General features: G+C 41.8%; 2 pseudogenes; both read left to right on the top strand.

Moving 5' to 3' along the window:
- Positions 1–33,955: 33,955 nt before the first annotated feature.
- On the top strand, positions 33,956–36,587 carry LOC106797164 (probable polygalacturonase; annotated as a pseudogene).
- A 1,798-nt stretch (positions 36,588–38,385) lies between these two features.
- LOC102661046 (protein NETWORKED 1D-like) lies at positions 38,386–40,911 on the top strand (annotated as a pseudogene).
- Positions 40,912–72,089: the final 31,178 nt, after the last annotated feature.

The raw sequence follows: 72,089 nt of genomic DNA, 5'->3' as shown, positions 1-72,089 counted from the left end.
TCAATGATTATCAACCCATGCATCCCAAGTTCTCGGATGAGGACATCATGGCCTCATTTGAAGAGAAGCTAGACAAGGACAGGGACAAGTGGATCGTGTGGTTTGATGGGGCGTCAAACGTTCTAGGCCATGGCGTTGGGGCAACATTGGTCTCTTCGGACAATCAATGTATACCTTTCACGGCCATGTTGGGGTTCGACTGCACCAATAACATGGTTGAGTACGAAGCATGCGCTCTGGGCATCCAGGCAGCAATTGACTTCAACGTCAAGCTACTCAACGTGTACGGACACTCGGTGCTGGTGATTCACCAGCTGAGAGGAGAATGGGAGACTAGGGATCACAAACTGATGCCCTACTATGCCTATATCAAGGAATTGGCTGAGTTCTTTGATGAGATCTCCTTCCATCACATTCCCCAAGAGGAAAATCAAATGGCGGATGCGCTTGCCACTTTAGCGTCCATGTTCCAGCTGCCACCGCACGGAGACCTACCGAACATTGAGTTCATGTGTCGCGGCAGACCCGCACATTGTTGTTTGGTGGAAGAGGAGTGGGACGGTAAGCCTTGGTATTTCGATATCAAGCGATATGTTGAAAGCAAAGAGTACCCACCGGAGGCTTCCGACAACGACAAGAGGACATTAAGGAGATTGGCAGCCGGTTTCTTCTTGAGCGGAAGCATACTATACAAGAGAAACCATGACATGGTTTTGCTCCGATGCGTGAATGCTAAAGAAGCTGAGAGCATGCTGGGGGAGGTTCATGAGGGCTCTTTCGGTACGCATGCTAACAGGCACACCATGGCTAGGAAGATCTTAAGGGCGGGCTACTATTGGCTCACCATGGAGAGCGATTGTTGTCTCCATGTGAGGAAGTCTCACAAATGCCAGACGTTTGCGGACAATTTCAACGCTCCGCCCTTGCCTCTAAGTTTTTTGGCCGCACCATGGCCATTTTCCATGTGGGAAATAGATGTGATCGGGGCCATAGAGCCCAAAGTTGCAAATGAACGTCGTTTCATCCTAGTGGCGATCGATTACTTCACCAAGTGGGTCAAAGCTGCTTCGTATGCTAGCGTCACGAGGAGTGTGGTGGTCAGGTTCATCAAGAGGGAGATTATCTGCCGGTATGGTTTGCCGAGGAAGATTATCACGGACAACGACACCAACTTGAATAACAAGATGATGGGGGAAATGTGCGAGGAGTTTAAGATCCAACACCACAATTCCACACCCTACAGGCCCAAGATGAATGGAGCAGTGAAGGCAGCCAACAAGAATATCAAGAAGATTATCCAGAAGATGACCATGTCATACAAGGATTGGCATGAGATGCTCCTGTTCGCGCTACATGGTTACCGAACCTTGGTGCGCACATCAACCGGAGCAACGTCGTTCTCATTGGTATACGGAATGGAGGTTGTGCTGCCATTGAGGTGGAAGTTCTGTCATTAAGAATCTTGGCGGAGTCTGGATTAAAGGAGTCGGAGTGGGCCCAAGCACGTTTCGATCAGCTTAATCTCATAGAAGGAAAGCGTCTGGCACCATGAGCCACGGGCGTTTATATCAGAAATGAGTAAAGAACGCTTTTGACAAGAAGTTACGCTCGCGCAGGTTCAGCGAAGGGAACCTGGTACTGAAGAAAGTCTCCCAAGCCCTGAAAGACAATAGGGGAAAGTGGGCCCCAAACTACGAAGGGCCTTTTGTCATAAAAAGGGCTTTCTCCGGAGGGCCCCTTATGCTCGCCAACATGGATGACGAGGAACTACCTTCACCCGTGAACTTCGACGTTGTCAAGCGATACTACGCTTAAGACCTGGGGCAATTAAGGAAGTCGCTGCATGTTTTTATTTTCTGTGGTTTCCCTCAGGGATTCCTGTCCTCTGTAATTTTCTCATCGCAGTCTTTTAAAGAACATAGGACCCGAGCCCTTTTCGCTCAGTCCATAGGGGTGCCCCAAGCACTTAATTAAGACTGAACCAGACAAGTTTTTGCTAAAGAATCATTGCGTTTGAAAATACTCATGCATACGCATGTACATGCATATTCTGTTATCTTGTGATCGGGATAGGATCGTTTTAAGCAATGGTCAAATACCGCCCCAAATCCAATATAGAGATGAATCGAGGTAAGTGGTAGCGTGACCATGATGTGCTACGCATGTTATTTCCTGCTTTCAGGTACTCGGGGACGGGCACGAATGGACGCTAGGCCCGTGATCAACAGATTGTTGTCTCGCATCCAGCTCCGGACGATCAAGAAGCGCTATCGGGAGGTAGCCTAGTATCCTTTAAATTCCTACCTATTATTATTGTTGTTTCTTTAAGATGCTGATCGGGTGCCTAACTTACCCTAAGGGTTTCGAGTAAGCGAACACTGACCCATAGAGAGCGCGTATTTTCTTCAAAAAAAAAAAGCACAGGGTTAGCTCGCTAGGGCGAGCACCCCCTGCACGAGGTAGATGAAAAGGGGCTGGGGGTGAGTTTTCTTCACCTAAAACTCCCCCCCCCCCCCTCACTCAAGAACCCCATTGCTCATAGAAACAGCAGGAATAGCAGCCCCCCAAGCTTCCATTGTTGGTTTTTTGCTTCCCATTTTGACTTTAATTCACTCCTTACAGGTAAGTGCACTCCCCCTTAATTCTTTGGCCCTCCATTGATGTGTTTTAGTGCCTTAGTTGTTCAATCTTTGCCAATTTCATGAGACAATGTATGCTTGGATTTACGCTTGTTTGTCTGAATTGGAGGGTTGTGTGGGATGGCCTCAGGCCTAATGTGGGTTCTAAAATGGTTGGGCACATCACATTGCCCCCATCCCCTTTGTTCATCATACCTAAGTTGTGCCCACCAAGTGCTCGGTGAAATGCCTCAATGGAATTTGGGCATGATTTTGTGAACTTTAGTTTGTCGGACTGACTTGTGTATATGGAAAGCTTGTAGAGGTTAGGATTAAGTGCAAAAATAAGGACTTAGACCTAGGAATCCAAGCCTTTGGTTTTGAGTGCAAGAAAGCATGAAAATGAGAGCATGTTGGCTAGGATTCCCTTTTTAGGCCAACACTTGGTTTGGGCTATACTGTGACATCCTGGAAATTTCTACCCGGAATTTTGTAAGTGTTACATTTAAATAATTATATGTATTATTCAGTGTATATATATATTCTTGGTAGAAGTATGTACATTGGGGGAAAGATACGCGGGTTAGACTAATTAACAAAGAGTAATCCATAACTGGACAGTTATAGATTAATTCACAATTAATTAGTCTAAAATTTATCATTTTGCGTGCGACTTAAAATTTAACAAAACCAACCTCTGGACCACGCTCAGGGTTTCATTCTGAGCGTTTTGATATATATATATATATATTGCCTACTTTCGAAACGGGCCTCGACGGGTGCAGAGAAATGCGAGGAACTGGAACCAGAGAGGCGGCACACAAACCGAGGCAGGATTTCAGCATCCCAAAGGTCAAATTTTCCTCTCCTTGTGGCTGAGTATGAAGTCACATCAAGAGAAAAAGGTGGGCCCCTTTTTGCTCCACTTAAAATGGGACAAGTGGCATTGCTTTATGAGAAAAAAAAGGGAAAAGAAAATCATCTTTTTTATAAAAGCCAAATTTCTCTCTCCTTCTTCAGAAATTTCAGCAGCTCTTCTTCTCCCTTCCACGTAGCTTTTTCTTCTTCCTTCTTCTCCACCATTGTTCTCCATTAAGGCTCCAAAATCCCTCCTCATTTCTACTCCAAATTGCAAGGAGAATCCATTTTTGGAGTCGTGAAGCACACCTCTACGTTGTGGGGCTTCGAATTTCAGGTATAAGTGGACTTCTTCTCACATGAAATTCGTGGGTATTGGGTTTTGGGGAGATATGATGGGTAGTTCTACTAGGTTATTGCCTTAGGGTAGTTATTTGTGAAGGAATTTGTTGAAATCATGCTAAACTTGACATGTTTGATGTGAGTAAAGCTACCCATTCTGTTTTAGGGTTTTATGATGATGCTTTGTGATATTTGTATGCTGAAATTGTTGGTATAAAACTGGTAGAGATGATGGGGAGAGTTAACTTAGGGTTAAATGTGAGAATGGTAGTGATGTGAGTGGAAAAGTGTGAGATTTTGAGGGTTTGAAAAGCCCAATTTGGGGTTAGTGGAAATTGGAGTCTAAAGTGAGTTGATCCTAGTTTAGAATGTCTATTAGGACTTGTAGGAAAGCTTGGACAGAGCAAATGAGAAAAGGGAATGACAAGTGTGAAAGAAAAGAGCCATTTCTAGGGTAAATTGGGTGTTGAGAGGCCAAATTTTGAATCGGTGGAGTTTTCACCTTAAAACCAGTTTGAGCAAGTCTAAATCAATGTTATAGACTTGATTGAGATGAGAGATTACCCCAAAATTAACCAATTCTCATTTTCACCTTTCAAACCTAGAAAATTCACTAAATTGGTGGGTTTTGGATACCTATATTTTGAATTGCCTTGGTCTGAAGCTTGTTTTTGGTTTAAATATGATTTATACATGATTTAGGACTTGTAGGATCCAATTTGAGCAAAATTGGATGTGGGCAAGATGGATTTCGAAATCTTCCCTATTTTGCAGAAAAATGCTATTGAATTGTGCAACAAAATTTTTCAACATGTGCAGAAAATGCTTGTGCATTGCTAGTCATGGGAAGAGTAGTACATTTCGGGTTTCAGGCATTTCTAGCAGATCCCAACGGTCAAAATGTAGATTTATGTACCAGGAACCTCCAGTAAAATTTTCAAGGTGATCCAACGATTAACGAATCGGAACGAAGAGAATGTTACTGGGGTATATGAGTAAGGAAAGCTGTGGTATTTGAATGTGTTTTGGACAGAGTTTTCTGCCTCTACCCTATTTTCTTGATTTAGGGTAGTTTCATGATATTTTGAATTGAATTGCTTGGATATTATGGAAGCTTGGAGGGGTTGATGGGGACCCGGTGCTAAGAGGAACGAGGATAAGGGCTATGTGGGAGTGCGTGAGCTTAGTTGAAAGGTGGGCAACTGGGGATGGTGTGTTTATGTTTGACTTGTGGAACTGGGAGAGTTGATTTGCACCATCGCCCGATCGCCACCTAGTACCACATATGACGGGTGCCCCATAATCCAACAAGCTTGATGTGAGAAAGCGTGGAAGAGTCAGTCTTCCTACTTTTGTTTGTTGACCACAAAGTGGTACCTGGAGATATGTCGCGGGGATCAGGAGACCTTGGGGACGTCAGGTGGGGTGCTATTTCCCAAAACCAATCTTGACCAATCCCGACCCAACCCGGGCATAGTCAGTCAGTGAGAACCTTTGACGTACCTAAACAGGCGAGCTCCTGGCAATCAACCAATAAAAGAACAAAGTCCACAAAGCAAGGAGGCTTGTGTGGCGGCTGGCCAACTATGTATCTTGGGTGGTATCTGAAATTTAGAGTCTGGTAATCGATTACCATTCGTGGGTAATCGAATACAAGGCTTAAAAATGGAGACAAGATGTTAAATGGCCTTTGGTAATTGATTACCAATGGTGTGTAATCGATTACATAGAGTAACAGGGCACTGGTAATCAATTACCAGTTGGGTGTAATCGTTTACACAGGGAGATAGGGCACTGGTAATCGATTACCATTTAGGTGTAATCGATTACATAGTGTAATTTGTAGATTTCCATGTGCAAAAGCTGTGTAATTCGTGTTTGGGCACTGGTAATCGATTACATACTTTGGTTATCGATTACCAGAGAGGAAATCCATTGAGAGAGACCTTTTGACTATGCGTAGCGATTATGGGACGCATTGTATTGTTACCTGTAGTTAGATTTCTTGTGAAAGAGTCTACCCTCTTCCTTTTATCTATTGTAGATCACGATGGCAGCGCAATTGATCCATGATCGCGTGGTGATGGAGTGCCTAGAGGGTGTTTGGGAGAACTTTGAAGGAAATGAGAGGTGCTGATTCCGTGGCACGATTTGACTCACTGCTACTTCATTAGTACATCCGGAGGAACCCGCACGCACACTTCAGCAGCCTGTGGAGTGGATACTACCTACACCTACTCCATATCGACTAGTGGAGCCAGTTCAAGTAATAGAGGTGTCATCCTCTGAAGAGGATCTTGAAGAGGACCCAGAGGAGTTACCTCCTGAACTTGCTGTGGATGATCTTGACTTACCTGAGGATGATGAAGACCCACTCCCTGATGTTGATTTTCCAGAGGATATCATGTCAGCATCTGAGGCAGACTCTACAGAGGAGAGTGGCCCTGGAGGGACAGCGAATAGTCACGATTCTTCATCGTAGCAGACGGCTCCTTAGACTAGGCGTACAAACTTTTTGTGGGTGGGAGTATCTAGTTCAAACTGCTAGGTTTACTCTTTTGATTTTTGGGTGGGTAGTCCTATTGTATAGAGATTTTGATGATTGTATATATCGTGGCTGAAGCCACCACAGTTGATACCTTTGCTCTGGATGTCACTATGTATTTTGCAAACTCCCATATTTTGGACAGTTTTAGATGATGAATGTAAGTATGTTTAATGTTGTTATTTGAAAAGGAAGTGTTAACAAATTCTATTTGAAAAGAGTTTACCGACCGTAATTTATTATCTTTCACGTGACGACCTAAAGTGATGACTGCTATATTTTTGAAAGAGAAAAATTGTTTGGAGGTTATGAGTGATCAGAAAGAAATGAATCCGAATAGAGTTGTGAACTGGCCATTCAGGACTCTATAGTGATAATTTTTCTTCTGAATTTAATTACTGTGAAAAAGAGAGAGAAAAGAAAAAGAAAAAAAAATTCCCATGGTTTTCTGCTATTTAATTTATTACTATTAAACCAGTAATTATTTAGGGACGCCACATATACCATGATGATTTCTTTGTACCTAGATGGTGTGAAAATGTTGTTCACCATGTACATTGGTATATAGAATAGGTAGCCAAGTGCTTTGCAAGTGTGCATCTATGTTGAATATGACACGAAAATGATTCTCAAAATAGGAATATATGACATGAAATTGCCTTTCAAAAATATGAATTAGTAATACAAAAATTGCCTTTCCAATGAATGTGTAACATGAAATTGCTTTTCAAATGAGTGTAAATATGTGTGAACGTACATAGCATGAAGCTGCCTCTCAGGTGTATGACCATATATGTGAACATATAGCAAAAATGTCGTTCAGATGAAGTAGATAGGTGGCAAAAATGCTTTTCAAATATGTGTTTATGTTTAAATAAGTAGGCAAGGTGCCTTGCAAAATATATATATTGGATAGTTTTGCATGTAGCATAAGAAAATTCTTTGCAAACGAAAGTAGGTGCATCTCATAAAATGTCGTTCACCAAAGGAAAGATGTGTGTAAATGTATGTATGTCCCAGGAAAACCCCCGCGTTAATGTGTAAGTTTTTCTTTTAAAATTCACGTTGATATTCGCGTTTTGTTGGAAAGAAGTGTACGCTATTTTTGCTTGATTTGGCTTTTGTTTTAATTGGTTTTCTTGAACTAACTTCCCGAATGTTATTTTTTTCGTAGGAAATGGCTTCGAAGAAACTCTCCACGAAGAGGTATAGAAGGGACGCCACTGGAGAAGGCTCCAGTGCCACCTCAGAGTTTGATAGTCACCGTTTCCGGAGTGCCGAGCACCAGCAGCGCTTCGAGGCCATCAAGGGATGGTCATTCCATAGGGAGAGGCGTGTCCAGCTCAGGGAAGACGAGTACCCTGACTTCCAGGGAGAGATAGCTTGCAGGCATTAGGCACGGCTAGTGACCCTTATGGCTAAATTCGACCCGGAGATAGTCATAGAATTTTATGCCAATGCCTGGCCCACTAAGGAGGGGGTTCGAGACATGCGCTCATGGGTGAGGGGTCACTGGGTCCCCTTTGATGCAGATGCCATCAGCCAGTTCTTGGGTGACCCGTCGATTTTGGAGGAAGACCAGCAGTGTGAATTCAGCTAGAGGAGGAGCCAGGCAGACGATTTCGATGAGGAAGCCATCGCCCAGCAGCTGTGCATATCGGGGCAGGATTTTGCCTGGACCGCAATAGGGAGGCGGGTGCGAATCATGCGCACCAGCATGACTACCTTGACCCAGATATGGATGACATTGCTGCTCAGCAATGTCTTGCCTAGCAACCACAACTCTGACCTCCCTCTGTCTAAGTGCCAGTTGGTGTATGCCATCCTGACACGGATGAGCATTCACGTGGCCCATCTGATTGCTAATGCCATTTATTTGTTTGCAGGAATGGCGCCTACTAGGCACCCTCTAGACCTAGAGAAGTCCAACAGGGCCCTGGGGTTTCCGGCTCTGATCACGGGCCTCTGCCAGTCCTACGGAGTTCCTATCACCCCCAGCAAGGTAATCCGACCACCGATCGCTTGAGTCTTCATCGAAAAGTACTGCATGCCTAGGCAGGCGCAGGGTGATGCACATCAGGATGCGGGTGCACCACCGCCACCTCAGCTGGCCGATTCGGCTGGGCCACTGGGCGTGGAGCGTATCTACAGCATTTGGTTCGCCAGCAGGCGGCCAACCACCGTGGATAGTTGCAGATACACGAGTGTCTCTACCGGTTCAGCCTCAGTCAGCAGGGGCAGGGTTCCGCCTCTTTTGTATGCCCTACCCCGTAGCAGTTTGGGGCTGAGGTCGCATGGCCTGGAGACTGGCCCGATGCCCAGGCAGGGGAGGAGCCTGCAGGATCCCCCGGTGAGGCGGATGAATCCCGTATGGATGAGGATATGACTGACTTGGTCGGTTTCTTGGGAGGAAGCGAAGCCACATGACCAAGGTTGCTGCACATTTTTGTGATTAACATTACTGCTTTCAGTTATTGTTTTTGTTGTCATCTAACATTACTGCTTTCAGTTATTGTTTTTGTTTCCGCTATGATCTGGCATTACGGCTCTCAGTTATTTTGTCACTATTTTTTTTATTGCGACTTACGATTGCATTCTTCTCCGTTTGCTTTGTGATTTGACGTACATAGGCCGTGTGTGCCCTCATCCGCACGACCTTTTCAGAAAGAGAAAATAAATAACTAATAATAACTTAATAAATGAAAAATAAATTTGGTTAGCTAAAAAGCCAACATGTTTTTGAAAATAAAATAACTTCCAGCTTTTCTTTGAACAAAAATTCACCGATCAAAACGAAGGGTTTTTTGTTGGAAATGTGTATACACCTGAAGGGTGAATGCTGTGAAAATTTTCCCGAACGCCCCAAATGGACTCAGATGAATGCGTGAATTGATAAAAGAACATGTTTTGGGAGCACTGGGTTGACTAAAACTGGAAAAAATAAATCCTAAGCCCTAGTGTCACATGACCATAAAAACTTAATGCTTGAGTGTTCGCATGGGTGCATGCATGATCAGTTTTGCGTAAAATTTCCTAATCATCAGTGTTGCATGTGTATCATGGAAATAATGTGGGACATCTCCTTTATCCCTGAACTGCTGACCAAACCAACACTCTGACATATATCATGTCCAGTTGTTCTACAAGCCTTGAGCCAAAATCCAAACTCACCATAAACCTTGATCCAAGGTGAAAATGCCCATCCTTGCCTTTGAAAGCAAAAAGGAAAGAAAAGAAAATTCCCAGTCAAAGATTGGAAGAAAGCAAAAAGAAAAAGAAAGAAAATTCCCGATCAAAGATCGGAAGAAAACAAAAGAAATATGCAAAAAGGTCTTTGGACATACAATATCTGAACAATACAGAGTTGTCACCACCAAATAAGGAAAGAAAGGAAACCACGACCCGAAGTGGTCATCTCCCTTTGATTGCCAACCAAAATCCTGTGCGCTAGCGACTTTCTCACCCCACACTAAATAAAAACAGAAAAGGAAAAGGCCCAAACACTCAGAGCCAAATTCCTCACCGAAACACCATTCCCAAAAAAGTCCTATTGATCCGTGATCACGCACGTAATGTTTGATTTGATAGGAAATGATTCGCAAAATTAAGTCATAACATATCAATGGTTCGGAATTAGGATAAAACTCTTACCTGTGTGAGATTGATACACTTCGAGTGATTTTCTTCTATTCTGTTGGACCTAGTGTTTCCTCTAAATGGTCGTTTAGGAACGAACGTTAACATCCGAAATCTCATTTTATGGTTATGAGAAAATTTCATCAGCATACTCTACTTCCCCAATAGACACATTGTTTTTCATCAAAAAATAATATGTTGCTCTGATTAGTTGGAGGTTTTGTTTCTTTACTAAAGCATGTTCGCATTTTAGTGAATGAACACCGAGACTATTTAGTCTCACGAAAGAAAGAACTAGGTAGGTCTGAGTTCCTCATCACGAATTGAGGATACGTAGGAGCAAAAACCTCGCTTTTGTCAACCACCCCACCTTTTGCTATCGTGACCTGTGAGTCCGATGACATGCGGAGATACACAAGTGATTATCCGCACAAATGATTTCTGTTGGTCCTAACTCGTGAAGTTAGGTGGCAAGCGGAGATACCCAAGTGGTTATTCTTATAAACACTCTTTAGCTATCCGTCAGACTCAGAGTCTGGTAGCATGCAGAGACTAACCTCGTCTTCTGCACCCTTTGTCAATCGGGGGCCAATGAACCCGTTGACACGCGAAGACTTACGTCGTCTTCTGCGCCTTATGTCATCCTGACCCGTGAAGTCAGGTGACGTAAGGAGATACCCAAGCGGTTATCCGTACAAATGGTTTCTATCATCCTAACCCATGAAGTCAGGTGACGTGCGGAGATACCCAAGTGATTATCTGCACAAACAATTTCTGTTGATCCTAACCCGTGAAGTTAGGTGGCAGGCGAAGATACCTAAGTGGTTATCCGTATAAACACTCTTTCGCTATCTGTCAAACTCAGAGTCCGGTAACATGCAGAGACTAACGTCATCTTCTGCACCCTTTGTCAATCGGGGGCCAACGAACCCGTTGACACGCGGAGACTTACGTCATCTTCCGCGCTTTCTGTCATCTTGACCCGTGAAGTCAGGTGGCGTACGGAGATACCCAAGCGATTATCCATACAAACGGTTTCTGTCATCCTGACCCGTGAAGTCAGGTGACGTACGGAGATACCCAAGCGGTTATCCGTACAAACGGTTTCTGTCATCATAACCCATGAAGTAAAGTGACATGCAGGGGTACCGTATGGTTATCCGCACCTTTCGTCAACCAGGGGCAAACCAGCCTGTTGACGCGTAGAGACTAACATCGTCTTCTGCACCTTTTGTCACCCTGACCCATGAAGTCAGGTGACATGCGGGGGTACCGTATAGTTATCCGCACCTTTCGTCAACCAGGGGCAAACGAGCCCGTTGACACGCAGAGACTAACATCGTCTTCTGCACCTTTTGTCACCCTGACCCATGAAGTCAGGGGACATGCAGGGGTACCGTATGGTTATCCGGAACTTTCATCAACCAGGGGCAAACGAGCCCGTTGACGCACAGAGACTAACGTCGTCTTCTACACCTTTTTTCACCCTGACCCATGAAGTCAGGTGACATGCGGGGGTACCGTATGGTTATTCACACCTTTCGTCAACTAGGGGCAAACGAGCCCGTTGACACGCAGAGACTAACATCGTCTTCTGCACCTTTTGTCACCCTGACCCATGAATTCAGGTGACATGTAGGGGTACCGCTTGGTTATCTGCACCTTTCGTCAACCAGGGGCAAATGAGCCCATTGACGCACAGAGACTAACGTCATCTTCTGCACCTTTTGTCACCCTGACCCATGAAGTCAGGTGACATGCGGGGGTACCGTATGGTTATCCGCACCTTTCGTCAACCAGGGGCAAACGAGCCCGTTGACGCGCAGAGACTAACATCGTCTTCTGCACTTTTTTTCACCCTGACCCATGTGTCATACCCTAATTTCATCCGGGGACTATTGTTTGATGGCGTGCAACCTTTGGTTGACCGCTTCGAGGTACTTGGCACCCTTTGTTGCACAATACGTGAAGTTCCGAGACATGCCGGAAATCAAAAGGAAGCATTGTTACGCAATCCATGAAATTTCGTAACATGCCCGAAATCAAAAGAAAGTATTGCTACGCAATCCGTGAGTTTCTGTAACATTCCGAAAGCTAAAAAAGGAGTAATTACATGACCCATAAGGTTCTGTAACCTTACGGAAAGAAAACAAGTATCGTTACGAAATTCATAAAGTTTCGTAACGTTACGGAAAAAGAATCACCAAAAAAAGCAAAGGGGGTGTATTTAGTAAAAAAAGGGTGCAAATAGCAACCAGGCCCACTTGGGCCTTCCAGGATATTCCTCCACAAGGAGGTTGCTTCTGGAGGAAGCAACCTGGCTCGCCTGGACGAGCTGGGTGGCAAGCTCCTCCCCTATTTTCCTATAAATAGGGGGAGGAGTGACAGAGAAAGGGGTTCAGCCCTTCTGGTACTTCGTAATCACTTAAAATTAGTGAGGAAAATTGTTACCGTGAAGAAAATCCAAGCCGAGGCGCTTCCGTAACGTTTTCGTGGGTGATTTTGCGAAGATTTTCAACCGTTCTTTGTCGTTCGTCATTTGTTCTTCGTCGTTCTTCGGTCTTCAACCGGTAAGTTCCCGAAATCGAACTTTTCAATTCATTCTATGTACCCTTAGTGGTCCCCACTTGTTTCGCGTACTTTTATTCTCATTTCATTTACTTTCTGTACCCCCTTTTGACGTGTTTTAGTCATTTACTTAAGTCATTTTCTCGCCTAATCAAAAAATAAAATAAATTTTCACCGATCATTTGATTTGTAATATCCGTTAATTTCTGTTAAAATGAAATCCAACCGTTCGGTCATGCCGTAACCACGTTGGAAACCAAAAAGAGGTAAAACAATAATATAATAATCAAAAAATATCTTTTAGTAAAATAAACTAAAAAAATCAATCAGACATTTCTCTTTGGGATTTCTCTTTCTTAATTGAATTGACTAATAACTAAAGTGAAACTAAGGCTAAAATCAACTCGCAAAGTCAAGCTCGTCCGCAAAAAAAATCACTAAAAAGGATTTTAAAGGTTCGATACCTCAGTTTTTCTCACCAAGTAAAAATGGGTCATTTTAAGGTCCAACGCCTTAAAAGGACCTTCTTCCAAGTAAAAAGAATCGCTTGATTCGCCCTTTAGAAAGAACTACGTAGGTCTGATTTCCTCTTCGATGGAGGGTACGTAGGAGCAAGAGCCCCGCTTTTGTCGACATCAAAAATAAAAAAGGAATAAAAGTTTAGATACACAATTTCACACAATTCTAATTTAAGGTTGTTGTCCTTTGGAACAAACGTGAGATGTGCTAATACCTTCCTCAAACGTAAATACAACTCCCGAATCTGGAATATTCTTCATGACCGGTTTCCTTCGGTTTTCCCGACGTTTCCCACAAATAAACGTTGGTGGCGACTCCGCGCATTTTCCTCCTTTGGAAGATGCACCCGTGAGCCTCGCCTCGCTCACCCGCAAAAGGGTAGGTTGCGACAGTTGGCGACTCCACTGGGGATTATTTTGTGAGTTAGGCCTATTTTAGGAAATTATGGAATTGTGAAACTTTGTGTGTGCATTTTTTTTTGAATTGTGTAAATATGATAAATGTTGTCTTTTCCACATTTTTACACCGCATTCTAAGCACCCATGGGTTTGAGTAAAAAGGGGCCCTATACTCGGGTTCATGGAAATCTAAGGAGTGGAGGTGGATCTATGGTCATGCTAGGTCTCCGACTTGCTTTATAATAGTGAAACCTCGTCTAGATCTTTCTCTCTTTATAATGTGTTGTCACTGGTATTCCATACCGCTGCAATATTATTATCTTGAGTGATGATACCTCTAGAAATAGCCATATGAGATATGGATCGTTGGGAGTAGTTATTAGAGACCCCTAGATATTATCCTATAGGTCCCAAAAATAGGGGCACGGAGCAAACACGCTACGTGCCATTTTAAACACAGCCATGCATATAACCTAAATGTCATGTATGGCTTTGCTGTATGATTATTTGTGGATATTGCCATATTGTGTACATCCCCGTGTTATGCTTTTGCGTGTCTGCATCATGTCGTCACGCACGTGTTGTATGTTGGTCTCGTCTTTTGTCATGGGAAGCCGGAAAATCCATATCACCTTCTTAAACTGCACACATGGGCACTGCACCCCTGAATGCGCAAGTAAGAAGAGATAATTTTCCAGGCCCTTGTGTCTGTAAATGCATTCATATCATACATCGCATAAGCATCTCTTCATGGCATCATAATGAACATATCGTTCCTGCATTTGTCCGTTATCGTATTGATCGAGGCCGTACCCGAATCAAATAAACATGAAAATGCAGTAACTAGGAAGTGATCCTAGGTCGTTTCCCAACGAGCAGTGACAAGCCAAATGTTCATAATATACTTGCAGTAACAGTAACGATGGGGGGGGGGGGGGGTTGGTTGTTTGGTAATTAAAGAGCAGAACAAATAAAATGGAATACGAAACTACTAATATTAAAAACGGGTTGTTTCCTCGGATTCAGAAGCCACTCTCTTATCCTGGGTTATGGAGAATTTGTCCCTAACAGTCAACCACTTAATCCAACCCTATTTCAATTTACTAAGCGAAAATCAACTTAGGGTTTTCAATACGTGATTAGGCACCACATACACCAGTTAGCCCTTCGTCCATTAAGCATGAACGCAAGTTAGGCTCAGACGCAATTAATCGAACACGAAGCGTGCACTGATTAATATTCACGAAATTGGGATAACTGGTGAAGGAAAAACTGCCAGGAAACCACATTACAAACGAAACCTCAAAGAGAGTTGGGCTTCGTCCTCAAAAGGAAACAACACCAGAAAATCTAGCCTTCCATGGATTCAAACAGAAAACGCAAATGAAACATGAAGCAGAAACGTAAATGAACAAGAACGTAAATGAACAGAAACGTAAATGAACAGAAACGTAAATGAAAGTAGAAGAAGAAGCAAGAATGAACTCGTAATTAGAAGCAGAAAATGAAAATTTGCATTAAGAACGAAAACTGTAACAAGGGCACAGAAAAACGTGAAAACCTAAAACCAAAGCTCTGAATAATGAAAATAACATAGCAGAATAGAATGCCCTGCACGAATCCCAAGGCAGCTATTTAAAAAGAGTCACTCAAAGTCACTGGGCCCTATTACAATACTCTGGCCCAAAACGAAATAAACACTGAACAACATAAAATAAAATTGCAAAATTTCCTAATTAGAAATTAACTAAGGTAAGCGCTGCTTTATTTGCCCTCTTCAAGTCCACAACCAAAATCCGGATTAAGCCCAATGTTTCATTAATTCCTGAAATTAGATTAAAAAAATCAAATTAGCTAAATGAGCCCAAATAATAAAACTGCCTAATTAATTGACAATTAAGACCAATCAATAATTAAAATGGTGCAAAAAGGGTTTAGAAAATAGAAGAAAATGATGGCACATCACGTATTCCAGCGTCACATTTTGCATGAGTCATTGCATCATCATGCATATGCATTCTACATACTTTTTGTTCTACAAACTGCATACCTTTTGTTTTCATGCATGATCCTTGCATTTTCCTCTGCAAAACAAAAACAAAAAAAGGGAAGCATGAAAATTCACGCTGCATTCTCAGTTGCATATGTTCGGTACCATGAGCCAACCATGTTGGGATCAAAAACCCATTTCACTTAAAAACAAAATGATTGAACATGGTACCTAATGCATGGTTAACTAAGAAAAAATGTTTCTTCGGGCATCTCAATCTCATAATTACATTTTCCATGCATAACATGCGTATTCCCGAATCTTTCATCCCTAAGAAATGTTGTTGAAGTATTGGCGATCAAAATTGCCATTCCCTAGGTTATGGGGTTGAACCAAGCTCGTGCTTTTACGAAAAGGTTCATCGAGTCAAGTTGAAGTATGGAAGTAGCCATCTTGCAAAAAAAAATTGGGGCAAAAGATGGATCGTGTTACATCGCTGCTTCGTCTACTGCCAAACACATTTAGGACTGTCGATGTCCCTGTTACTTCCAGTTTCACCTTGACAAAGATGTCATAGACCATGTTGAAAATCTAAATTGATTCAACCCTATATCCTACATAAAAATTCGCAATACTTCAACTGTGCATCATTCGCATACATCCATGTTGTTCATTGGTCGCATTGCTCATTGCATTCTTTCCTTGAAAAAAAAACAAAAAAACAAAAAAAAAATTAATCATTGTTATAAAAAAAAGAAAAAAAAAACAACATGCTTTACGGCGCCCTTGCCGAACCTGTGCTAGCGCAAAAGTAATGGGTGAAGTAGAGGTGGTGCAAGAGCAGATGGAAGCCGACATGGAGGCCATGAAAGAGCATATGGCCGCAATGATGGAGGCCATGATGAGCATGAAGAAGATAATGGAAGCCAATGCGGTTGCAGTTGCCGCTACCAATGCTGTTGCTAAGGTGAACCCGATGCCCCCATCTGATCTCAACCAAATGAATCATCCAACCTCAGATATGGTGGGCAAAGATTTGGGAAGTACGGACGACCCCATTGTCGCAACCTACCCTTCGGCGGGAGGGCGACGCGTGACTCGCGGGATGAGTGTTCCACGAAAGGAATACGCGCGGAGTCGCCACCAACGTTTATTTGAGGAAAACGTCGGAAAAACCGGAAAAGACGCGATCTACGAACTTTTAAGTGAAAGGTTTGGGAGTTGTATTTACGCACGGGGAAGGTGTTAGCACCCCATACGTCCGTCCCAAGGGACAGCAGCCTTTAATCGAATGTGCAAACATGACTTTTGATTTTTAGTTCCCTTTTATGTCCTTATATCCTTTATACCCTTTTTATATTTTTCTCTTTTTGTGGTCGACAAGGGTGTTTCCCTTTGCTCCTACGTATTCCTCAATTTGCGATGAGGAAATCAGACCTACGTAGTTCTTTCGGAACAAAGTGTTTGGTTAAGTTGTTTTTGTCTTTTTTGCAAAATATGTTTTTTTTGAACAAAAGGTCATTTAAGGTGTTGAACCATTAAACGGTCTTTTGATTTTGAAAGGGGAGAAACGTTAAGGCGTTGGACCATTAACGATCTCTTGTTTTTGAAAGGAGAGAAACGTTAAGGCATTGGACCATTAACGATCTCTTGTTTTTGAAAGGAGAGAAACGTTAAGGCATTGGACCATTAACGATCTCTTGTTTTTGAAAGGAGAGAAACGTTAAGGCATTGGACCATTAACGATCTCTTGGGGTGGTCGACAAAAGCGGGGCTTTTGCTCCTACGTATCCTCCATGAGGAACTCAGACCTACGTAGTTCTTTCTTATCAAGTGATTCTCTTTTTGCTTAAGAGGTGATCATTTTAAGGCGTTGGACCTAAAAAAATGACCCATTTTACTTAGTGAGAAATTGAAATGACAAACTTCAAAAGCCTATTTTTGTGGACGAGCTTGACTAGGCGAGTTGATTTTAGCCTTAGTTTCACTTTAGTTATTAATCAATTCGATTAAGAATGAGAAATCCCAAAGAGAAAATGTCCGATTGATTTTCCGCTTTATTTGGCTAAAAGATGTTTTTTTTATTATTATATTATTTTTTACCTCTTTTTGATTTCCAACGTGGTTACGGCACGACCGAACGGTCGGAATTCATTTTAACCGAAGTTAACGGATAATACAATTCAAACGTTCGGTGGAAATTTATTTTATTTTTAAGTTAAGCGAGAAATGACTTAAGTAAAATGGCTTAAGCATGTCAAGAGGGGGTATAAAAAGTAAACAAAACGAGAATAAAAATGCACGAAACACAATGTGGACCACTACGGGTACATAGAATGAATCGAAAAGCTTGGTTCGAGGTACTTACCCGTTGAAGATCGAAGAACGATGAAGAACGAATGAAGAACGTCGAAGAACGGTCGAAACCTTCACGAAATTCTTCACGGAAAACGTTACGGAAACATTTCGGAAGCGCCTCGGCTTAGATTTTCTTCACGGAAACAATTTTTCCAAGCAAATTCGAAAGAGAGAGAAGTGCCTAAGGGGCTGAACCCTTTTCTTCTTCACTTCCTCCCCTATTTATACCAAAATAGGGGAGGTGGTTGCCGCCCAGCTCGCCCAGGCGAGCCAGGTTGCTTCCTCCAGAAGCAACAGCCTTCTGGAGGAATATTCTGGAGGGCCCAAGTGGGCCTGGGTGCTATTTGCACCCCCATTTTTACTAAGCACACCCCCTCTGCTTTTTTTGGTGATTCTTTTTTCGTAAAGTTACGGAAACTTACGAATTTCGTAACGATACTTGTTTTCTTTCCGTAATGTTACGGAACCTTGCGGATTACATAATCATCCCCTTTTTGACTTACGGAATGTTACGGAACCTCACGTAATTGTGCAACGATGCTTCCATTTGATTTCCGGTGTGTCACGGAAACTTACGGATTGTGCATCAATATTTTTTTGGTTTTTCGGCATGTCCTGGAATTTCACAAATTGCCTAATGATGGGTACCAAGCACCTCACAAGGACCAAAGAAAGGTCGCATGTCATCAAGCAAAGGTCCCCGGACGAAATTAGGGTATGACACCCATGATGTGCAAATTCAAAACCAGCACCCCTTCCCGCCATATGGCTTGCCTCCCAACTATACACCACCCAATGTGGTGTACACTCCAAATAAGGATGTCAATAACTCCGCTCCCATACTCATTGAAAGCCGACAACCTCATCATGTACATGTCTCTCAACCCATGGGGGAGGCACATGAAATTCCCCACCACAATCTAGCCGACTTCGAGCCTTGCCTCGGATATGCCACTGAAGGACAAGCAGTTGTTGATATACCCCTAAAAAACACATTGGAGGGCCCTCGGTATCACCCACAACTACACCTCTTGCATTCCACAACAAGTAAAAACCCTCGTGCTATGGCAGAAATGGGAAAGTTGGATCATCTAGAGGAGAGGCTCAGGGCCATTGAAGGAGGTGAAGATTATGCCTTTGCTAACCTAGAAGAGTTGTTCCTAGTACCCAATATCATCACCTCTCCCAAGTTCAAGGTGCTGGACTTTGACAAGTACAAGGGGACAACTTGCCCTAAGAACCATCTAAAGATGTATTGTCAAAAGATGGGGGCATACGCAAATGATGAGGAATTACTGATACATTCCTTCCAAGAAAGTCTTACTGGGGTAGCTGTTACCTGGTACACTAACTTGTAACCTTCCCGAGTCCATTCATGGAAGGACCTAATGGTCGCCTTCGTTAGGCCGTGTCAGTACAATTCTGATATGGCTCTAGATAGGATGCAACTATAGAACATGTGCAAAAAGGAGCATGGATCCTTCAAAGAATACGCCAAAAGGTGGTGGGATCTGGCAGCCCAAGTGGTACCCCCAATGATGGAAAAGGAGACGATAATTGTGATGGTAGACACATTATCGGTATTCTACTATGAAAAGATGGTGGGCTACACACCTTCAAAGCTTTGTGGATTTGGTCTTCGCCAGTGAAAGGATCGATGTGGGTCTGTAAAGAGGCAAATTTAGTCATCCTGCTTGGACGAATGAGAAAACTGGGGCAAATGAAGAGGGTGAGGATGAAGGAGAAACCCATGTTGTGACTGCCATTCCTATATGGCCGAGTTTCCCACCAACCCAACAATGCCATTACTCAGCCAATAACAACCCATCTCCTTACCCACCACCCAGTTATCCACAAAGGCCATCCCTAAATCAAACCAGAAAACCCACCTACCACACGACCAATGCTAAACACCACTTTTAGCACGAACCGAAGCACCAACCAAAAGGGAATTTTGCAGCAAAAAGCCTGTAGAATTCACCCCAAATTTCGGTGTCATATGCTAAACTTGCTCTCATATCTACTCGATAATTCAATGGTAGCCATAACCCCTGCTAGGTTTCCTCAACCTCCATTTTTCCAAGGATACGACTTGAACGCAACATGTGCATATCATGGAGGGGCCCTAGGGCATTCCATTGAGCGCTGTATGACCCTAAAGCATAAGGTGCAAAGTCTAAATGATATGGGCTGGCTGAAATTTGAGGAGAGTCGCTTGTTGAATCCTTACACTAACAAGCAACACCACACATGGGGCAATTTTGAAAGCTATTGTTAGATGTCTCTAATGACTCATCAGGATCTTCAAGTTTATGCCATTATTGTAAACCATAGTTACAATGCTAAATAAAATGGATAAATCTGACATCATTGTCCCTCATCCTCTCGTAATTACATCTTTGCTTCCGCTGGAATGTAGGTGCGAGCCATTGGTTTGTTTGCTCGAGCGACATGCGCTCCTGAGTGCTGACTTCCAAGACCGTTCAATCAGAGATTACTCGTCTTGCACGTTGGTGGGGGTGCCGTAAAACAACGAGTAAAGTTCAAAACAAATAAGTTTAAAAAAATAAGAGTTCAAAAAGAAAAAAAAGCATTTGATTGACTGTGTTTTCAAGACGTTCATGTGACCTCATTTTATCATTCCGGAAAGTTTGTCTTTTTAGAGAGAAGTGAGTTATCAAGAATAGGATGTTGGAAAAATGGCCTCAGTTACCTTAAGAAAGAGGGGGGTTGAATTAAGATACAAAGACTATTCCCCAATTAAAATTTCACTCTCTCGTTTCAGATTAACAATGCACCCTTAACATGAATTACTCAAAAGACAATTCGAAATAAACTTCTTCAAAGCAAAAGATAAATAGCAATAAATAAAAGAAGTTTAAGGGAAGAGAGGAATGCAAACTTGATTTATACTGGTTCGGCCACTTCCCGTGCCTATGTCCAGTCCTCAAGCAACCCACTTGAGATTTTCCACTCTCTTTGTAAAACTCCTTTTACAAAGTTTGAACCACACAGGGACAACCCTTCCCTTGTGTTCAGGAATCCTCTACAACAAGAGACCCACGGTCTCTTAATCTCTTTTCAGAAATAAGAAGAAGAGAAGAAGAAATCTCTATTAAAAGAGATAAATTGTACAAGGAAGATCAATCAAAATTCCTTATTGAATATGTAATTGGTTGACCAAGGAATCTTTTTGAGAGGATAAGACATTTCAGTTCATAAAAACTCTTAATCTTTTGAGAGGATAAAACTTTTTTGGCAATGAAAACTCTATTTAAATTCGTGTTTCCAAGTCACCTTTGATGGCCATTCATAAACCATTTGAATACATGTGACTCTTGGAAAATATTTTCTGAAAATCCCCTCTGGTAATTGATTACAAGACTTGTGTAATCGATTACAGGCTTTAAAATTTGAATTAAAACGTTCAATAAACTGCTGGTAATCAATTACCATCCATGTGTAATCAATTACACATTATAAATTTTGAATTAAAATTTCTAGTGACTATTATAAACATTTTCAGCTGCTGGTAATCGATTACCAGAGAGTAAATCTCAATTTAAAATTATTTAGATAGAATTCTTTGGCCAAACCTTTTGCTTTTTTGGAAACTTCTTCCTAAGATTCTAGAGATCAACTTGATCATATATCTTGATTTTCTTGGATTCTTGGATTCTTGTCTTGAATGAAACTTAGAAGCACTTGATCCTTTGGCATCATCAAAACATCAAAACATCTTGCTTCTACATAAGAGTCATCTAACTTAATCCATCAACTGAAAAAAATCCTTCAACTATTTCTCGTCCTTGGAAAATTCTTTTTGCAAGAATCAACTGCTTCTTTCATTCTTCCTCACTACGAGGTTGTGAAAACAAGACAATGATTGGTATCTCAAAGCCTTACACTGGGGCAATGAGGGGTACCATGCATGAACCTCAAGCGAACCTAGGGGCAGATTAGAAGTTCTCACCCAATAGGTTCCCTGCTACAAGGTCATAACGAAAGACAACGATTGGTACCTCAAAGCCCTACACTGGGGCAATGAGGGGCATCGTGCATGAGCCTCAAGCGAACCTAGGGGAAAATCAAAAGTTCTCACCCGTTAGTGTTTTTAAACAAAAAAAAGGGGGGGGACAAACCCTGACATTTCAATGGATTGATTAAGCATCAAAAAGCTCCATTGTCGTCACTCCAAAATGGTCAAGTGACTAAATCAAACAGAACAAACACTCTGAGGGAGTTCCCGGAGAGATTTGCAAAGATAGGATAAGGTTTCCTCTTTCAAAAGGACAGTCAATCTGTGTTTTCCAAAAAATTTTAATCAAAATCAAAATCACAAAATAGGGAAAGAATGTCATGAACATTGTACAACTTTCCATGGCATTGCATTATTTCATATGAAGTCCGCATTTACCAAATTTCACGACAAAGGTTGCACGTCCTCCCTTTCAGAGGGCTACACGCCCTCGCCTTTAGAGGACTACGCGTCCTCTCCTTCAGAGGACTACACGTCCTCCCTTTCAGAGGACTGCACGTCCTCACCTTCAAAGGGCTGCACGCCCTCGCCTTCAAAGGGCGACATGTCCTCAACTTCAGAGGACTGCACGCCCTCGCCTTTGAAGGGCTACGCATTCTCATTTTCAGTGTGTTCCATATCCACACCTTAAGAGAATTTAGGGTCCTTTGCCCTTAGATGCTTAACCGAGACTTGCGCTCCCGGTTAAGGGGCCAGTAGTTTCCTTTTATTAGTTCTTGGGCCACCCCCTGATATTAGAGGGCGACCAACTGTGCAAGCACAACCAGAGAGGGAGGCTATCATGCAGCTACTATACATACCGGGGCAAGATTTCACCCGTGCCGCTGCAAAGAGATGAGTGTGGATCATGCGCACCAACATGACTACTCTTACACAGATATAGATGACGTTGCTACTTAGCAACATTCTGCCCAACGACCGCAATGCCGATCTCCCCCTGTGGAAGTATCAGTTGGTCTATGTCGTTCCGGCATAGGTAAGTATGCATGTGGCTAAACTGATTTCTGATGCCATCCACTATTTGCAGGAATCGTACCCACAAAGACACCTAGTGGACCCGGAGAAGTCCAACAGGGCCCTGGGGTTTCCAGCTCTGATTACAGGCCTCTGTTAGTCCTACAGGGTGCCTGTTCCCCCCAGCAAGGTCACACCATCATGACATAGGGATCGTGCCTGCAAGACACCCAGTGGACCCGAAGAAGGCCAACAGGGTCTTGGAGTTGCCAGCTCTAATTACGGGCCTCTGTCAGTTTTACGGAGTGCCTGTCGCCCCTAGCAAGGTCATCAGACCCCTACTAATCGAGCTTTCATCAAGAAGTACTGCGCCCCCAGGCAGGCGCAGGGCGAAACACCACAACAGCCTGGGGATGGCCGGCAGCAGACGCACCGCCACCACCTCTAGAGTTCACCTCAGCTCATCCACAATAAGGTTAGAGCGTTGCCTACGACACATGGCCGACCAATAGGCGACCAAGTCCGAAGCCAAAGGTAAGCAAAGTACTAGGTCCGTGACCGACAAGTCATAAGGCGTCCAGCTCAAGATGTTAAAGAAGCACTACTTGAAGGCAACCTAGTACCCTTTAAATTTCTGCTTGTTATTTAATCACCCTTTGTTTCTCGATTCATAGTAGGACACACCTAGTTGCTCATGATCCTAGGAATTTAAATAAAACAAGCACAAGCTCGGAAGGTAGTCATACCTCACAAAATATATATGTGTACGTTTAGGTAGCAAGATACCTTAGATATGCATGTATATAGCAAAAATGCCTCACAAATATATATGTGTACGTTTAGGTAGCAAGATACCTTAGATATGCATGTATATAGAAAAAATACCACACCAAAATATACATATGTTTAGGTAGCAAAATACCTAAAAAAAACAGAAAATAGAAAAATAAGTTGTCAAGCTGAAAAGCCAACATGATTTTGAGAAGGGATAACTTCCAGCTTTTCTTTGGAAAAAAATTCACTGATCATAACCAGTTTTTGAAATAAAATGTTTGGAATACACCTGAAGGGTGAATGCTGTGAAAATTTTCCCGAACGCCCAAAAGGGACTCGGATGAATGCATGATTTGATAAAAGAACATATTTTGGAAACACTGGGTTGACTTAAATAGGGAAAATGAATCCTGAGCCTTAGTGTCACATGACCATAAAAAACTTGATGCTTGAGTGTCCACATGGGTGCATGCATGACCAGTTTTGCATAAAATTTCCTAATCGTCATTGTTGCATGTGTATCATGGAAATAATGTGGGACATCCCCTTTATCCCCGAACCGCTGGCCAAACCCTGGCATATATCATAACCAGCCGTTCTACAAGCCTTGAGCCAAAATTCCAACTTATCATAAACCTTGACCCAGGGTGAGAATGTCAATCCTTGCCCTCGAAAGAAAACAAAAGAAGAAAAGGAAAATTCCCAATCAAAGAGTGGGAGAAAGCAAAAAAGGAAAGAACATTCCCGATCCAGGATCGGAAGAAAATAGAAGAAACATCCAGAAAGGTCTTTGGACCAGACAATATCTAAACAATGCAGAATTGTCACCAAGTAAACAAGAAAAAGAAAGGAAACCACAACCTAAAGTGGTCCTCTCCTTTTGATTGCCAACCAAAATCCTGTGCGCTAGCGACTTTCTCGCCCCGCACTAAACAAAAACAGAAATGGAAAATACAAAAACACTCAAAGCCAAATTCCCCACCTAAAAACCATTCCCAGAAAAAGTCCTATTGATCCATGATCTCGCATGCAATCTTTGATTTGATAGGAAATGATTTGCAAAATCAAGTCGTGACATATCTATGGTTCGGAATTAGGATAAAACACTTATCTGTGTGAGATTGATACACTTTGAGTGATTTTCTTCTATTTTTGTTGAACCCAGTGCTTCCTCTAAATGGTCATTTAGAAACGAAATGCTAACATCCAAAATCTCATTTACGGTTATGAGAAAATTTCATCAGCATACTCTCTTTCCCTGATAGACACATTGTTTTTCATCCAAAAAGCATATGTTGCTTTGATCAGTTGGAAGTTTTGTCTCTTTACTAAAGCATGTTCGCATTTTAGTGAAGAAAACACCGAGACTATTTTTAGTCTCACAGCTAGCAAGAACTACGTAGGTATGAGTTCCTCATCACAAATTGAGGATACGTAGGAGAAAAAGCCCTGCTTTTGTCGACCACCCCCACCTTTTGTTACCGTGACCCAAGAGTCCAGTGGCATGCGGAGCCACATGACCGTGGGATCCCCAAATTTGTATGTTCCATCATTTACCATTTGTGTATTATTATATTTTTATAACTTGAGGGACTAGCGTTTGTTTTGTTTTTTCGATTGTCTTTTGTTTTGTGCATACATTTTGTTTGGACTGTTGCGTTAGTGCTTACTTCGTTATTGTCAATAATATTTGTTGAAATTCCGGAACCTTGTAGAGTTTTCCTTTAGGAACGTCGTCCTAAAAATAAAATGAACAAAAATCATGATAACACCAAGAATAGAAAAAAAGAAAGAGGTGTTGTGAACAAATGTCGTGTCTATATATAAAGAAAAGAAAAGAGTTTTTGTATGTAAAAAGTGTATGGAAAGATTTTGTGTGTGTATAAATAATGTGTGTAAGGAATGAGTGTATATAAAGAAATTTTTGTGTAAAACCACGAGTGCATATTGAAAAACAAAAAAGAAATCTTTGGACAGGAATAGGGTTTTTATAGACCATGTTGATATAAAGAGAAAGAGTTTTTAATGCGCGTGTGTACAGAAAAAGTTTGTCGTGTATAGGAATGTAGGTGTACAAAGAAAATCTTTTCTCATAGATCGTGATGGATGTATAGTTTTTGCGAACATAAAAAATGAACCAAAAAGAAAAAAAAGAAAGACCTCGAAGGTTGGCATGTTATGGTCGTAGGAAGAATAAATCATTCATAGAGAGCAAACGTATCTTTTGGAAACAAGGGACTAACGCTAAGAGTTTATTTTCCAGAATAACCGAGATAAGAATGGATGGATTCGTTGAACCGATGAAAGAACATAATTTGGAAATATTGGGTCTACTTGTGTAAATCCCAAGCCTTAGTATCACAACACCATAAACTGGATGCTTGAGTACCCACCTAGCTTAGCCATGACTAATTTTGCACGTTGTTTCCAAATCATCATTGTTACGCGTGCCTCGTGGAAATAATATGGAAATTCAACCCGAGACCGACACCCTGACACATGAATTTGTTTTTCCCCAAATATCAAAGTCGGGCACGCATGACGAAAAGACCATGTTGAGATACAACCTTAATCTACTTTGAACCTTGGCCTGTGAAGAGAATCCTCATCCTTTCTCCGAAGAAAAAGGACAGCAGGATCTCATCAAGGGAGAGCGAATAACGAATGCTAAAATCCGAATTCCCAATCAAAGAAGAAGAAAAAATGAAAAGAAAGAAAAAGAAGAAATGAACAGAAAGAAAAGAAAAGGAAAAGAAGGATTCCCGATCAAAGATCGGAAGAAAGTAAAAAGGAAAAGATCTGAGGAAAACAGAATAATTCCCAATCAATAAAGGAAAGCAAGAAAGAAAACAGGAGATCTTCGGACCAGATAAATTTTTGGCGAAGTAAATAACCGCCAGCAAAGGGAAAGCCCATTTTTAAAGTGGTTCTTCCTTTGGGATTGCCATTCAAAGTCGCTCTCGACTGGCGATATCCCACCCCACATAAACAAAGAGGAAAAGACCGAAACACCCAGTAGGGGTATAGTGTTTCTCTAAAATATGGTGCTCTCGTGAATGATTTATTTTTCCTTGCTAAAGCATGTTCGCCTTTTAGGTGGAAAAAAACGGTGGACCATTCGGTCCTACCAACAAACCTTATCCGGAGCCCCATGAATTCATTGCCTAGCGTTGTTCATGCGTCCTCCACCATCAAGTCTGGAGCCCCACGAATTGATTGCCTAGCGCTGTTCGTCTATCCTCCACCCTCAAATCTTATTCGGAGACCCATGAATTGATTGCCTAGCGCTGTTCATGCGTCCTCCACCATCGAGTCTGGAGCCCCACGAATTGATTGCCTAGCGTTGTTCGTCTATCCTCCACCCTCAAATCTTATTCGGAGACCCATGAATTGATTGTCATTCATGCATCCTCCACCATCGAGTCTGGAGCCCCACGAATTGATTGCCTAGCGCTATTCGTCTATCCTCCACCCTTAAATCTTATTCGGAGACCCATGAATTATTTGCCTAGCGTTGTTTATGCGTCCTCCACCATCGAGTCTGGAGCCCCACGAATTGATTGCCTAGCGCTGTTCGTCTATCCTCCACCCTCAAATCGTATTCGGAGACCCATGAATTGATTGCCTAGCACTGTTCATGCGTCCTCCACCATCGAGTCTGGAGCCCCACAAATTAATTGTCTAGCATTGTTCGTCTATCCTCCACCCTCAAATCTTATTTGGAGTCCCATGAATTGATTGCCTAGCGCTGTTCATGCGTCCTCCACCATCGAGTCTGGAGCCCCACGAATTGATTGCCTAGCGCTGTTCGTCTATCCTCCACCCTCAAATCTTATCCGGAGCCCCATGAATTGATTATCATTCATGCGTCCTCCACCATCAAGTCCGGAGCCCCACGAATTGATTGCCTAGCGTTGTTCGTGTATCCTCCACCGTCCTATTCGGAGCCCCATGAATTGATTGCCTAGCGTTGTTCATGTGTCCTCCGTTATCAAGCGCGGAGCCTCCGGTGACTGGGAAATATGGTTTTTTGTTATTTTCCCGATTGGTTCCTTCGCCAAACATGTGTATATGTGTATATTATGTTATTGGTGTTTTTTGTTGTTTGTGTTTGTTTTGTGTTGTGCAAAGAAAGAAGAAGGAGAGACGGAAGTCGTCATAGACTAATCACAGAAAGGGCGAAGACGGACGAAATCAGTGTTTTATCTTTGCTTTCCTTTTATCTCCGATAAAAGGTAAGTAAAGAGGGGCAACTGTCATACCCTAATTTCATCCGGGGACTATTGTTTGATGGCGTGCAACCTTTAGTTGACCGCTTCGAGGTACTTGGAACCCTTTGTTGCACAATACGTGAAGTTCTGAGACATGCCAGAAATCAAAAGGAAGCATTGTTACGCAATCCGTGAAATTCCGTAACATGTCGGACATCAAAAGAAAGTATTGTTACGCACTCCATGAGTTTTCGTAACATTCCGAAAGCTAAAAAAGGAGTAATTACATGACCCGTAAGGTTTCGTAACCTTACGGAAAGAAAACAAGTATCGTTACGAAATTCGTAAAGTTTTGTAACGTTACGGAAAAAGAATCACCAAACAAAGCAAAGGGGGTGTATTTAGTATAAAAAGGGGGTGCAAATAGAAACCAGGCCCACTTGGGCCTTCAAGGATGTTCCTCCAGAAGACGGTTGCTTCTGGAGGAAGCAACCTGGCTCGCTTGGGCGAGCTGAGCTCGCTTGGGTCAGCTGGGTGGCAAGCTCCTCCCCTATTTTCCTATAAATAGGGGGAGGAGTGAAGGAGAAAGGGGTTCAGCCCTTCTAGTACTTCGGAATCACTTAAAATTAGTGAGGAAAATTGTTTTCGTGAAGAAAATCCAAGCCGAGGCGCTTCCGTAACGTTTCCGTAACATTTCCGTGGGTGATTTCGCAAAGATTTTCAACCGTTCTTCGTCGTTCGTCGTTCGTTCTTCGTCGTTCTTCGGTCTTCAACCGGTAAGTTCCCGAAATCGAACTTTTCAATTCATTCTATGTACTAATCAAAAAATAAAATAAATTTCCACCGATCATTTGATTTGTAATATCCGTTAATTTCTGTTAAAATGAAATCCAACCGTTCGGTCATGCCGTAACCACGTTGGAAACCAAAAAGAGGTAAAACAATAATATAATAATAAAAAAATATCTTTTAGTAAAATAAACCAAAAAAATCAATCAGACATTTCTCTTTGGGATTTCTCTTTCTTAATTGAATTGACTAATAACTTAAGTGAAACTAAGGCTAAAATCAACTCGCAAAGTCAAGCTCGTTCGCAAAAAAATCACTAAAAAGGATTTTAAAGGTTCGATACCTCAGTTTTTCTCACCAAGTAAAAATGGGTCATTTTAAGGTCCAACGCCTTAAAAGGACCTTCTTCCAAGTAAAAAGAATCGCTTGATTCGCCCTTTAGAAAGAACTACGTAGGTCTGATTTCCTCTTCGATGGAGGGTACGTAGGAGCAAGAGCCCCGCTTTTGTCGACCTCAAAAATAAAAAAGAAATAAAAGTTTAGATACACAATTTCACACAATTCTAATTTAAGGCTGTTGTCCTTTGGGACAAACGTGAGAGGTGCTAATACTTTCCTCAAACGTAAATACAACTCCTGAATCTGGAATATTCTTCATGACCGGTTTCCTTCAGTTTTCCCGATGTTTCCCACAAATAAACGGTTGTGGCGACTCCGCGCATTTTCCTCCTTTGGAAGACGCACTCGTGAGCCTCGCCTTGCTCACCCGCAAAAGGGTAGGTTGCGACACCATGAAGTCAGGTGACAGGCGGAGATACCTTATGGTCATCCACACCTTTCGTCAACTGGGGCAAACGAGTTCGACGGTATCAGGATGATGTTTGTCATCCGATTCTGGTTATTCTCAAAATTTTTGTAGGTTTTTACTCTCGTTGTCTGGAGACATTCAAGCCCAACGACGCACAAGATTCTTCTCTACTGGGCGGGGGGGCGATCAAGTTCGATGGCATGGGGAAATGTCGTGGTTGTTCCACTTTATCGCTTTCAAGACACTGAATTTTTGTTGACGCTTCTGATGCCTTTTCTTTCTTTCTAAATGACAGATTCCGCTGGTTGGGATATTGACCGGCCAAATGATGTTTCGCACGAACGAAATTAGTGTCTTATCTTTACTTCGCTTTTATCTCCAATAAAACATAAGTAAAAAGGGGCAACTGTCATACCCTAATTTCGTCCAGGGACCATTGTTTGGTGGCATGCAACCTTCGCTTGACCGCCTCAAGGTACTTAACACCCATTGTTAGGTAATCCGTAAAGTTTCGCAACATTCCAGAAGTCAAAAAGAAGCATTGTTGCACAATCCGTAAAGTTCCACAACATTCCAGAAGTCAAAAAGAGCATTGTTGTGTAATCCGTAAAGTTTCGCAACATTCCGAAAAGAAAATGGGTGTCGTTACGTAATCCGTAAGGTTCCATAACGTTTCGTAAAGGAATCATCAAAAAAACACAAAAGAGGGTATATTTAGTAAAAAGGGGGTGCAAATAGAAACCAGGCCTACTTGGGCCTTCCAGGGGGTTTGAATAGAAGGCGGTGCCTTCTGGTGGAAGCAACCCAGCAAGCCTGGGCTAGCTGAGCTCGCCTGAGCGAGCTGGGCGGCAACCACCTCCCTCTTTTCTCCTATAAATAGGGGAAAGAGGGCAGAGTAAATGGTTCAGCCCTTCTGGTATTTGAGGATTCTCTCAAAATGAGTGAGGAAAATTGTTTCCGTGAAAAAAATCTAAGTCGAGGTGCTTTCGTAACGCTTCCGAGATGTTTTCGTGAGCGATTTCGTGAAGATTCTTCACTGTTCTTCATCGTTCTTCATTCGATCTTTGTCGTTCTTCGGCCTTCAACCAGTAAGTTCTCGAAATTGAATCTTTCAATTCATTCTATGCACCCTTAGTGGCCCCCACTTGTTTCGCGTACTTTTATTTCCATTTTGTCTGTTCTCCATACCCCCTTTTAACGTGCTTTAACCGTTTATTTAAGTCGTTTTCTCACCTAATAAATAATCAAATGAATTTCAACTGATCATTTGAGTTGTAATATCATTTAATTACTGTTAAAATAAAATCCAACCGATCGTTCACGCTGTAATCTCGGTTAAACAAAAAAAAGGGCAAAATAATAATAAAATAATCAAAATATCTTTGAATAAAATAATCAAAAAAATCAATCGAACGTTTTTCTTTGGAAGTTTCCTTGAATGAACTGACTAAATAACCAAAGTGAAATTAAAGCTAAAATCAACTCACAAATCAAGCTTTGTCCGCAAAAATCACTAAAAAATTATTTTAAGGTCCAACGCCTTAAACGGTCCTCTTTGCTTTTATCGGTTAACATGGACCATTCAAAAGCATAAAATCAACCCATAACTTTACCGCTTTTGCAAGAATTACGTAGGTCTGATTTCCTCATCGCAATTGAGGATATGTAGGAGCAAAAGTCCCGCTTTTGTTGACCACCCCAAGAGATCGTTAATGGTCCAACGCCTTTAACGACTTTTGCTCGGTTAAAATCGATCTTGCAGAAAAAGATCAAAACAACTTAACCAACGTTTAGTTCTGAAAGAACTATGTAGGTCTAATTTCCTCATCGCAATTGAGGATACGTAGGAGCGAGGGAAACACCCTTGTCGACCACAAAAAGATAAAAAATACAAAAAAACACAAAAAGCATAAAAACACAAAAAGACATAAAAAAGGGAAAATAAAACATTTTGAAGTCATATTTGCACACTTGATTAAAGGCTGCCATCCTTTGTGACGGACTTGTGGGGTGCTAATACCTTCCCCGTGCGTAAAAACAACTCCCGAACCTTTCACGATTAAAGTTCGTAGACCACACCTTTCCAGTTTTTTCGACGTTTTCCTCAAATAAACGTTGGTGGCGACTCCGCGCATTTTCCTTTCTTGGAAGACGCACCCGTGAGCCCCGCGTCGCCCTCCCGCCGAAGGGTAGGTTGCGACACACGCTTCCTGTGGATGATGCTCTCCTAAAACCTAAGTCAAGGTAGCAGGAGATAACATTGTATAGGCTTAGGGTTTAATCAATCAATAATTCATTCAGCTCAAACTGGGTGCAAGGGATAATTCATTCAAGCACGTGGTCAGCTTTTTGGCTAAGTGACTATCACAATCAAACATGGCCTTCATCATCCTCAATTTCATACATTCAGTCCATACTTTAGAGGTATGCCAATCACATGTGGTCAATGCATTCCTTCACAATCAATCTGACAAACTAACTAACATTTTCAGTCATAATTCCAATCATATGCTCATTCTCTTCTAATGGATGCAAGCTTGATCAAAACAATTCTCTAATTTTTCCAATCCACTCAAATCATACAATTGCTCATTCAAATCATTGGCAGACACTCATTTCATACAAAAAAATCCACTGCATATCATTTTCAACCAGTTCACTGTTCAAACAAGCTTTTATACAAACAATCAACTCAAAGTACTGAAATTTAAATAACTGAAATTTAAAGAACTGAAACAGAAACACTGAAATTTAAATGACTGAACATAAATCATAAAATAACTCAAAATACTAAAATGTTCAAAATGCACTAATTTAAATGTCCTGCTCTTGTGGTTGCTCCTATGCATGCTCATTGAGATCCAACACCGGAGCAGCTGGTGAATCCTAAGGGATAGGCTGCTCTAGCTCAGATGATGGTGCAAATGGTATGGCATCATCAGGTATAGGTACTGGGGATGGCTCTGGGATCTGGTCTGTGGAAGTCTCCTCCTCCTGAGCCATGTGTACACCTGCATCAAAATAAAAGGGCTCAGGAGGGGTGAGCTCATCCTCCCCCTCTGCTACTGCTGGCTCCTCTGGCTCAGGCTCTTGGGCTGTGGAGGCCCCACCCCCTCCAGAAGGAGAAGGTTGGGCTCCTGGCCAGGCCACCTATTCGTCAAACTCATCCATGCTCATGATGGATGGCAAGCCCAAGCCCTGAAGGCTCTGCATGATAATGCACTGCTCCTTGTGTAAGCTCTGGATCATGGACTGCAACATCTGTGGTGTAAATACAAAGTCTGATGGTCATGCAAATAAAGAAGCTGGAAGCTGGAATGGAGATGGAGCATAAAGTGGTATCTGAGTAGATGTGAGAGGAATAGATGGAGTCTGAATGAGAGGTATTGGAGTTATGGAAGAAGAATGAGCTTCTATCTCTAGTGGTGCTGAAGTAGTGGGGACCTCTGATCTCTTACCCCTGGCCTTCCTTGGCCCTCTAAATGTCACGGTTGGATCATCTAGATTCCAACAGTTCTTCTGAATTTATGCCAAGTTAATGGCAGGGCTCAAGTTCTTCAGGGATCTAGAATTTGATTGGACTCCTCTAGCCTTGCATAGAGTTGTGATCAAGGCAGGGAATCCAAGTCTGGATGTATCATGTTGTGCAGTAAGGGAGATCTAGTACCCCAAATTCATATCCATCTTCATAATGATGCCATAAATTAATTTGGCTCTGTCTAAGGTGACATCAAATGTGTGGGAGGTAGCAATCAGGTTAGAGAAGGAAATAACACCCCATGTTTGAGCTAAGGTCACTACAAGAAAAATGACCTATGCTTACGGACGCCTTTTTCCTACAGACATGAATTAGTGTAGGTAAATCTCAAAAATACTTCTACCTACAACTAACTAATGTAGGTAAAACTCAACTATTGGTACCAAACATTATTTGGTGTAGGTAAATTCATTTAAATTAAAAAAAAAACTTCTACCTACAATTACATTGTGTAGGTAAAACTCCAAAAAACTTGTGCCTATGATTGATTAGTGTAGGTAAAACTCAAAAGAATTGCTACCTACAAAATCACAATGTAGACAAAATTCTAAAAAACTTATACCTACAACTACGTGATGTAGATAAAACTTCATAGAACATGTGCCTATAATCAGTTGATGTAGGTATAACCTCAAAAGTCATATATCTACGACTGGTGGTGTAGGTAAAACTCTTTACGATTTAAATTTGAATACTAGTCTCTTATTTTTTTTAGTAAATACTCAATCTCAAAAAATAACCATTTAATTTAAATTAATTTTTAGTTAATAATTGTTCAAAGTTTTAAAGATAAAATATATTAATTAATAATATTAAATTTTAATTTAGATTAACATTATTTTTATGGATTAATTTAGATTAGCATTATTTTTTATGGCAATTTCTTGTTAGTTTCAGCAATGATATTCATTTCATCTTGAAATCAAACTCCAAAATGGCCACAAGCCCTTGGATTATGGATCGGGCCGGGTATTTTAGTCAAATCCACTTCAACACTCCGAAGAACAAAAATGCTACTCCTTCCCATGCTTTCTCTCTCTCCCTCCTTCCCCTCTCTCGCTTCAAACCGTTATCTCCAATTTCGACCTCGTCGGAGCCGCCGCGTCTTTCGATGCGCTGCCGCGGAGTCCGGTGACGATGAGTTCACGGCAAAGTCGGGGTACCTATTCGAGCTGAGCGTGACGAAGGCGGATTCGCTGGGGGAATACCAGATACCAAAAATCGCAGCCGTATGCTCGCGGAAGCCTTTACTCGTGGCTCGCCGCTTGGTGCAAACCAGCATCGCATTCGGGAAGTGGTTCGGTCTCCGCTACATCGATACTCTCTTGGACCGCTCCGAGTCAATGTTTCAGGTTTCGTAACGCTTTGTTTGTTTCTATTTTTTTATTTATTTTGGTGAATTCAGGTTTGGAGGAAGTAGTTTCGTGTTATTAGAGTTAACAGTGTTGAAGATTTTGTAGGAAATGATTAGTTGTTATAATTAGAATTAGAATGGAGGATTGTATAGGAACTGATTTGTTGTTGTGATTAGAATGGAGGATTTTCAAGGAAATGATTTGTTCTTATGATTATAATGGAGGATTATGAAGGAAGTGGTTTGTGTTGCTGGAATGGAGTGTTCCGATTTTGGTATTCTTTTTTTTCTTTGTGTGTGTTCATTGAGCTTTTTAAACATGCAAACAATCTTCTGTTCTATTTTTCTTAATATGTTTCAATGATTTTATCATTTTTGTTTTTGTGCTTGTTCATAGACCCCTCTTTTGCTTTATTCATTTCTATAAATTGATTACCTTCCAAGGTTTTAAAATAGCAGTTAACGTTCTCTAGTAAATTTCATAAAATGTTGGTAATGTGATCGATACAATTGCAGTTGCAGTATTGGAAACCTACAAAAATGCAATAATTTGAGTTTTAGGACAGGGAATGCAAAGTGGCCAATGGATTGGACTGTTTTGAGTACCCTGCTATCAACTGCAGAAAACACAGTGCAGTTTTGACTGATTTTGGTGGTGTTGGTGATGGAAAAACATCTAACACAAAGGGCTTTCAATATGCTATTAGCAATCTCAGCCACTATGCATCTGATGGTGGAGCTCTCCTTGTTGTGCCACCAGGGAAATGGTTAACAGGAAGTTTCAATCTCACCAGCCATTTCACACTTTTTCTCCAAAAGGAAGCTACCATTCTTGGATCTCAGGTATTTTACTCCCTCACCCCTCCTCTTTTTTTTTTAGATTATCAGACTACTTTCATGGTTTCACGTTGTAGAACGTGGTCAATTATGTTATGTTTAATATGATATCTTCTAGGCATGACACATGTGCACCCTATTATAGTGTAAAAATACATTACTCAAAGATACATAGCAGTTATTTCTTGTTACAATACATTATTAGAATTTGGTCACCTAACATCAAGTCATTAGCCTTTCTTTTCGCCTTTTTGCCTAACTATGATTTCTTGGCTGTTAGTTCAGCTGCATTTGACATCATAATCTATAGTTTTTTATTTTAATTTATTTTATGTTGATGCTTTTTGACCATGGACCCACATAAACAGGATGAATCAAAGTGGCCCACACTTCCTGTGCTACCATCATATGGCAGAGGAAGGGATGCTCCTTATGGACAAGGGTGCTAATATGAAATACCAGGCCTTACATGATCAAGATTATGTTCTTTGATCACATCCAGATATCTAATCTCACTTTGATCAATTCTCTATCTTTGTTTGTCCATCCAATTTACACAAGGTTTGACAAGAATTTTCATTTGCCTTGATGATTAATCTTAATGCACAGTATTTTCTTTTATTCTTATTATCCCCTATCTCTGCAGTGACATTATAATTCAAGGGCTGACCATTCTTGCTCCAATTGATTCTCCAAACACTGATGGAATAGATCTAGGTAAATTATTATTATTATTATTTCCACTGGCTTTCAGAGGAAAACATTAGATAAAAAGAAAAAAGGGAAAAAGCTATATGGGATTAACAATATACTGATAGGGAAATAATCAATGCTATTCCTAAATTAATATGAAATAAGTTTTAATCCTTGTTTTGTTGCTTTTATTAGGTTTAGCCTTCTCATAATTTCCTCTTTTTCTGTATGTTAAAAATACAATTTGGCTTTTTTCTAGTAAGATGTGAGGTGTCGAGTTTGATTTTTCTTAGACATTTGAATAACTGTTGGACACATTGGAGTTTAATAAAATGATTTGGATATATGATCTATGGAAATTTGATGTAATTGATGAATTGAGTGTTTAAAATGAATGCATTGAAAAACTAAAGGACTAAAATAATTACAGAAAAAAATATTAGGATCGTAAGCTTAATTAAGGCATAAATTTTTCAATGCTCAAAATCTTGAGAAGCAATTCTCAATTTTTGTTGTTGCCTTTTGGTATAATAAAGTTGTTTTGGACACTATTGATCATGATAGGGACACAAATGTTTTACTTTGCTTTGATGAGAAAAAAGTGTGTATGATTTATCTGAAACTGAGCCATTTGCATTCTTTTTTGTTTTTTTTTTATTCCAATGACTATTTCAAGCAGCAAGAGGGACTCTCTATACCATCTGTTATGTAACTGTGTTAACGTGGTTCTTGCTGTAAATCATTGAATTTTTGCAGATTGAGTTTCTTCAAAATCAGAAGACTCGGTGTCGGTGTTGATTTACTTGGCTGGAGCGATGGCAACTCTGTCCCATGCTGATTCTAGAAGAATGTATTCATGATGGTGGGACAATCACATTAGCCCCAAGAACTCGAAATGGCTCCAAGAGAATCTGACGGGTAATTCTGGCTTTGAAAACAATTCTGTTTAAGATGCTAACATATATAGTTCTTATTCATCACCTGGCATCTTAATGGTTTGAGATTAAATTGCACCCATTTCTGAAGAAAGAAATGCTTCTGTTAAACAGGGAACAAAATCTAATAGAGCAGTATCATTCTTCTTCTTCTTTCTAAAATCTAGTTTTAATATTTGTTTCTTATCGTAGTCTCATAGATAGTTACTGTGCTACCATCATAGTCTCATTGTTGGAGCACAAGAGATTAGGAAGAAAGGTATATATGCTCACATTTGTAGATCTCTTTTTGTCAAAAGGATAACAATGATAGTCGATATTAATTAGGAAAGTAGGAAAAGGTTGCAGCTAACAAAAATTATTTATAACTAGTTTTAATTTGTCTTGTCATATATATATATATATATATATATTCCTCAATTATTAGCTAGGTTTAATTGTTTTTATCTATTTTGTTTGAATACATTTCATCACTCATTAAATTTTGTTGGTTGTTGTGGATTTGTTATCCCATGGAAGTACTATATATTTAATTTCGTTAATTTTTGTTGGGAAAAGTCTCTGATTCTTGTGCTTACATACATGATAGGAGTACCATGGACAGAAGAAGAGCACCGAACGTTCCTTGTTGGACTTGAGAAGCTGGGAAAAGGTGATTGGAGGGGTATCTCTAGAAACTATGTGACTTCAAGAACCCCAACCCAAGTCACTAGCCATGCTCAGAAGTACTTTATTCGGCTTGCAACCATGAATAAGAAAAAGAGACGTTCAAGTCTTTTTGACATGGTATATATATACATAGATCCATCATGATCAACTTCCTAATTATCTCATCTTATATCAATCACATATCCATATATATGTACTTAAATTAGTTTTGTTTATAATAAATTTTATACTTTTTCTGTTACTATATTCTAATTACTTAATTCATAATTAATTTAATTGATAACAATAAATTTATCTTAAATTTATAATTTTTTTAAATTATCATTATTATTAATACTTTTCTCTTAATTATTTACTAATATATTATTTTTTTTCTTTGAAAAATATTTGTAGTTTAAAAATAATTAATTTAAAAAATATTATAGTTCCAGTATTAGAAAAGAAAAAAAACAAACATCATAGGAAGGGAGGCAATAAATAATTTAATTTTCTCGATACCATGTGATTCGATATCAATTATGGCAGGTTGGTAATGACATCACAAATCCAATTAGCAGCTCTAACTGCAAGTCTTCCAAATGTGAAATTGAGGATGATGTGACCTTGTCACTTGTTCAATTACAAGATACTAAATTAGATGAGCAGAAAGATGGTGATAAATATTGTGAAGCTGGACCAGCTGGTGCTGAACATGAAGTTGTGCCTTTGTGGCTTCATCCTCAGATGAAATCTTCAAATAATAATGTTGCAACAGTAGTTCCTGATCTGGAGCTCACTCTTGCAGTCTCCAAGGGCAAGGCTAAGACCCTACTAGGCCTGAACAAACACAAACAAAATCATCCCCAGATTCCTTCCTTCTTGGACCAATTAGCGTGACTTGAGCTATGAATTCTAGGGTTAATGTAGTTGAAGAGTTTTACCGTGCATACCGGGCATTGGCTGAGAGATATGATCACGCAACTGGAGTGATACGTCAGGCCCATCACGCTACCGAGTAAAGATATTGGAAGAAACTTGTGAATCTTTGCTTGGGGAGAAATTCACTCTTGCTGCTGAGAAAGCCACCTTGTTTTCTCAGTTACAAACCACAATTGAGAAGCTGGAGAAGCTCTCAGAAAAAAAACCACCTTTTAGAAAGTTCACTATTTAATGTGAATTCTGAGCTTGAAGGATTAAGGATAAAGTCAAAGATTTTAGAAGACTCTTGTCTATTGTTTGACCATGAAAAGTCCAGTCTCACCTCTGATAAAGAAATGTTGGTTTCACAATTGAACATCACTCATCAAACTCTGAAAGATCTTGGGAAAAAACATAGTGAATTGGAATTGAAGCATTTGGAACTGAAAGGGAAGAGCATTCCAAAATTGTGCAATTGAATGACTGTCAATAGGCTGAGAAGGAATTACAAATTTTTGTTCTCCAAGAAGATGCAGATTACCAAAAAAAGGAATTTGAAGAGGAACTGGACAGAGCTGCACATGCTCAAATGGAAATTTTCATCTTGCAGAAATGTATCCAGGGTTCAGAGCAAAAGAACTTCTCCCTTCTAGTTGAGAGTCAGAGACTCTTGGAGTCTTCCAAACTGTCTGATAGATTGGTATCTAAATTGGAGAATGACAATGTTCAAAAGCAAGTTGATGTGAATTCATTATTTGAGAAAATTAAAATACTACGAATTGGATTGCTTCAGGCGTTAAAAACTCTTGATGCTAACAGTGAGCCTTGGTGTGATGGTATTATTGAAGAAGACCAGGAGCTTCTGAACCATATACATGGCAAACTTCAGGAGACACAAAATTCTTTTGTTAGCATTTTCAATGAAAGCTAGCAAGTGGCCATTGAGAATTCAGTTCTTGTTGCATTCCTTGGCCAGTTGAAATTAAAGGTTGAAAATCTTTTGACAGAAAGAGATTCTCTTGATGAGGAGTTGAGAACCCAGTCTAAGCAGTTCTTGACATTGCAAGCAGAGGTACAAAAGATATTGGAGAAGAATCAGGAATTGAAGTTGACAATAAGCAAAGGAGAAGGGAAAATGGAAGTAATGACAACTGAAATAGTGAATCTATGCAAACAGTTGTTAGACTTGAAAGAGGATCACCAAAACATAAAGGAAGAAAGTTGCAAAACCTTTGAAGAGAAAAATTCCTTGATGAAAAGATTTTGGGACCTGGGTGAAGAGAAAAGTAAATTGGAAGAAGAAATCTGCATTATGATTCACGATACCATAGCACAATCCAATCTTTCTCTGCTTTACCAGAACATTGTCCTTGAAAAACTCCAGGCACTTAAAGAGCTAAGCAAAGATCTTGATAGACTTTGTTCAGTAAATACTGACCTTGAGGAGAAACTAAAAATAATGATGGGCAAATTGGAAGATGTACAAATGGAAAACTCAGATCTTAAAGAGTCCTTGATATTGTCAAGCAATGAACTAAAATTAGTTCAATCCGTTAATGATCAATTAAATTGTCAGATTAGGAATGGAAAGGAATTGTTGTCTCAAAAGGAAAATGAGATTTTGGAAGCAGCAAAGATGTTTAGCACTTTACATGATGAGAAAACAAAATTGCAAAGATTGGTGGAAGATCTGAAGAGCAAGTATGATGGAGCCAGGGTGATACTTGAAGACCAAGCTAGTCAAATTTTAAAATTATCCTCAGACAAGGATACTCAGGCTGCCACACTCTATACCAGACTGCAGATTTCTACTGTCAATGAGACATTATTTGAAGAGAAGGTGCATGAGCTAGCTGATGCATGTGAAGATCTTGATCGTAGAAGCAACTTTAAAGGTATGGAAAGTGAAACGCTGAAAGAAAGAGTTAACAAATTGGAAGGTGAAAATGGGAGATTACATGGTCATTTGGCTGCTTATGTCCCAGCTGTCAGTGCTTTGAATGATTGTATAACATCCTTGGAGATGCAGACACTTGCACATGCAAATCCTCATAACTACAAAGTATTAAAGGTAATTTACATGGTATCTTCAGCTGGGAACCAGCCACTATTTCATTTTCTATATTGATGTAATTTGTTTCAATCTTTGTTTCCAGGTTAAAGATTTGATGAATCACAAATATGCTGAAAGTGGTCCACAAACAGGTGAAGATCAGAATGCTATGGCAACAGATGCACTTCCAGGCTTCCAAGGCTTGCAGAAAAGGATCAGTGCAATTGAAATGGCTGTTAAACAGATGGAATGAAAGTTTCAAAACTAAGGATGAAATGAGAGAGATTCAAGTGTTAAAATCTGGAATCAGCCGGCGCCATGAAAATATTCAAGCAAGCAAGTATGTTGAACAGAAGGCAAAAAAATCAGTGTCAGATGTCCCTGTAGAAGAAATTGAAGTTCTGCCAAAAGACATCAAGTGTTATTACATCATGTTTGAACATATCTAATCCTAGGTTCTGGCCTTGTTTCTAAATAGTGCAGTTTTGTGGCATCGGTTAATAGGAAAGAAGGTTCTTGCGGTCTCAAGTGATGTTCATATTAAAGACTTTTACCTACAGTTAGGAAATGTAAGTAGAAGTTAATAACTTTTACCTACAGTTGAAGATGATAGATACATATTAAAGACTTTTACCTACAGTTAATAAATGTAAGTAGAAGTTAATGACTTTTACCTACACACTATACATAGTAGGTAAAACCTATAGTGACAGATAATTAGCCGTCATTATATGCCATCTCAAAGTTGAAGAAGAAATGTCTGAAGGACAAAGTCAATCATACATTTACCTACAGATTTTTTATTTATAGTGACAGTTTTTGTCCGTAGGTATAGGTCATTTTTCTTGTAGTGGGTGGTCATGTTCTTCCTCAGTATCTTCAACGGCTGCCCATCAGCATTTAGCTCGAATCCCCTCCCTGGGATATAGAGCTTAGCAGCTAACTCTTGAGGATCAGGCTTCAGGAGTGCAAACCTGGAATAAGCACACAAAATTTCCCCCTCTTCCAGAACTACTGGGGTCTTCAGGAATGTGTTCAGAGTATCCTCATCAAATTTCACTAGATGACCTCTCACCCTCACCTGCTTAGGTGATTTATCCTCGGGGTCATAGAGGTTAGCGTAAAATTCCTTCACAATGGCAATGTCTATGCTACTGTCATTAAAATCAGTCAACTCCTCATCCCAGTGTCTTCTCTCGAGTTCCTCCTTGAACTCGTCAAACTTGATGTAATAAACTACCACATTCCTCTCTAGTAGTAGTTTCCTAGGCACCACAATATCTGTATACCTCTCCCAAGCTTCTTGAGATGTGAACCTGGATCTCTCACAATAGGTTATTTTCACAAAAACATAAAAATAAAATTGAAATTTTGACTGGGCGCTTAGCGCAACAGGCTGAGCTTAGCACGCCTTATGAAATTTTACTCAGGCACTAAGCGCAGCGGACTGGCGCTTAGCCTGAAGACATAGAAAATATTTTTTCTGCAGATTAAGCTTAGCACAGCAGCTAAGCTTAGCCTAAGTCTACAATTTTCGAAACAGAAGAGAGTTTGAGCTTAGTGCAGCATGGCGCGCTTAGCTCAGCCTCATCAGAATAACACTCAGGCTTAGCGCAGAGGGCGCGCTTAGCCTAACTACAAAAACTTAAAAGACAGTCAGAGAGTTGAGCTTAGTGTAGCAAGGCACTTAGCTCAACACATAACAAGGGCTTAGCGTAGCAGTTGCGCTTAGCCTTATTCTAAGGAAAACTTACAGAAGCATAGTGGCGCTTAGCCTAACATGTCAGGCTTAGCACTGAACAAAAATTCTAAAAATCTTAATGTCTGAACACTAGTCCCGCTTAGCACATAGACGCACTTAGCAGGCTTATCACTTTCGTTCATCAATAGGGATAAACGCGCTTAGCGCGAGATGGTCTGCTTAACGCGTTCATCTGGAAATCCAAAATTTTAACAGTAGCGATGAACAGGCTAAGCGCAGCAGGCACGCTTAGTGCGTCATCGCAATTTCCAAACAGGACCATAGGGGTCTTCACCCCTTTTAGCCACATTTCCCCTAATGGGCTTCTAAGTTACCTAAAATCCTACATTGACTAACCCTAAAGCTAGTAACCTTAACCTAACAACATACAACTAAGAAAACGAGAAGTCATCTATCCTAAGGTTTGAAGGATGAAAAATAAAAATGGAAATGTACCCACTTACTTAGGTTGTTCTTGAAATGAAGCAAGAAGATGCAGACAAGTAGTACACACGCAGCAGAAATACACACTTGCTCAAGGTTCACAAAGGCAGAAGCTGAAGGTATTTGGGGTAACACCCAAGTGCCTCAACCTTTGGTTTTTTTAAAAACTGAAAATCGTATGGTGCGCTTAGCGTGCCCATGTGACGTTTGAGTTTAAAACCCAAGCGCTTAGCCTAGCCTCATGCTAAGCCCAACTTGAAGTTGTAAGGTCCAGTGAGCATCTGGGGCTTAGCGCAGCAGGCTATGCTTAGCGCTTTTTGCAACACAAAAATTTTCTGCAATATGCACTTAGCCTGAGATGTGAGGCTTAGCATACCATCAAGCTTCAACTTATAGTGAGTAGTTCAGGCTTAGCGCAACAAGCGCGCTAAGCGAACTTCCAAGAATTCAAAAACCGTAAGAGATTGGAGCTTAGTGCTTCTTGCCCCGCTAAGCCCAGCTTAAAAGCTCAAGTTACAGAATGGATCTAGGGCTTAGCGCAGGACAGCGCACTTAACGCTTCTACCATAAAATTTTTCCCGAGAAGAAGTAGTGCTTAGTGCATCATCGATGCTAAGCCCACTGCATAAGGTTTAATTACAATGAAGATCTTGGGCTTAGCGCAGTGATGCGCGCTTAGCTGAACTATTCAGCCAACCAATCAGGGGTCTCTACGCTTAGCGCGAGCAAGCTCGGCTTAGCGCGTGAAGACTGAGCACTTAGCGCAAGGTGTGCGCTTAGCGGATAGACAATTGCAAAAAAATTCTAAGTCTTTTTCTGTCTATCTCTTCATGCAAGCTTAAAACCCCTTGTTCATTACTAAACAAGCTGGAATTAATCACAATCACAAGCAAGGTATCCTAACTACATGCAAGAGATAAGAATGAAAATTAGAAAAGGGAAAGAAAAGTTGTGTTGCCTCCCAGTAAGCGCTCTTTTAACGTCACTAGCTTGATGCATCATCCTGTTATCCAGGATCCAATAGAGTTCCTACTTCAAGGACCTTCTTCTCATGTCTCCTTTCCTCCATCACATGCACTTTAAAACAGACATTTTGGCTTGGTGGATCTTTGTCCTCATGGAACAAATCAAAGCTGATCTTCTATGCCTATCTACAGTATCTTCTTTCCCATGTCCACCATGCAGCTTGCAGTAGACATGAATGGGCGGCCAAGAATGAGAGGAATGTCAACATCCTCTTCTATGTCTATGACAACAAAATCAGCTGGAAATATAAGGTGTTTAACCTTCACCAAAACATCTTCAATGACTCCATATGGCCTTGTGATGGAGCGGTCAACTAACTGGATGGTCATGCGTGTAGGCATTATCTCTATCTCTCCAAGTCACCAACACATGGAAAGAGGCATTAAATTGATACTAGCTCCCAAGTCTATAAGAGCTTTGCCTACAACGACCTCACCAATAGAACACGGTATCGTGACAACTCTAGGATCTTTGTGCTTGGGTGGGAGAATGAGTTGAATCACAGCACTATAGTTACCTTCCACAACAATTTTGTGACTGTTGATGTACCGATTCTTCTTGGTTAACTTATCCTTCAAAAATTTGGCATAGAGGGGCATTTGCTGAAGTGCTTCTCCAAATGGCAAGGTAATTTCCAGTTTCTTGAAGATATCAAGAAATCTGGCCAAATGTCGCTCTTTATCTTTCCATGAGGGTACCAATGGATAAGGTACCTCCTTGCATTCAATAAGAGTGGCCTCTTTCTTTTTTTCTATGTTAGCCTCACTCTTGCCCTTCTTCTTCGCAATCTCAACAACCTTCTCTTTTTGTTTTTCATTTTTCAACTTTTCTTCTTCTTCTTCTTTTATTTCTTCTTCTTTTTCTTTTTCTTGACAGTCTCTTATTGGTGTCGCTCCTTCCTCATCACCTTCTGCTTCCTCAACAATTTCTTCAAGTTCAACTAAATCACCAACCAGTTCCAGTGTTGGTTCATCAGCCGACTATTGTTTAAATCCCTCCACCTTCTAATCAGCTCTACTTTCCTCCGCTTGAGTCGCTATTTTGCTTCTCGTCATCACAGCTTTGCACTCTTCTTTAGGATTTTTCTATGTTTTTGCTGTGAAGTTGTTGGATGGTCTTTCAGCTAACTGCTTTGCAAGCTGGCCCACCTGAACTTCCAGATTCTTAATTGCAGACTCGGTGCTCTTTTGGTTAGACATTGACACTTGCATGAATTGAGCTAGAGTCTCTTCCAGCTTTGTGGTTCGGTCATAGAGACTTGGCATCTGCTATTGTGGCCTTGTAGATGAACCACCCCGGTCTCTGTTGAATTGTTTACTAGGGTGATTTTGCCACTATCTTTGCTGCTGATACTGCTAATTGTTCTGAAATCCTGGAAATCCACTTGTATTGAAATTGCCTCTGGGCTTATTCCCCATATAATTAACTTCACGTGCAATGTGCTCTTCATAAGGGATGCAACATCCAGATTCATGAGCTCCACCAAAAATTGTACATCCTACAACCTGCAAAATATAAGAATGTGAAGTTTGTGCAGAATGAAGCTGAGTTGGCAACTTACTGAGTGTTTCTGTTATTGTTTCTAGTTGCTTGGATAGCAACTTGTTTTGTGCCAACATAGCGTCCTGTGAGGTTAGCTCCAATAAGCTCTTCTTGGTAGGAATGTGGGCTCGGTCTCTCAAAATGCCAATGTCACTAGCAGCCATGCTTTCAATTAAGTCCATTGCTTCGTCTGGGGTCTTCATTATGATCTTACCCTCAGCTGAAGCATCCAAGAGCTGCTTAGATTGTGGTCTCAACCCATCTATAAATATGTTGAGCTGTATTGGTTCTAAAAAACCATGAGTGGGAGTCTTCTACAATAAACCTCTGAATCTTTCAAGTGCATCACTCAATGATTCATCTGGTAACTGGTGGAAAAAAGATATGGCAGCTTTGCCTTTTGTAGTCTTCGATTCAAGGAAGTACTTCTTTAAGAACTTTTCTACTACTTCATCCCATGACTTCAGATTGTTTCCTTTAAAAGAATGAAGCCATCTCTTAGCTTCTCCAGATAAAGAAAATGAGAACAGACTCAACCTGATTGCATCCGCAGGCACACCCACCAACCTGATAATATTGCATATCTCTATATAGGTGGCCAAGTGAGCATAAGGGTCTTCATTGGGTAGACCATGAAATAGATTATTTTGAATTAGTTGTATCAAAGAAGGAGGATATGTAATTGTCTAAGCTTGAACTTCTGGCTGTGTAATACTGGTGAAAAATTGTGGCACAGTAGAACTTGAATAATCCTCCACGGTTACTCTTCTTAGCTCTTCAGCCATGATTGGATCTTCAACAGGTTCTATATGAGAATGCCCTACAATAGGAAAACTAGAAGATGCCTCGGAAGATCAAGGTTCTTCTTCTGGAGTTGTTGTTGCTTCTAAATACTGCAAAAAAAATTTTGATTCTCTCTGAATTACGCCTTCTACAAGTTGCATTAATCTCCAAATCATTGGGAATCAAATCACCTGCAGTAGATCTTCTTTGCATACAAGAAAACAGAACAACAATTATCCAGTTCAGAAGAACAATGAATGTACGGTAACTAAAATATGAACTAAAAGAATCAATGAATCAAAGAGAAAAATATAAAGCAATGTCGTAAAAATGAACTAAACTTTTCTAAAGAATCTAGCTCCCCAGCAACGGCGCCATAAATACTTTGTTGGATTTCCCCTGCAGTTACTTTTTGGTCAAATTTTTTCTTTATACAAATATGTTCAAGGGAAATTCGATTTGCCGGAAAGCGCACCGGATCGTCAAGTATTTAAAATTAAAACGGATGAATCCAAGTATCGAACTCATAGAACTAGTATTAGACGGGGTTAAATTCAAAAATAAGGCATTGTTCAAAGAAAAATTGATAATTGATGATTTAGAACAGAATTAAACTAAGTCTAAGCTAAAAACAGTAAAACTGCAAGTAAGTAAGATTGACAGCAGTAGGTAAAAATGTTGGGTCTTTCTAACAAACCAACTGATGTATATAAAGATGTTTCTCTAATCAATCATGATTTTGTGTTCTATATTGTAGCCTAAATTACTAATCCTCGATCCCTAGTTAGACTAAATCAATCCAAGCTTCGTCCTCAGATCCCTCTTGTTGGACTAGGCTTAATTTAGACAACCATCCTAGGTTTAGACTAACTTAAACTAAGCTTCATCCTCAGATCCCTCTTGTTGTACTAGACTCAGCTTAAATAGCTTTCGAAAGTTTAGACTAATTTAGCCTAAGCTTTGTCCTCAGATCCGTCTTGTTGGACTAGACTTAGACCAAACAGCATTATTGTAATAGCATATTTAAAACCAAAACTTAATCCGCAGATCCCTCATTTAAGACTCAGTTTCAATTCTGCTTCATTCAAGTTCTAAGGCAATAGTACATTTCCCAATTCTAAAGCCACCTAACAGAAGGTTCAGGCTAGGATATAAGCCTACATATGCCAACGTGAGGGGAAGTGCCCAAGAAAGGAGGGGTAGAAGCATGGGCCAGCCACAAGGACCGCAAGTGAAGGGGATTCCCTTATGTCACATCAACAAAAGCTTTGTCAGCACAAGTTGGATGTGTGAAGGGCGGGTCGCCATGATCCACGATGAAGTCCCCCAAGAGCAGCCAAATTGGGTGCGGTCGTGCCCTCCCAAATTCGAATTAGGGAACTGGCAAGTTGTCGAGCAACCCAGAATTTCCATGGCGAACATAATGTAATTTGTTAGTCTTAACCCTATCGCTAGGCCTAGGCTTCAGGGTTTTCCCCCTGTTTAGGCTTGTCTTTTGCTATCAAATATATATAAAAATAATCTTTTGTCATTTGTTCTTGCACTTTCATCCATTCTTATTCGTCTTCATGTTTATTTTGTTGCGATCAAACGGTATAGATACCGAGGACCCAGACGTAGATTTCAAGCAGCTGGTAAACTAAGCTGAGGATGGGGAAGATGAGGATTGGAGGCTTCCCCCAGAGCTAAAAAGGATGGTCGAAAAAGAAGAAAAGGAAATGAAGCCACACCAAGAAAGGAGGGAAATTGTAAACTTGGGTGTTGGCGAGGAAAAGAAAGAGGTCAAGGTTGGCACGGGCATGACCAAACATATTCGAGATGAATTGGTAGCTCTGCTGCGAGACTACCAAGACATTTTCACTTGGTCATACTAAGATATGCCAGGTTTAAGCCCTGACATCATACAACATTGCTTACCTCTAAACCACAGGGTGTTCCCCGGTCAAGCAAAAGCTGCGAAGGATGAAGCCTGAGATGTGATGGAAGCTTGCTTGTGGGGCTTCTATGGAGGCTGGATCTTTGAAATTCAATGAGGTCCTTTAATGGTGATTTTCCACCATGGAGATGCAGCGGAAGACAAAGGAGAAGAGGTGAGAGGAGGCGCCATCCACTAGGGGATAAGCCATGGAAGAAGGATCTTCACCACTAAGATGAGCCTTGGATAAGAAGCTTGGAGAGGATGCTTCAATGGAGGAAAAGAAATAGGGAGAGAAAGAGAGGGGGGAGCATGAAATTGAAGGAAGAAAAAGGGAAAGAAGTTGAACTTTGAGTTGTGTCTCACAAGACTCTCATTCATCAAAGTTACAACAAGTGTTACACATGCTTCTATTTATAGACTAGGTAGCTTCCTTGAGAAGCTTTCTTGAGAAAACTTCCTTGAGAAGCTTCTTTGAGAAAACTTCCTTGAGAAGCTAGAGCTTAGCTACACACACCCCTCAAATAACTAAGCTCACCTTCTTGAGAAGATTCCTAAAGAAGCTACAACATAGCTACACACACCCCCTATAATAACTAAGCTCACCCCATGCCAAAATACATGAAAATATAAAAAATGTCCCTACTACAAAGACTACTCAAAATGCCCTGAAATACAAGGCTAAAACCCTATACTACTAGAATGGCCAAAATACAAGGCCCAAAAGAAGGAAAAACCTATTCTAATGTTTACAAAGAAGAGAGGACTCAACCTTGGTCCATGGGCTCAGAAATCTATCTTGGGGTTCATGAGAACCCCAAGGCCTTCTTTAGCAGCTCTAGCCCAATCCTCTTGGAGTCTTCTATCCAATACCCTTGGGGGGTAGGATTGCATCATCCCCTCCACCTTGGAAAGGATTTGACCTCAAATCCCGAGTTTCTTCATATTCTGGGCCCCTTCCCTCGACACCTGTAAAAAGAATAAAAACATATGTATTAGTGGTGTTGGGCATGTTAGAGTAGGGTAAGGTCTGAAAACCCATTTCATGGACATCTTCCCATGAGGGAACATTGTTCCTCACCAACTCAATGAGTGGTGCTACAAGTATAGAAAAATATGGGACAAACTTTTTGTAAAAGTTTGTTAAGTCATGGCAGCCCCAGATTTCCCTTATACTTGGTGGAGTGGGCCAATCAGGAATGACCTTTATTCTCTTAGGGTCTGTGGGAACCCGTTGACCACTATTTAAAAAATTAAGGAAAGTAATGCAATAAAGCGTACCTTTTTCTATATTTTCATGTGTATTATTCCTAGAAAAAAATACGACAAACTTAAGGTGTCCCATATGAGCACCTAAGTTTGTATTAAAACCAAAAATAAGAACAAACCATCCTAATGAGTCCCTATGTACATGAATCATAAAGATATTGCGTGCATGACTGATTTTACAAAAGAGGGTCTCAACACTCAACGCATTCATCATATCACTTATTTTAGGGATTTGGTGCCTATTAATACCTATTTTGGGCATCAACAAAGTACAAGGATTTAAGCTCTTACGAACTAAACCCTCATCCAATAGCTCTTTTACTTGAGGAATAACCTCAAGCCCAAGAAGTGTGGCAGTTCTAACAAGTGTCTTTTTACAAAGGAGAAGATGTGGAGGTTGTCTAAGAGGGGAAGTTTCTTTAATATTTGTCTTTATTTCAAAATGACTTTCCTTCTTAGCTAACCTCATGGAGGAGACACTTACCTCCTTACACTCCTCCTTAATCATTAAAGGTTGTCCTTCTTTTTGGGGTAGATTTCTTCACTAGATTCTTCCTCTTTTGCTTCTTCACTTTCACTAGAGGAAGGTAAAGTAGTAGCCTCATCTTGGCTACAATAAATGTCTTGGCCCCTCATAATCATGGTTTTCTTGGTGGGGCATTGAGAAGTAATGTGTCCTCTTCCAAGACATTTAAAGCACTTCATGGAGCTAGTCTTCTCTTGCATACTAGCCTTAAGGGGTTGCTTTTCTATTGTCTTCCCCTTATCATATTTGGTCTTAGAAGGTGTCACCCCTAGGATGCCTTGGCCTTGGTCTTTCTTTGGATAAGAGTGAGAGCCATAAGATTTTGAAGTAGACTTCTTTTTAAGTTGTTGCTCTACCCTTATTTCCCAATCTAAGTTAGCCTCTAAGTTGTGGTTCTTTCTTGTTGGGGGTTTGAAAACAAAAGGTAAAAGAAACTATGGTTGAAACTGGCCAAAATAAACACAAAAAGAGGTGTGAAAGATAAGGTAAAAACTAATTGGTAAAAGACAAGCTATCTAGGCGGTTTGACAATGGAAGGTAAAGGAAATATGCTATGAAAGTAAGCAAGAAATGTAAACTAGGTGAATCCTAAAAGTGTTTGGATGACCACATTTAAGGTTCCCAACAAAACACTCACAATCCTAAGGGAAAATTGCCTAAAATTATTACACACAAATGGAAGTAGGGTGACCTATTGGAGGCTCCCAACTTACTTCCAATGAAAGGCCTTTTGTTACAAAATTTGAAAGCAATGAAGGTAAGTAAATTGCAAATTACAAAATTACAAAACGGTCCTCAATTTTGGTGGTTGTTCTCTCTTTGGTGATTCACTCAATTTGTAGTGCTTCTTAGTCCAATAGCTCTTAAGGTGGTTGGGCACTTTCTTCTTGACTCAAATTCTTCAAGGGATGGCACCAATCCTCCTTCCAATTCCCTATATGGCAACCAACAAACAAGGAAACAAAGAGACAAGCAATAAACAAAGACCAAAAAAATGAAATGAAAGCTAAACCAATGGAGTTTTAACAAGACAATTTTTCAAGGATTGCTCAACAATTAAAGCAATGAAAAGGAGATAGAAGCAAGCTAGGACTCAAAGAGAAACTTAGAATGGCTCTAGAGTAGAGTAAAAAAACTATAAAAAAAAAAGACTCAACAAACCTCTAGCTTTGGCACTTGTTTTCACAGTAATTTTTAATTGAAATTTCGGAACTAAGATTGGTATAACATAGCCACCAATTATAGAATAAATTTTGAGCCAAAACAACAAGCACACTTCCCTTTCACTTTTTTTTTCCTGGATACTGATTTTTCTGCCAACTTGTGGGATTTTTAGTATTTTTTCCTTTTATCCAAATCACTTGATTATGTTTTTATAACTTTTTTCCATATGTCTAGCAAATTCAGTAAACATTTCAGCTCAAAATTCAAAGTAACCAATTCTCAGTAATTTTTACAACTTTGTATGTGCAAGCTGCCAGCACCAGTGATTTTTTTTAAGCATGGTATATTGATTGCATTGGGCATATTTCAACCTTCCTATGTATGTTGAACTCACTAGGATTGTTTACCACAGTTTTAGAAGTTCAATATTCACTTAGGATCAACATTTCAGCCAGCAATTCAATCACCAAAACTCAAATTCACAATAGACATAATCATAAGGAAACCTAAAAGTTCAAGAAAAGGTTCACAATCAAAGACTCTCTTAGAATTTTGCATGAACATGTTAAGGACTAATTAACATGAAAGATTTGACTCAAATCAAATAATAGGTGTTGCAACGTGCCCTTCGCGGGCGAGCGAGGGCGAGGCTCACAGGTGCGCTTCCCAAAGGAGGAAAGATGCGCAGAGTCGCCACCAACGTTTATTTGTGGAAAACGTCAGGAAAACAGAAGGAAATCGGTCAAAATGAAAATTCTAAGTTCGGGAGTTGTATTTACGTTTGAGGAAGGTATTAGCACCTCTCACGTTCGTCTCAAAGGACAACAGCCTATTTTTCAGAATTGTGGAAATTGTGTTATCTTAACTTTTATTTCTTTTTATTTTTTGAGGTCGACAAAAGCGAGGCTCTTGCTCCTACGTACCCTCCATCAAAGAGGAAATCAGACCTACGTAGTTCTTTCACGTGCGTGAATCAAGTGATTATTTTTACTTGAAGGGTGATCATTTTAAGGCGTTGGACCTTAAAAATGATCCATTTACTTGGTAAGAAATTGAAATGATAAACTTTCAAAACCCTATTTTTTTGTGGACGAGCTTGACTAGGCGAGTTGATTTTAGCCTTAGTTTTACTTTAGTTATTAGTTAATTCAATTAAAAATGAGAAATCCCAAAGAGAAAACGTCCGATTGATTTTTTGCTTTATTTTACTAAAAGGTATTTTTTGATTATTATATTATTATTTTACCTCTTTTTTTATTTCCAACGTGGTTACGGCACAACCGAACGGTCGAAATTCATTTTAACAGAAATTAACGAATACTACAATTCAAATGATCGGTGGAAATTTATTTTATTTTTGGATTAGGCGAGAAATGACTTAAATAAATGACTTAAGCACGTCAAAAAGGGGTATAGAAAGCGAATGAAAACGAGAATAAAAATACATGAAACAAAATGTGGACCACCACGAGTACATAGAATGAATTAAAAGGCTCGGTTTGAAATACTTACCCGTTGAAGACTGAAGAAAATGAAGAACCAACGATGAATGTTGAAGAACGGTCGAGAATCTTCGCGTAATTACTCACGGAAACGTTACGGAAGCGCCTCGGCTTGGATTTTCTTCACGGAAATAATTTTCCTCAGGAATTTCGAGAGAATAAGAAGTGCCAAGAAGGCTGAACCCCTTCTTCCTTCACTCCTCCCCCTATTTATAGCAAAATAGGGGAGGAGCTTGCCACCCAGCTCGCCCAGGCAAGCTCAGCTCGCCCAGGCGAGCAAGGTTGCTTCCTCCAGAAGCAACAACCTTCTCGAGGAAGAATCTGGAAGGCCCAAGTGGGCCTGATTGCTATTTGTACCCCCTTTTTACTAAATGCACCCCCTCTACCTTTTTTTGTTAATTCTTTTTCCGTAACGTTACGAAAATTTACGAATTTCGTAACGATACTTATTTTCCTTCTGCAAGGTGACGAGTCCTTACGGATTATGTATTTACTCCTTTTTTAGCTTTCGAAGAAGTTACGAAAACTCACGGATTGCGAAAAATACCTCCTTTCGATTTCTGTCACATCACGGAATTTTCACGGATCGCGTAAGCCTACTTCCTTTTGATTTTCGGCACATCTCGGGATTTCACATATTGTGCAACAAAGGGTGCCAAATATCTCGAAGCGGCCAATCAATGGTTTTATATCATCAAATTATAATCGCCGGACGAAATTAGGGTATGACAATTGCCCCTCTTTACTTACCTCTCATCGGAGATAAGAGGAAAGCAAAGATAAGACAATGATTTCGTCCATCCTGCCCTTTCCTTGATGACGATTCTCGTCTCTACTCCTTCTTTTTTGCTATACAACACAAAACAAAATACAAACAACAACAAGAACAACGAATATAATATACACATACATATATACACATGTTTGGCGAAGGAACCGATCCGGAAAACAACAGAAGAACATACTTCCCAGTCACCAGAGGCTCCGCGCTTGATAATGGAGGACACATGAACAACGCTAGGCAATGACATTCATGGGGCTCCGAAAAAGGTGGAGAATGGAGGATTGCCTTGAGGGTCCGCACTTAGGCAATCATGAAACATAGCTCCAAACTCGAAGGTGGAGGACACATAAACAGCGCTAGGCAATAACATTCATGGGGCTCCGAAAAAAGCGGGGGAGAATGGAGGATTGCCTTGAGGGTCCGCACTTAGGCAATCATGAAACATAGCTCCAAACTCGAAGGTGGAGGACACATGAACAACGCTAGGCAATAAAATTCATGGGCCTCCGAAAAAAAAGGGGGAGAATGGAGGATTGCCTTGAGGGTCCGCACTTAGGCAATCATGAAACATAGCTCCAAACTCGAAGGTGGAGGACACATGAACAACGCTAGGCTATAACATTCATGGGGCTCCGAAAAAAGGGGGAGAATGGAGGATTTCCTTGAGGGTCCGCACTTAGGCAATCATGAAACATAGCTCCAAACTCGAAGGTGGAAGACACATGAACAGCGCTAGGCAATAACATTCATGGGGCTCCGAAAAAAGGGGGAGAATGGAGGATTGCCTTGAGGGTCTGCACTTTGGCAATCATGAAACATAGCTCCAAACTCGAAGGTGGACGACACATGAACAACACTAGGCAATAACATTTATGGGGCTCCGAAAAAAAAGAGGGAGAATGGAGGATTGCCTTGAGGGTCCGCACTTAGGCAATCATGAAACATAGCTTCAAACTCGAAGGTGGAGGACACATGAACAGCGCTAGGCAATAACATTCATGGGGCTCTGAAAAAAAGGGGGAGAATGGAGGATTGCTTTGAGGGTCCGCACTTAGGCAATCATGAAACATAGCTCCAAACCCGAAGGTGGAGGACACATGAACAGCGCTAGGAAATGACATTCATGGGGCTCCGAAAAAAAGAGGAGAATGGAGGATTGCCTTGAGGGTCCGCACTTAGGCAATCATGAAACATAGCTCCAAACTCGAAGGTGGAGGACACATGAACAGCGCTAGGCAATGACATTCATGGGGCTCCGAAAAAAAGTGGTTGGCAGGATCGAACAATCCACCGGGTTTTTCCACCTGAAAGGCAAACATGCCTTTTGTAAAGAAAAATAAATCATTCGCGAGAGCACCATATCTTAGAGAAACAATATACTTGTGCTAAGGGTAATCTTCCTTGTAACCGAGAATGAAGGGCAGGATGTCAACTTTTAGCTTTTAAATGAACATGCAGGGGAAACATCGGGCTAAACTGAAAATAAATCACTCATAGTGTATAAAACTCACACAGGCAAGTGTTTTATCCTATTCCCAACCATAACTGCACCATGACTTTATTTTGCACACGACTTCCTATCGAATCAAAGATCAAACGTACGATCAAGGACCAATAGGATTTTCTCGAGGGTAGTGTTTCTTGGAGAGGAAGCTGGGTGTTTCGATCTTTTCCTCTTTGTTCAGGTGGGGTGGGATATCGCCAGTCGAGAAAGACCTTGAATGGCAATCTGAAGGGAAGGGACACAAAAAATGGTTTTTCCTTTGCCGGCAGTCCCTTACCTTGCTGAAAATTTATCCGGTCTGAAGATCTTCCGTTCTCTTTCTTTCATTGATCGAGAATTACCTCTTTTCCCTTCTTACTTCTTTTTGACCTTTGACCGGGAATCCTTCTTTCCTTTCTCTTGTTCTTTTCTTTATTTTCATCTTTTTCTTTTTCTTTCTTTCCATTTCTTCCTTTTCTTTCTTTTCACTTCTTCTTCCCTATCCCTTTCTTTGGGAAATCGGGTTTTAGCATTCTATTCGCTCTCCCTTGAGGAGATTCCGCTATCCTTTGCTTCGGGGGAAAGAATGAGGATTCCTTTTCTATAGGCCAATGTTCAAAAAGGTCTAAGGTTGTGTTTCAATGGGGTCTTTTATCGTGGGAACCCAATCTTGATATCTGGGGCGAATCAAATTTGGGTGTCAAGGTGTCGATTTTGGGCTGAACTTCCATATTATTCCATAAGGCACGCGTGACAATGATGATTTGAAAACAACGTGCAAAATTAGTCATGGCTACAGCCAGGTGGGCACTCAAGCATCCTGTTTATGGCATTGTGATACTACGGTTGGGGAATTTACACAAACAGACCCAATGTTTCCAAATTATGTTCTTTCATCAGTTCAATGAATTCATCCATTCTTATCTCGGTTTATTCCGAAAAATAAACTCTTAGCATCAGTCCCTTGTTTCCAGAAGATACATTTGCTCTTTACGAATGATTTATACTTCTTAACTATAACATGTCGACCTTCAAGGTCCTTCTCTCTTTTTCCTTTTTGTTTCATGTTTATATATTCACAACATTATATACCTGTTGTCCTTTATGAGGAAAACTTTTCTTTGTACATCTACATTCTTATACATGACAAACCTTTTCTGTACGCGCATTGGAACTCTTTCTCTTTACGTCACATGGTCTATATACAAACCCTATTTACATTCAAAGATTTTTCCATTTTTCCTAACACCCTTATGGTTCATACAAAAGTTTCTTCATGTACACTCGTTGCTCACACACACAAGAATTCCTTTCCACGCATCATTTACACACAAGAATCCTTTTATACACACTCTCCTTTTACACATATATAAATAAAAACCTCTGTCTTTTCTTTACGAACATGACTTTTATTCACAACGCTTCTTTCTTTTTATTAGGATTTTTGGTTCATTTTATTTTTTAGGACGACGTTCCTAAATGAAAAACTCTACACGGTTCCGGAATTTCAACAAACATTATCGACAATAACGAAACAAGTACCGACGTAACAACTCAAACGATATGTATGTACAAAACAAAAGCCAATCAAACGTTAGTCCCTTAGTCAAACCAAAATATATAACAAGAAAAATGGAAACAAAAAGAAATATGGATCAAGGGATCTCCCAATCATGTGGCCCCGCTCCCTCCTAAGAAATCAAGTAAATGGGTCATCTCCTCGTCCTCGCGGGCCTCATCTGCCTCGTCGGGAGCCTCTGTTGGTGCCTCCGTTGGCGCCTCTCCTGCCCGGGCCTCAGGCCAATCTCCAGGCCATGCGACCTTCGCCCTGAACTGGTCTGGAGTAGGGAACGGAAAAGAAGCAAAACCCTGGCTCTGCAGGCTGAGACTCATCTGGTAAAGACAATCATGGGTCTGTAAATGAGCCCGGTGGTTGGCCGCCTGCTGGCGAACCAAATGCCGCAAATACTGCTCCGTATCAAACGATCCGGCTAGACCAGCCTGATGAGGTGGCGGCGCGTCTGCGGCCTGCGGAGCATCCCCCTGGGCCTATCTCTGTGTGCAATACTTCTCAATAAAAGCTCGGGTGATGGGCGGCCGAATCACCTTGCTAGGTGCGACGGGGACTCCGAACGACTGGCAGAGTCCTGTGATCAAGGCGGGAAATCCCAGGGCCCTGTTGGACTTATCCGGGTCCAGAGGGTGCCTGGTAGGCGCCATACCTGCAAATAGATAGATGGCATCAGCGATTAACTGAGCCACGTGAATGCTCATCCGTGTTAGGATGGCGTACACTAGCTGACACTTCGGCAGGGGGATGTCAGAATTATGATCGCTGGGCTGGATGTTGCTGAGCAGCAAAGTCATCCATATCTGAGTCAGGGTGGTCATGTTGGTGCGCATGATCCGCACCCGTCTCCCGACAGCAGTCCGGGAAAAATCCTGCCCCTGTATACATAGTAAATGGGCGATGGCCTCCTCATCGAACCCATCGGACCGGTTCCTCTTCTGGCCATACTCGCATTCCTGACCCTCTTCCAGCACTAAAGGGTATCCCAAGAACTGGCTGATAGCATCTGCATCAAACGGGATCCACTGACCCCTCACCCAGGACCTCATATCTCGCACGCCCTCCTCTATAGGCCAAGCATTGGCATAAAATTCGAGGACTATGTCTGGATCGAACTTGGCCATGGGGGTAACCAGTGATGCCCACTGCCGGCGAACTATCTCCTCCTGGAAATCGGTATACTCGTCGTTCCTGAGCTGGACGCGTCGCTCCCGGAGAAATGACCATCCCTTGATGGCCTCGAAGCGCTGCTGGTGTTCAGCGCTCCTAAAGCGGTGACTGTCATACTCGGGAGCGGAACTGGTTTCTTCGGCCGCTTTATTCTTCCTGGATCTCTTTGAGGCAAGTTTCCTCGGGGCCATCTCCTGCGAGAACAAACATTTGGAAGTTAGTTTTACAAGATAATGCTTATCTTAACGCAAAAATGTCGTGTTAACCCCTCTGATTTAGACCAAACTCATGTAATCCATTTATGCAGACGCGCATGTGTAGAAAATATCCCATTACTCATGTCAACATACAAGAACATCTAACATATTCTAATTGCCATACACCTATATACATTCTGAAAAAGAAAACACACTTTCATGCTCAAAGTGTTGCATCAAACTTTACACCTAATTTATATCCTAAACATTTGCTATCACAAACTACCTACATACATTTGAAGTACACCATACAAATTTTTAATGTTTCACTCATATGTATTTATATGCATATTGGAAAGCTAATTACATCCTGCACATATTTGCATTCAAAAGGGCATTCCACGCTATCATACATTCATTTAGGAAAACAATTATTCATACTTGGCGAGGAATTTTATGCCCCTTATATTTACACATATATCTACACACCATTGAGAAGCATTTCCCACGTTACTTAGGTGCAAAGTACCAATCATGGGGCAGCCCAAATTCTTACAAGAAGTCCCTATTTTCATGCTTTTCTAATTCTAAAACCAAATTTTGGGTTCCTAGTCATGAGTATGTTTTCTTGCATTGAAGCTAAAAAGTTTGGGTTCCTAAGCTTGGGATTGCATTTGGGCATCTATTTTAACTTTCCTATGTTGTCTCTACATACATAAAACAGCCCCACCATCCCAATTTTGCAAAATCATATTCATATATCATTGGGGCATTTCACCGAGCACTTGATGGGCGCATGTGTGGACATAAATTGCAAGAGAATGGGGGCAATGTGGCATGCCCCATTGCTTCAGAATACAACATAGGCCTAAGGCCTTCTCATTCAAATCCCCAACTCCAAAAAATCAAGCATAAAAACAAACCAAAACTGCCCCACAAATATAATCACATTCTCACAATTTGGAGCACCAAAAGATGAAGAAAATACACCAATGGGAAGCTAAAACATCAAGGATTGAATACTTACATGTTGGAGTGAATAGAAACACCAAAAACGAAAGCAAAACGCGATCAAAAGTGGCTTAGGGGAGCCAGAAACGCAAGCCTTCGTGTTCTTTATCTTTTGAATGAGGGGGGGGGGGGAGTTTTTTGGATACAAAAACGTTCCCCTCCCTCGTTTTTATAATTTGGGTGCAGGGGTTGCTCGCCCAGGTGAGCTCAGCTCGCCTAGACGAGCTAACCTGTCATTTTTTTTTTAGGGGAACATTAACCATGTCTCCTCCTTCCCTATGGGTTAGCGTTTGCCCACTTGAACCTACTTAAATTAGAATTAGGTGTCGATTACTTATTTAAAACAAACAATAGTAAAAGAAACTGCGAATGCAAAGGATACTGGGCTGCCTTGCAGCGACGTTCTCTGCTTGTTTAGCGCCGGGAAGGGGCAACGATCGGTCGGTCGTGACCCTATCCCCACTTGCATCCTTCCCTATGTACCTGTAAGTAGGAAACAAAAAATCCAATGGCTAATCGTATCCGGTCATCGTCTTACCTTGGTTGATTTCCGCAGTCAACTTGTCTCGACTTCTAACCGTGACCTAAGAAGGCCCTGCCCCTGTTACCAAAAAATATGCATGTGTATGTGCATGTATGAATGTTCCTAATGCGATGACTTTCTTAGTGAAGGCTGGTTAGATTCATTTTTTGATAAGCGTTTGGGGCACCCCATACACCAAGCGAAGAGGGCTCAAGTTATAACAAATCTAAAACACAAGGTTTGAAACCAAAGGGAGGACTGAAACCTCGCCCATCTTTTCTTTTCAAAGAAACGAGACAAATACAGTGAATGGGAATCCCTAGAGGAAACCAAGAAGAACGAGAAAAAACTCAGAAATAAAAAACATGCAACGATCCTCTCGATTGCCCCAGACTTCAAGCGTAATATCGTTTAACTACATCGGAGTTCACGGGAGAGGGCAACTCCTCGCCATCCATGTTGGTGAGTATCAGAGCACCCCCAGAAAAAGCTCTTTTCACCACGAAAGGTCCTTCATAATTCGGGGCCCACTTTCCTCGACTATCCTTAACAGCGTGGGACATCTTTTTCAGCACAAGGTTCCCCTCGTTGAACTTGCGAGGACGTACCTTCTTGTCGAATGCGTTCTTTACTCTTCGTTGATACAGACGCCCATGGCTCATGGCTGTCAAACGCTTACCTTCAATGAGGTTGAGTTGGTCGTAGCGTGCTTGAGCCCATTCCGACTCTTCTAGGCCGGATTCTGCTATTATCCTCTGAGAAGGAACTTCTACCTCAAATGGGAGTACTGCCTCCATCCCATAAACCAAGGAATACGGTGTTGCCCCAGTAGAAGTTCGCACCGAGGTTCCGCTTACCTTCAATGAGGTTGAGTTGGTCGTAGCGTGCTTGAGCCCATTCCGACTCTTCTAGGCCGGATTCTGCTATTATCCTCTGAGAAGGAACTTCTACCTCAAATGGGAGTACTGCCTCCATCCCATAAACCAAGGAATACGGCGTTGCCCCAGTAGAAGTTCGCACCGAGGTTCTGTATCCGTGCAGGGCGAAAGGCAACATCTCATGCCAATCTTTGTATGACACTGTCATCTTTTGAACAATCTTCTTAATATTCTTATTCGCAGCCTCTACAACCCTATTCATCTTTGGCCGATAAGGGGTAGAGTTATGATGCTGGATCTTGAAGTCCTCGCACATTTCCTGCATCATCTTATTGTTCAGATTGGTACCATTGTCAGTAATGATCTTCCTGGGGAGTTCGTATCGAAAAATCAGCTCCTTCTTTATGAATCTAACTACCACATTCCTTGTGACATTAATATAAGAACCTGCTTCGACCCATTTGGAGAAGTAATCTATCGCCACAAGAATGAAGCGGTGACCATTCGACGCTTTGGGTTCGATGGCCCCAATGACATCTATTCCCCACATGGAAAAAGGCCAAGGGGCGGACATAACTTTCAGAGGATGTGGCGGAACATTGACATTGTCCGGGTATGCCTGACATTTATGACATTTCCTTACATGAGCGCAGCAATCGCTTTCCATGGTGAGCCAATAATAACCGGCCCTAAGGATTTTTCTGGCCATAGCATGCCCATTGGCATGTGTCCCAAAGGAACCCTCGTGCATCTCCTCAATCATGAAGTTTGCCTCTTTGGCATCTACGCATCGTAGGAGGGTCATGTCGTGGTTTCGTTTGTACAGGATGGTACCACTTACAATGAAACCAGTAGCCAATCTCCTCAACGTCCTTTTGTCATTGTCAGAAATCCCTGGTGGGTATTCTTTGTTCTCGACATACTGTTTGATGTCGAAATACCACGGTTTCCCATCCCGCTCTTCCTCTATTGCATAACAATATGCTGGCCTGCCTTGAGATTTGAACTCGATGTACGGCAGATCCCCGTGTGGGGCAAGTTGAAACATGGATGCCAAGGTGGCTAACGCATCAGCCATTTGATTCTCTTCCCAAGGTATGTGGTGGAAGGAAATGTCGTCAAAGTACTTGGCTAACCTCAAGATGTGAGTTTGATAGGGTATCAACTTCGGATCCCTAGTTTCCCATTCTCCTTTCAACTGGCGTATCACCAAAGCTGAGTCTCCATACACCTTGAGTAGTTTTACATCAAAATGAATGGCCGCCTGAACCCCGAGGGCGCATGCTTCGTACTCGGCCATATTGTTGGTACAATCAAAACCTAGCCTAGCCGTGAAAGGAATACACTGATCATCCGGGGATACAAGGACTGCCCCTACTTCGTGGCCCAAAGCGTTAGATGCCCCATCGAAGCAAACAATCCATTTGTCTATGTCCTCGTGCGTTCGCTTCTCTTCAAACAGGGCCATGATATCTTCATCTGGGAACTCAGGGTGCATCGGCCGATAATCCTGGAGGGGTTGCTGGGCCAAATAATCCGCTAAGGCACTTCCCTTTACCGCCTTCTGGGTGACGTAAATGATATCGAATTCAGATAATAGTACCTGCCACCTAGCGATTCGTCCCGTGAGGGCCGGTTTCTCAAAGATGTATTTCACGGGATCCATCTTGGAAATAAGCCACGTGGTATGGCTGAGCATGTACTGCCTAAGCCGATGTGATGCCCATACCAGAGCACAACACGTCCTTTCCAGCATTGAGTAATTCATCTCACATGCAGTAAACTTCTTGCTTAGATAGTAGATGGCTTGCTCCTTTTTCCCAGAATCATCGTGCTGACCCAACACGCACCCCATAGATTCGTCCAACACAGTCATGTACAGGAAAAGAGGTCTTCCTATTACAGGTGGCATGAGCACCAGGGGGTTTGCGAGACTCTGTTTGATCTTCTCGAAGGCCTCTTGGCAGTCACTGTTCCACAGGACTGCCTGGTTCTTACGTAATAGCTTAAAAATGGGCTCACAGGTAGGGGTGAGTTGCGAGATAAATCTCGCGATATAATTCAACCTGCCCAAAAACCCCCGAACCTGCTTCTCCGTGCGTGGTTCCGACATTTCAAGGATGGCCTTCACTTTCTCGGGATCTATCTCTATCCCTTTCTGACTTACGATAAATCCTAGCAACTTCCCCGACTTTACCCCAAAGGTGCATTTGGTTGGATTTAGTTTTAATTGGTATTTCCGCAACCTTCCAAACAGCTTACGCAGATTGACAAGGTGTTCGTCCTCAGTCCGAGACTTGGCAATCATGTCATCTACGTAGACCTCTATTTCCTTATGCATCATATCATGGAACAACGCCACCATGGCACCCTGATAGGTTGCCCCAGCATTTTTCAGCCCGAAGGCCGTCACTTTATAGCAGAATGTCCCCCATAGGGTGACGAAAGTGGTCTTCTCTACATCTTCGGGTGCCATCTTTATTTAATTATACCCCAAGAAACCATCCATAAATGAGAAAAGGGCGAATTTGGCTGTATTATCTACCAATATATCAATGTGTGGCAGGGGAAAATTGTCTTTAGGACTGGCTCGGTTCAAGTCCCGGTAGTCTACACACATTCGAACCTTGCCGTCCTTTTTCGGGACTGGGACAATGTCGGCCACCCACTCCGGGTACCGCGCCACAACTAAGAAACCTGCATCAAGCTGCTTCCTTACTTCTTCTTTAATTTTTAATGACATCTCGGGCCTCATTCTTCGTAACTTTTGCTTAACCGGGGAAGACCCAGGATTCAAAGGCAACTTATGCTGCACAATGTCGGAATCCAGACCGGGCATATCTTGATATGACCATGCAAAGACATCTTGATACTCTTCAAGAAGGGTTATCAAGCCTTGGCGGATAGGCGCGGTCATACCGGTTCCTACCTTACTTCTTTCTTTTCCTCCGTGGTCCCCAAGTTTACCAATTCGGTTTCTTCTTGGTGAGGCTTCATTTCACGTTCTTCCTGAGCGACCAACCTCTCCAACTCTGGTGACAGGACGTCCTCTTCCTCTTCCTCGTTTATCGTTTGGCTTATATCTCGATCGAAATCGATTGTCAAACCCTCGTTGTTTGGATCCTCAAAGAATCGACTCTAATATCTATACCAAACAAGACAAAAGAAACAAAAACATGCAAAATGATATGAGAAAAGGTGGAACCGCAAGAACAGATGAAACAAGATCTCTTTGTTTATTTAATAAGGTAGGTTTCACAAAACAAAAGAGAAAGGAAATCTATAGGCTCTAATTACATTGAATCAGCGGTATAGACTTCTGACTGGCTTATCACGCGCCAATTCCCCACTTGGGAATCGGGGTGGCATGGTTGCACAAAACTTGGTGGGTCTTGAGGGAACTCCTCTTCTATTGCGGCCACCTCCTCCTCGGACACCATTCTAGCGCTGGTGAAACACTGTCTAATACGGCCGGGCCATACCCTATCTGCCCGAAATCTTGACGGCACGTTCCTCCTCCCCGGCATCCCGGGTTCATACCCTAATCCATACTTGTATGGATTTCCCTTGATATCAACCACGTCGGCATTCCCGAGGCAGCCCTTTCCTAGACCCATTCCGGGCTCAAATCCGTTCCTGAGCATAACACGCGCCACCATTATGGCTGCTTTGGAGAGAGAAGGTAGCGACGGACTTGGTTCCACAGAGGTGCAGCTCACCACCTCAAAGGATTGGAAAGTCGTTTCCAATGATTCTTCCGCCGCTTCTACGGACGATGCGAAGGAGGGGCAGCTCACTAACATATCCTCTTCACCCGACACTATCACTAAAAGTCCACCCACTGCGAACTTCAATTTCTGGTGAAGCGTTGAAGGGACCACTCCTAGGGCATGAATCCAAGGTCTTCCCAAGAGGCAGCTATAGGCGGGATTTATATCCATTACTTGAAACACCACATTGCAAGTGTGGGGGCCTATCAGAATGGGAATGTCGATTTCCCCCATCACTTCCCGCCGAGTACCATCAAAGGCTCGCACCACCATCGAGCTCGGTTTTAAACGTGACGCACTAAAAGGAAGCTTTTCCAAAGTGGTCTTCGGCATTACATTTAAACTCGATCCATTGTCGATAAGCACCTTTGCGACAACGTGGTCCATACATCTCACCGACAAATGTAGAGCCTTGTCGTGTCCTCTCCCCTCAACGAGAATCTCTTTTTCCGCGAATGCGATATAATTTTTGGTGGTTATATGATTAACGATGCCCTCGAAACCCTCTACTGAGATATCATGTGCTACATGGGCATCGTTAAGGACCTTCATCAACAGCGCACGATGAGGCTCGGAGTTTATGAGTAGTTCAAGCAAAGAGATCCTTGCTGGAGTTTTATTCAGTTGCTCGACTACCTTAAACTCGCTCTGTTGGATGAGGCAGAGGAACTCATGGGCCTCTTCCAAAGTCACTGTTTTTCCTTGAAGACCTTCTTTCTTTTCAGCCCCTCTTGCCACTAGAGGATCTACTTCTTTCGAGGGGGTGGCTATGTCTGTGGGCTCTTGGACCATGGGCGCTTTCCCTTTGGAGGGCAATTTCGCCGGGTTAGGGGAAGCGAACACTCAACCACTGCGGGTTACGCCACTGAGGCCGGTGATGTTGGTTACCTTAGCTGATAGGGAGTCAACTTCGGTTGCAACTCTTTAGCTGGACGCGGGAGGGGTATACTTCCACGGAACGGCTTTATTACTTTGATATGCAAATGGCGTTGGCTTGGGCGCCGCCCGGGGGTATACGGGTGTGGAGCCGGTTCCTTTTCTAGTAAAACATATCACTAGGGCCTTAGGGGTTAGAGGAACCTTATTCTCTTCCAACTGCATGCAAATTTGTGGTTCTTCCCTCCCTCCTATGGACACTTCAAGCTGCCCCCAGTCCATGAGCCGCTGAAGCAATTCTTCTACCGCGGGACAGGTTTCCATGTCGTGCGACTCCCCGAGGTGAAACAAACATTCGTCCCTTTCGCCTCCGCCACGGGAGACCATGCACGCCGCTTGCAGTGATTAATAGATGAAGCGTCTAGAAGTAGCTACCTCTCCTAATCTCTTTGCCCGCGATGACCCATCCTCTTCGACGGCGTTCACGCTAGCCCCTCCATGACTAGCTAGCGGGTTGGTTTTAACATTTGGGCCTTCCTCTTGAAACGATATCCAACCGGCACTGATTAGGTGCCGTACCTTATATTTGAAAGGGAGGCAGGAGTCAATGTTGTGTCCGGGAACTCCACTATAGTACGCACACTTGGCACCCGGGTCATACCACTTGGGGTAGGGTGGCTGGAGGACCTTCCCGGGTATGGCCACCACCAAATGATTCTCCAATAATGAATGCCATAACTCGGAGTATGCCATGGGAATAGGAGGGAAGTTGTCTTTCGAGGGCGGGTGCTGTGCATATTGATAGGTCGCGCCGGGGGCTGTATTATTAACTGGCCGGGGTGTGGCTGGAGCTGTGCGTTGGGCCGACGCTCTTTCTGCTGTGGGTGGTCCTTTTACTTGAGTCAGGAGGGAATTCCCGGCTCGGATTAAAAAATTTGGGGGATTGGGCTGGTATGAGCTTTGGATATTTTGGGGTGCTTTCATCCACGTCGGGGCGGTGGTGACCGCGTGGGCGTCTCCTTCCTTTTTCCTCGTGCCCACTACTGGGGCTCTTCTGTTGTTGTTGGGGGCCATATTGGCAGCATATTCGAACTTGCCTTTTCGTAGTCCGGATTCAATCCTTTCTTCGGCGAAGACGAGATCCGCAAAGTTAGCTGGCATGTAGCCTATCAGCTTTTCATAGTAGAACGTGGGTAACGGATCTACCATAATTGTGATCATCTCCCTTTCCGTCATGGGCGGTACGACTTGGGCTGCGAGATCTCTCCATCTTTGGGCATATTCCTTAATGGATTCATGCTCTCGCTTAGTCATACTCTGAAGCTGGTTCCGATCGGGAGCCATATCCGTATTGTACTGGTACTGCCTAATGAAGGCAGTTGCCAAGTCCTTCCATGATCGGATCTGGGAAGCTTCCAGATTGGTACACCATGCTACAGCTGCTCCGGCCAAGCTGTCTTGAAAGAAATGGACCAACAACTTTTCGTCCGCAGAATATGCCCCCATTTTTCGGCAATACATCTGAAGATGCCCTTTCGGACATGTTGTCCCTTTGTACTTATCAAAATCCGGTACTTTGAACTTGGGAGGAATGACAATATTGGGTACGAGACATAACTCCGCTAGATCCGAGAATGGGTGATTGCCGAGGTCCTCGACTGCTCTCAACCTCTCTTTAAACGCCTCAATCTTTCCCTTATCTTCCACGAAGGGAACATATTCTTTTACGGGTGTGGGTGAAGCTGGGATATGGCGGAGTATGTTTGGTTGGGGTAGTTCATGGGGGGACGGATCTTTGAGGTAGAGCAGGGGACTGAGATGGGTATCTCCTTCCTCATCGTCTTGCCCGGGATAGTCGTCATAAGGTGGGAGCTGCCCCTCGAAAGTAGGGGCTTGGCTTAAATCTTCCGGGGTGGCACGGGGAGTGAAGTCCGGAGGCAAGCCATAAGGATAAGCTTGCGGGCTATACCTTCGACCAAACACTGCCGTGTTTCTGTCTCGGCCCGGATTTAAGGCGGGTTGCAGCACCGGCTCCGCTTCCCTAACTGTACTGGAGGCGGTTGTCGTGGCTTTATCCTCTATAATTTTCTGGAGTTTTAACATGACCTCCGAGATGGAAGCCATTTGATCTTTTAAAGCCGATAGATCGACCTTCATCTGTTCCTGCATGCCCTCTTCATTATCCATTTTTCTGGATCGAGTGTTATAGGGGTGACTTGGTGTTTTCTTAGTTATGATGAAATTCCTAAAGAAATAAACAACGGTGAGTATGCCACCAAAACATGAATATGCAAATGAATGATCGGAACACTTGGATCCACCCCAAGGGTTTTTTAGATAACATGATGAGTTCAGAACTTCTCATTTTATAAAAAGAACAAAGCTTTCATCTAGCCAAGATTATACAAAGGTGATACAAGAGAACCTAACGGTTTCTAATTATGTGGGCCATCAAATCTATCATATGTTGACAGTAATTGATTAGCCCATGAATCTCCTCGGGGGCCGTACACACTTCGGCCATGGCTTTTGCTTTGGCTAATAGACGCGGGAGGTCTTGACTTCCATTCAAGGTCAAGGCGAACCTATCCATCCACATAGTCGCTTCTTGATGCAATGCATCAATCACCCTCCCTCTTGCTTCTTTTTCGGCGTACACTTGTGCAAAATCCTCCACTAGCTTTTGTTCATGGGCCACAGACTGGTTCAACTCTTCCTTATATTGCCCTATGATAGCTAGCATGCTTTGCTCCGTGGCTTCCAAGTGTTGAGCCAAACTTCTCTTGGATCTTGCGCACGCAGCTAACTCTTCTTTTAAGATCATGCCATGCACCCGTGACCGGTCTCTTTCCTCTCTTCGGAGCTTGAGCTCATTGTTGCTACCCCACAATGCTCCTCGGAATTTCTCTCGGCCATATTCCTCCTTGCGGGCCCTTTTAGTTTCTTGTTCAAGGGCTCTTGCAGTGGCCGCATTTTCCTCTTGTAACTCGGTGCACTCTTTTCGGATGTGTGTAGCGGCTGATTTGAACTTCTCCTTGGCGAGTCTTGCCTTCCCTAGCTCTAACTTTAGAGCTTGGACTTCTTCATCTTCCTCCGGAGCTTCAAAGTTCTCCTCATTGATAACTTTCAATTTGGAGAGCCAATCTAACCCTCGCGTGTGAACTCTTAGCCATCCATGATAACCACCGATGACGCCATTTCGGATGCCTCTAAGCTCCTTGTCTTTCTTCAACGGACTTCTCCACGCCTTGTGGACTCTTTGTATCACCTTGAGACTTTTTGCGCCTAGATCCCTCATAAGGAAAGGCGAGAGACTTTCTTTGGTTGGCGCTCCTCTCATGGGGTACCCTAGCTGTCTTATGGCGAGTGCGGGATTATAATTAATACAACCCGTAGTCCCTATCAATGGAACATTAGGGTAGTCCCCACATGAGAAGAGAACCCCTTCCTTGCCTTCCTTCCAACGAGGAAACCAATTGATTGCGTTGCCTCCTATTCCAGCCAAATGTTGGCCCCAATCGACTCTTCCTTTTTCGGCGCATGAGCGATAGCTTTGAAGCGGACACGGGTGTCTGGTGCCTTGTTGGAATAGGTGTGAAACTATCCACACAGAGAGAGCGGGTAAACAACAGACAATTCGTGCACTATTTTTCTCACATCTCCGGTCAAAGGTATCAAACAAATCTGCCAAGATAGCCACCACTGGACTCTCCTTGCTATGGTGATATGCGAGGAAAGCGTCAATGGCGGCCAAGTCCACCAAACCGTCCACGTTCGGAAAGAGGACAACCCCAAAAATCAACAAAGCTAGTATATCCGCAAACGGGCCCCACTTCTCTTGGCTCGCCATATCCCTTGCCTTGTCTTCCAAGTAGTTCCGTGGTAGGCCCACTACGCCGTTGCGAGTTTGCTTCATGCGATCCAACTCTCTTGCCGAATCCCCGACCACAGCTGCAACCTTGCTCAAGGAGGGAAAAAAACCGGAGAAAAGATACGGTTTTCTCCCCCCAAGAGGGCATCCTAGTATCTCCTCAAACTCTTCAATAGTCGGTACCATTTGGATGTCCCCAAACGTGAAGCACCTCAACGGCTGGTCATAGTATTGGGCGAGGGATACGACAGCTTCCGTAAATACCTCCGCTGCGGTCAAATCTAGAATCTTCCCGTACACTTTGCGGAAGGCTTGCCTTTGGAGAGGTCCCATCAATCGTCCCAATTCCTTGAGGCTAGTGACATCTAGACTTTTAACCTTGACTTGATAAAACCTTTTGCCGTTTTGATTTGTCCCCATCATTTTACCTAAAGAAGGGGTGGATCAAGACTTCGACATGAATGATGCAATGTCTATGCATGAAACGAAAAGAAAACAACACAAAGGGGTAATTCACACATACAAGACCGCAGGGATCCAACTTTAATGCTACGTTTGGGCATGATGGCGCCTCGACGTAGCACTAAAAAGGTTACGTATTACTCTAAAGAAACCAAACATCACTAGCAAAACTATAAACTGGTACTATTTACCAAAAAAATGCATGAGGACGAATGGCACAGAGCGTGTTTGCTCTTTGCCCCTATTTGGGAACCTATAGGACAATATCTAAGGGTCTCTAATAACTACTCCCCAACAATTCATAACTCACACGGCTGTTTTCTAGAGGTATCATCACTTAAGATAATAATATTGTGGCGATATGGAATACCAGGGACAACACATTATAAAGAGAGAAAGCTCTAGACGAGGTTTCACTATTATCAAGCAAGTCGGAGACCTAGCATGATGATAGATTCACCTCCACTCCTTAAATTCCCATGAACCCGGGTGTAGGGCCCCTTTTTTTACTCAAACCCGTGGGTGCTTAGAATGCAGTGTAAAGAATGCGAAATAGACAACAATTATTTACATTTTACACAGTTCAACAAATGCACACACAAAGTTTCACAATTCCCCAATTCCTTAAAATAGGCCTAACTCACAAAAAAAATCCCCAGTGGAGTCGCCAACTGTCGCAACGTGCCCTTCGCGGGCGAGCGAGGGCGAGGCTCACGGGTGCGCTTCCCAAAGGAGGAAAGATGCGCAGAGTCACCACCAACGTTTATTTGTGGAAAACGTCGGGAAAAACGAAGGAAACCGGTCAAAATGAAAATTCTAAGTTCGGGAGTTGTATTTACGTTTGAGGAAGGTATTAGCACCTCTCACGTTCGTCTCAAAGGACAACAGCCTATTTTTTAGAATTGTGGAAATTGTGTTATCTTAACTTTTATTTCTTTTTATTTTTTAAGGTCGACAAAAGCGGGGCTCTTGCTCCTACGTACCCTCCATCAAAGAGGAAATCAGACCTACGTAGTTCTTTCACGTGCGTGAATCAAGTGATTCTTTTTACTTGAAGGGTGATCATTTTAAGGCGTTGGACCTTAAAAATGATCCATTTACTTGGTAAGAAACTGAAATGATAAACTTTCAAAACCCTATTTTTTTGTGGACGAGCTTGACTAGGCGAGTTGATTTTAGCCTTAGTTTCACTTTAGTTATTAGTTAATTCAATTAAAAATGAGAAATCCCAAAGAGAAAACGTCCGATTGATTTTTCGCTTTATTTTACTAAAAGGTATTTTTTGATTATTATATTATTATTTTACCTCTTTTTTGATTTCCAACGTGGTTACGGCACGACCGAACGGTCGGAATTCATTTTAACAGAAATTAACGAATACTACAATTCAAATGATCGGTGGAAATTTATTTTATTTTTGGATTAGGCGAGAAATGACTTAAATAAGAAGTGCTTACCTGAGAAATGACTTAAGCACATCAAAAGGGGGTATAGAAAGCGAATGAAAACGAGAATAAAAATACATGAAACAAAATGTGGACCACCACGGGTACATAGAATGAATTAAAAGGCTCGGTTTGAAGTACTTACCCGTTGAAGACTGAAGAAAACGAAGAACGAACGATGAATGTTGAAGAACGGTCGAGAATCTTCGCGTAATTACTCACGGAAACGTTACGGAAGCGCCTCGGCTTGGATTTTCTTCATGCAAAAAAATTTTCCTCAGGAATTTCGAGAGAATAAGAAGTGCCAAGAAGGCTGAACCCCTTCTCCCTTCACTCCTCCCCCTAATTATAGCAAAATAGGGGAGGAGCTTGCCACCCAGCTCGCCCAGGCGAGCAAGGTTGCTTCCTCCAGAAGCAACAACCTTCTGGAGGAAGAATCTGGAAGGCCCAAGTGGGCCTGATTGCTATTTGTACCCCCCTTTTTACTAAATGCACCCCCTCTACCTTTTTTTGGTAATTCTTTTTCCGTAACGTTACGAAAATTTACGAATTTTGTAACGATAGTTATTTTCCTTCCGCAAGGTTACGAGTCCTTACGGATTATGTATTTACTCCTTTTTTAGCTTTCGAAGAAGTTACGAAAACTCACGGATTGCGAAAAATACCTCCTTTCAATTTCCGTCACATCACGGAATTTTCACGGATCGCGTAAGCCTACTTCCTTTTGATTTTCGGCACGTCTCGGGACTTCACATATTGTGCAACAAAGGGTGCCAAATATTTCGAAGCGGCCAATCAATGGTTGTATATCATCAAATTATAATCCCCGGACGAAATTAGGGTATGACAATAGGCTAAGAGAATTTCATACACTCATGAACAAATGAGTTAGACAAAGAAACAAGAAAAATTAAATTTAGCACAACATAAGAAATCTTATGTGACAAGTTTCATGACTAGACATGACTTCTATGACAAAACTACAATAGGTGAACAAGTCACTCTAGATTTTTGAGGTTTTCTTCTACTTTAATATTTTTGTAAGAATTTTATGGTTTAGGTTTCAGCCACAAAAAATAACAAGACAAAACTCAAAGGAACCTAAACTCAACACAATTCATGGTTCAAGAACAAGAACAAGAAATTTGAACCATAGAAAATCAAATCTAGCTTCTATAGCAAGTTTAATCGGTGGAAACTCTAAAGAATCATGTTAACAACATTTAGCACAAGACATGTGAGGAGATACATGGAGAAAAAATGAAGAAACAACAACGGAAGAAAAGGTGAAGCAAAAAATTAATGGAGGTTTAAGGAGCACCTACTTGAAGCTCTTGTGCTCTGATTACCACTTGATGGAAGCTTGCTTATGGGGCTTCTATGGAGGCTGGATCTTTGAGCTTCAATGAGGTCCTTTAATGGTGATTTTCCACCATGGAGATGCAGCGGAAGACAAAGGAGAAGAGTTGAGAGGAGGCGCCATCCACTAGGGAATAAGCCATGGAAGAAGGAGCTTCACCACCAAGATGAGCCTTGGATAAGAAGCTTGGAGAGGATGCTTCAATGGAGGAAAAGAAAGAGGGAGAGAAAGAGAGAGGGGGGAGCACGAAATTGAAGGAAGAAAAAGGGACAGAAGTTGAACTTTGAGTTGTGTCTCACAAGACTCTCATTCATCAAAGTTATAACAAGTGTTACACATGCTTCTATTTATATACTAGGTAGCTTCCTTGAGAAGCTTTCTTGAGAAAACTTCC

The sequence above is a fragment of the Glycine max genome, chromosome 18 (genome assembly GCF_000004515.6).
Source record: "Glycine max cultivar Williams 82 chromosome 18, Glycine_max_v4.0, whole genome shotgun sequence".
Classification (NCBI taxonomy): Eukaryota; Viridiplantae; Streptophyta; class Magnoliopsida; order Fabales; family Fabaceae; genus Glycine; species Glycine max.
Note: the sequence above shows the minus strand (reverse complement) of the source record. Positions and strands in the feature narration are given on the sequence as shown.